At 38.9% G+C, this 72089-nt stretch overlaps 1 protein-coding gene across 4 annotated transcripts; it reads right to left on the reverse strand.

The window, feature by feature from the left end:
* Positions 1-1199: 1199 nt before the first annotated feature.
* Positions 1200-52480, reverse strand: LOC139120275 (somatostatin receptor type 2-like). Of its 4 annotated transcripts, XM_070684561.1 has the most exons (3): positions 52022-52480; positions 42551-43473; positions 1200-3332 (listed from the first exon to the last, which is right to left on the reverse strand). In XM_070684561.1, exon 3 carries the CDS (start codon positions 3066-3068, stop codon positions 1827-1829), a length of 1242 nt encoding a protein of 413 aa, XP_070540662.1. In that variant the 5' UTR covers positions 3069-3332; positions 42551-43473; positions 52022-52480; the 3' UTR covers positions 1200-1826. The 4 variants fall into 4 exon arrangements, with proteins under 4 accessions (XP_070540662.1, XP_070540659.1, XP_070540660.1 ...); XM_070684558.1 differs by lacking the exons at positions 42551-43473; positions 52022-52480 and adding an exon at positions 10429-10564; XM_070684559.1 differs by lacking the exons at positions 42551-43473; positions 52022-52480 and adding an exon at positions 10382-10530.
* Between the last annotated feature and the right edge of the window lie 19609 nt (positions 52481-72089).

Consider the following 72089-nt stretch of genomic DNA (forward strand, 5'->3'; position numbering starts at 1 on the left):
ACATGATACAAGGTCCGATCTACCAATGTGAATACATACATGTGTACATACATGCATTATGAGCACACAAACGTTCGTAAATATGCCTACATATGCAACGTCAAGTTAGCGTGTCTGTGGTTGGATTAGAAATTATATATATATATATATTATATATATATATATATATATATATATATATATATATATATATATATATATATATATCACATAGAGTCATAGTATATCTTACTTAAGTAGCATGCGACTTGTCAATCCTCAGACAGATCTAACTTTTCCTTATGTCCTTTCATATTTCCAACGCACGCATCTCAATACCTTGGGATGGGTGTGTGTGTGTACATACATACATACATACATACATACATACATACATACATACATACATACATACATACATACATACATACATACATACATACATACATACATACATACATACATACAGAGACTGATAGACAGACAGACAGACAGACAGACAGACGTTTGTGCATGTGTATGCGCGGCGTGCGTAGGTATTAATAGGAATTCAAAGTATACCCGTCTGTACAGTGTTGATGTTGTCCGAAACGTCTAACCTTACTTTACCTTCGAAACGACGTTAAAATTCAAAATTAGTGCAGTGGTGGTGCAGGACTGTGAAAGTCAAATTGTCATACCATGAACAAGTCTGATTGAAATATTCTGGCCAATATTATCACAGGTGTTATCGTCGTTTGGACCGCAAACTTTGAGCCCTGAAGTATTTTCTGAATCAATACTCACTAACGTCAGCCTGTTGTTTTCGTCTGAAACGATTCATGCTCTCTATTGCATTCATCGATACCGACAACGGATTTCTTTGGGTGTTGTCTGATCCCTGCGCCAGCGATCAATAGCCGGGTTTTCATCGCCATCAAAACGATCCGCGGGGTTGGAAAGCACAGAAAGTTTTGACGCACTACACACGGACCATCGGTATGCCATTGGAGATCGAATAAGACCTGGGCCTGTAGTGTCTAAAGCATGTTTACCAACGCTGCAATAATATCATATGCATCTGATAATCTGTGTATCGCCAACAGACAATTTTTCGCCTTGAAAAAGTACACGTCTGAGTTTTGGCACTTGCGTACGCAAGCGCAGCGCGTAACGAGGCTGCCGGCTGGCAAGTCGCTCAAAGCAGTCATGAACAGCGAAACAAAACAGTTACCAAATAATGAAGAACCAGCGTATTCTATTCAATATATACACAAACACAGTTGTACTTAAAATGTAATATCGACAGGGAAGTGTTCACTTTATGAGAAATAATCAAAGTTGACAATGATTCTTCGCACACTTCATGAGCTTTGAGAGTGTCTATTCAGCGAGTTTGCCAAAATGGTGGAGCTGTTTTCGCTTCATTGAGCAGCGTACCAATGTGTTAATACAGACAATAGCACAAACATTTTTCAATTGGCTTTCGACTGTACGTCAAAGACACTGTCATTGAAGGGATACTAAAATTTATATAAACTAGAACATTATTATCACATTCTTCTATAGAAAATACGAAAGTGATTTATACATTTTTTACAGAGCGATGTCAGACACAAGATAAATTAAATTTTTATATTTAAGTTTCATTTAGTAAATGTCATGATTGCTCCTAACATCTAGATTGGTCAGTTGACTGAGGCGCGGAGGCCCATGAACAGAGCGAGGCATCACAGCAGGTCTGTTGGGATCATGAACATGCACGCGTCCATGTCGGACGTCGGGACCAACGTGAATGTTGACTACAGTTTCACCGTACACATGGAAATTATCGTATTTATAGCATTTGGAGGATACGTTTAGCGTGTTCAGACCTGAACACTGTCATGTTTTGCAGTGGTAGCAGCGATTTTACTTTCTGTATGTCCATTTGCAATGCGCGAACGATCAGTTGCCCTTTTCTTGCTAGACTCGCAGGCCAACGGCGACCTGCTCCCGGCTCTGAAAGTCGATTTGCTCGGACTGCTGTCCCTGGTCATGTAGTTGGCAGTGTCCGCCTGCCTGGTACTCGGCGGGTTCGAACCGATGGATAGCTTCTTCCAAACTCTTTTTAGGTTTTGCCGGTGTGAGCCTGCCGAGAGTGTCAATATGTACGGGTTTATTGCGCTGTTGGCGTAGCTCAGACAGATGCTGGTCAGGTACAGCGCGAACATGGCCCGCGACGGCGGACGTGCTGGGTCCATATGGAACACATACACAAATTGAATGACGTAGAAGGGCAACCAGCAGACGACAAATATCACGACATATAACGCGACCATTTTGATGACTTTTTGCGAAGACTTTCGCTTCTTCTTCTTCGGTCCGGGGGCCCTACTCCGCATCAAGTTCAGCGTGATTAGAGAGTAGAACACCAGGATAATCGACACGGGCAAAGCGAAAGCAACCGTGAAGGTATACACGACAAAATGCTCTCTTCCAAAGTAACTTGGCAAATCCATCGTGCAACGACAGTCTCCGTTGGGTTTTTGCAGAACCTGGCTGTACAGCCACATCGGCAATATGAACAATCCCGACACAACCCAGACGAACAGCGACACGATCTTCGCCCGCCTAGGAGTGCGAAGCGTCCTCGTCTTCATCGGGTGGACGACGGCCAAATACCGATCGAAACTCATGACCGTTAGGAAGAGCACGCCGGTAACCTGGTTCAAGCCATCTATCGAGAGAACAATCTTGCACATCGCCGTACCTAGGTTCCAAGTCGGCGACGCCAGAGCGTAGGCCAGGAAGGGTATCCCGAACATGAAGAGCATGTCGGCTAACGCCAAGTTCAGGATGAAGATATTGGGCACCGACTTCAGCTTGGCGAATCGGCATATCAAGTAGATAGCGAGACAGTTTCCAATAACTCCTGGAACGAACACAACACCGTAAACTATCGGGACGTATATGTCGTAGCGGCCCAGGTGATACTCGGCGGCGGAAGCGTTCCCGTCTGGATAGTACGTTGAGTTAACTACCGGTACAATATCGTTGGTTGAGAGGTTGGACGGAGAAAAGGCGTAACGTGGACTGACCATTTCTCCGGACGCGAGGGATGGTTCCATGCTGGATTTCGGGAAATCGAACGCCGTCCGTCGTGATTGCTTGAGCAACGCCGCAGGGAACTACACGAGCAGCTACGGCAATGAAAGAGTGCAGTCAGTGGAGTATACGTCAAGGGGCTGTGATTGGCAATACCATGCCACTATCTACTGTTGCGTGTGCTCTAGCCACGCCTCTGATCGATGTGGTATCCGAGGGCAGATCGACATGCGCACAACGCTATAAAAGAGCCTGTCCAAAGTTGTCCAAAAGTGGCAATGTTGGATCTGGTGAAAAAAAGAGAACGTTACACTATTTAACATCATGAAGATGCGACTAGCTTGGACAGAACGTAAGAAGGTGAAGAAAGAGCTAGCTCGACAGACATCTCGAGGAGAACATGCACGTATGGATGATTTTACAGTTGGGAGGAAGCTGATCCAAATTAATGTTCGTAATTAGTTCTGTCTGCCATATTGATATTTAATTATTTACATCGAACATGAATTGACGTAATTAGTTCTCTAGCGTTCGATGACATATGATTAGCACTGTCCTGGCCTTTGCTCCACACGACCGTCTGTTTTCCCTTTTTGTCTGCGACTGTTCTACTGTATCTAAATTGCAAAATCGAAAATGATAAGCTTATGATATCAAAATCATCCGGGCATTAAACCTAGCTCAGTGGACTGGTTTTGGGACAATGAAAGTTTGGCCTAGAGACAAAACCAGTCATGCGATATGACAATAAACAAAACAAAACAAAACAAAACGCGTGTATAAACATGGACACAACGGGCGATTGTCTTGGGTCTGCAATCCGTCGTGTGTTTGTGCCTACCGGGGCATCACGATGCAGTGAACAACCCTGCAAGAGGTTTCCGCCTCAAGGTGGGAAAGGGAATACTAAATGGACATTTCAGTGAGTTCAAAAACGGACCCGGAGAATTAATGATATGCTATCACAAACGTGTGTCATAGAAAAGTAAAAACAATGACGAGTGGAGTGGATATGACGTAATGCAAAGGCCGCAACAGCAGAAAAAAAAACAACAACAACGAACCATACTATTTTTACTTAGGGGATTTAATGACAGGGAGTTATAGTCGCTGACGCAGAAGAACGTTGCACGCGTCCTCGCAATGATTACGTAAACAACAGTTGCCACCCTGTCATTTTATTTTGCGATCGAAATTTGCGGCTTTCAATGGTCGTCGCCGAAGTGAGGAAATGTCTCAATGGAGCCGACTCATGGGACAAAGCTGTTCGCCAATAATTGTCAACTAGCAATGCATTCAGCCTTTTCCCCGGGAAAATGTAATTAAACTGCGATATATCTATTTTATTTATTCCAAGACTATACTATCGTTTAACTGTTTAAGGGACAGTAAATGTAACTACTTATAATGCATTCATTACTTTTGTTCTGTAAAATTAGTTTATGTTTTTATTCGTCTTGCTACAGTACACTGAAATATCGGTCGTGTCAAAACAATACATTCTCTGTACATTTTGCGGTGCTTTGATTGACAAACGAATTGTCACGGTCCGGACTACATCTCACCTGCCAACAAGACATGTAACATTAGACGTCATGCATTCAGGCTGTATTCACGAATACAGACGTTTTGATATGATTTTTCGAGTACAACAAGAATAATTGTTCAACAAAGAATACAGACTGAATGAGATGCTACTTGTGGTTGAGCTTTAAAGCCCCAATAGCTGCGAATGCGTAATTAACCGATCTCAAAATATCCCCAGTTTTCCAAGAGTTTTCTTTGAATAGGACCCATTAAAAAAATGAAAAAGTGTATAACACTGTCATAAGTGTAGAAAGTGGCATGTGATTTCAAACGTAGATTTACCGCCATTTTCAAAAACTAATCATGTGACAACGAAAATAAAGATTACAACAACAAAATGTTGACCACCGTGTGTTGTGCATTCAAGTAAATGGCATCGTGCTTGTTTCCTTTATGATCAAAATGTGTATGTGCAGGAACTGCTGCATTTTTTGCATTTTTCGGTGGGGGGGGGGGGAGGGCGTCATTTTATGAGTGCGGCACCCGTTTATCATTTAACCTGTTCATGCGTAGGCGTGGTCCAAACCAGCGAGCAGTGATACTTCTATACATGCCCTTCAGTTAGCACATTTACATGAATCAACTTTGGTTTGAAAATAAAATCATGAAAATAATGCATAGAATTCGCAGCTATTGGGGCTTTAATGTTCTCTTTTGGAGAAAAATCCGAAAAATAAATACATAGTGACATATTATGCTGTTGTTGCGCCGCCAACACTTTGATCAAGTTCATAAGGTAAGTATGCAGAGATTTGAAATGCACCTAATTAACCGTGACTGGGCTAGACCATGGCACTGAACAACGAACTCGAGGTTAAGTATGAGCGTGCCAGTACAGGCCGACAGGAGGGAAACATTAAAATTTATCGTATAACCCATTGACGCAGAACTAGCCCCGGGGCAGATTTTCTGACCCTACAAGCCTAAACGTTCTCTTAGACTTTTCAGGACCCTCTCTGAAACTGGATCTACTAGAAAGCAAGGCTTACATCGACTTGTCTCCGTTAAAATTGAAAATTTTACCCCCACCCCCCCGGCCCCCAAACTTTAAGTTGAGTAATCGACGGCCTTTGATTTTCGATACTGGTATTTTCCCGGTAACCTGCTTTTCATGTTTTGTCCAAAAATCTGAACGATTGCCACAGAGTTTTGTTGAAAGACTTGATTTTGAAAGTTAAAAAACAATTTTTGGTTTACTTGAGCAGAACACGAGCAAAAGTGTACACATGTCATTTTACAGGCTAGAACAACCTTAACCTCGAGGCAACAATTTGATGACACGAAAGAAAGCGGTCCCGACAGAACATCAGATCAGCCCTCAACTAAATGTATTTTACAGCGACCGAATTTTGGCATGCCCGGAGGAAAAATTCACAAATAATTGCAGGAGCAGGTCAGTAAATTGCTTGCCTTGCCCCGCAAAGAGACCCCCTCCCTCTATCAAAGAATTTTGGCTAGCCCCTTAGGTGTAAGTTAAATTACATTAAAAAACAATATCATGACCGCCAACAAAATTAGACGCAGCAAGCCTGCATATGGTGCGAATACTGGAGACTTTGTGACGCTACTCCCGCCCGCAGCCAAGTTGGACACTGTTTCTTACAAACTAATGGGGGTTTAGAGTTTTATGTACAAGATTTAAGGCGTATTTTAAAAATCGCACTGTAACAAATGCAAAATTTATGCTTTAATTTCTTCGCGTTGCACTGACAGTAAATTGATATTCCAGATGTACCGTAACCGAGTCTGTTGACTGTGAGTTTGCACCCATTGTTATGGTAGTATGCGCCTCGAAAGTGAAAGACTTAAACTTTTGCTAAAAATTTCCTAAAAGAATATTTCAATCGTTCTCTTTCAAGATCAAGGATAAAAATCGAAGGTCACCATGCAACTTTTAGAACTAGAGAAACAAATTACGAAAGATTTACCGATATTTGAAATTCAAAATGGCCGCCATCCTGTGTTAACTCCATGGAGAAAAAATAAAATTTAAGCCTAGGCCGGTGAAAAGTTTTCTTACACCAAGAGCTTTAAAATGAATCCCCACAAGTGGTAGACCAGAAGAGAAATGAAAAAGTTTTAGAGTCCAAATATCTATCCCCCGGGCGCGTTTTACCTTAATTGCAACCCGTCAAAACAGAGCATCTCATGTGTTTTACTTGAAGGTATTTGTGCCAACGGCACGGTTAGGTGGCCAATGATGACACAATCTAAATTCCCGATATCCATTTACACCGCCAACAGTGGAAGATATTTCAGGAACTGGTTTCCATGCATGTCTTCTTCATTACACGAAAAAACGGAATATGACCAAACGCCCACTTTAACAAGCAGCTGGTTCCCACTGAATGGATCTTGTAAACTAAAGGGGTCGGTGAATTATCAACACGCGGGCATGTGTAACGAAACGCGCTTCCTTTGAACCTAAACCCTTTCCCCAAACGAGAGTTTGGAGTGCGAGAATGTGACGAAATTATCATTTGAGCTTCTTCTAAAAACGATAAATTGCTGAAACACTGATATTATTGTAAGTTCAAAACAACTGACAGAGGAAGGGGGGGGGGTGTCGTAGAACAGCGAGGATTTCCGAACCAAACCCGATTAGTGATGGATCATCACCAGTGGCATAGTATCACGCGCATACATCGTTTCCATGGTGTGACTCAGGCCTGGCACACAACCAGCGCGGATTTTGCGAACGACGAAGGAAGTATGAAGATAAACCGCTCCCGTAAAACACGATGACCTTCGTTTGTTACGCGTGTTATAAATCCAGTTTTAACGCAGCTGTGCTATTGTGTTGAAAACACATTGGTGATCTCTATGTACCATCTTGTACACTTGTTTGAGAGGATTAATACGAAAGGAAAAAAACCCAAAAAATATACCATGATACGTGATTTACAGAACTTTTTTCTGCTTTTATCCATGTAAAAGACGTTCACAGGGAGAAAACCGTATCACGCATGTAAAGATATTAGGGTATACCGTGTATTGTAGAAATGCACGAGGTTCTGTGTGGAAGTATGTTAGAATTGAAGTGGTTCCAATTAATGAATTGTGGCATGTACCATCGACCCTAGCGTTTTTCTCTACAATCTATGGATGTGAAGTACGCTCTTGAGTAATTGAAAAAAAAACCAAGGATTTCTCTATTTTGTAAATTCTAAAGTCGGGCGAAAATCACCTCTCCCTAACGTCGACTGTCAAACGCAGAAAGAAGTTAAGCTGCTTAAGGCGACGGAAGCTGATCTTATTGATTATACCCACGGTATTAGAACATTTCAAAAGGGGGCTTGCTACAGGAGACAAACGCAGGAGGGGGTCCCCGGGCAGGGAGGCGGAAACTTCACTATTCAGTGACTGCGAAGTTGCATTCCTGTGCAACTTTGAAAACCGTTGAAACACATGTAATTCTCAATTTAGAGGCAGAGGTCGGTAGGCGGAACATCGTTATCTTGTTACTTCAAATAAATTAGTTCTTACACATGCTTCTGCGGGGGTGATTTGTAAAACGTCGTGTTTATGAATGCGCCGGGTTTTGTTTTTCAGGGATTTAGAGTTGAATTTATTTAGTCACACTGTGCACAATACAAAGTATTTTTAGTTTGATTTCAACGGACTGTGTACCACTTGCATAATACGTGACTGACTGACTGAATGACCGACTCTTTCCTCTCCATACATTTTCAGGCAGTCCTGTCACCAATGCATTCCTCCAAAAGGTTGTATGCCTTTGGGAGAAACAAGAACCAAATGTCGAAATCGATCTAAAGCTGGACGCCACGAGGAGGGGAGTCATGTTGCAGGTGTTCACACTTTCTCTGGTTACAAATTTTGTCGTGCTTGTCCGATCAAAAAGTACGTATATTTAAATAATAACACATGACAATGGGGGCAATATCACGATTTATGGCCTGTCAAAGGGATGGTGATCCTGACCGAAATATTGACGATGCCCGAGCCGCAGGTGAGGTCAGTATTTCGGTCAGGGGGCACCAGCCCGAGGGCAGGCCACAAATCGTGATATTGCCCTCACTATCATGTGTTATTAATTTTATCACACCGAACATTTGAAATTATCACAAAATCCAGTATTTGTACGGTGCGCATCGAACGACAGGTTGAAATGACGAGCAAATTTTCGGATGACCGATTTTAAATATCTCATGCAAGAGTTCCTGGCGCCTGTACACTACAATGAGTGTGCGCGCTTCGAACTTGCGTTCGAACGGCTAGCGGGCGACAGAGCAATAACAAATCGAACCATTGGTATATCACTTTTTTGGAATGACACATGGCGGAGTTTTAGCCAATCACGAGAGCAGTACTATAGGTGAGGGTACTGAGAAATATCGTTGCGTACAAGCAAAGGGACACTGATTCCATTCGTATGATAAACAATTGTGACCGCGTTACCATTTCATAAGCCACATCGTGTGAAGAGTTTTAATGGCAAACATTGCTTAAAAAGTTTTTGATTATGTGAAAATTCGCTCCGCATTAAATCACCTTTTAGAAACCACTGTTCTCTTTTTCTTTTATCGATAGTTTTTTTTTATAACTCGTAAATTATGTAAATTTCATGAAAACGTCTGATTGGAAAATGTTCTCACCAGAAGAAAGAACGCATGAAAAACTAGATTTTTCTAAGAATCACACGGCAATACGTTTCTCTTACAACTTGGTGGCTTGTTCACATGTTGGCGTTAAAATATCGGTGGTTCTAAAACAAGTGAAAAAGGGTACCTCCTTTTGTTGGCGGCCCTGCCTCAATCCGGCTAAATCCCTCCCAATGTCATAAGTAAGGCTCCTGGTCCCCCGGGTCCAAATCCCGTTCGCAACGTCCAAACACGCTTACAATCATGCGTGCAGAACGACGCTAGAATTTGTATCACCTGAACGAAGATGTACTAGAACAGCCCTTGTTTTGGTTCGGTAAAATTGCGCGATGCTCAATATATGATGACAGGTGTCAGCGACTATGTTGAATAAAAGTCGGTATGAAAAAACATGCGTAAACATTGACTCGGGCCAGTGACGCATGAAATGCATTATTTAACTGTCAACCGATTATGCCGCGGAGCATGCAGTCTGGCTAAATCCACTTGTTACGCAAAAAAATGATTGACAAATGTTAACAGACGCTCTTATACAAGCTAATGACCGCCCGGTATTTAATCAGCATTTTCCCAGTTGAAACGACAAGAGTTTCCGAGGCTTGAACAAATTTATACTTGCCAAGGGGGAGTATATGCCATTCAGTTATGAGTGAAAAGTGTTAACGATAATCTTCACAGTTAGGACTGGGGAAAAAGCTATAAAAGTAATTAACAAGGCGATAACGTACTCTGTTGGATAAGGAGGAGAAATTCAGTCTCTTGAGGGATGAAGTTACCAATAAATCGTGGGAGGGGTTGGCCTAATCGTGGATATGCACATTTTTGCCGCGTTCCAAGATTTAGCAGTTTTTTTCTGATTTTGCATGGCATGCATAAGCTTACTTCTTTTCTGCGGAGTGCAGTGCGACCGAAAACCATTTCATTTTGCAAAACAGCGAGGCAGCAACATTTGGGTATTTTTTTTCTTCTGCGGGGTTTCCCCTGCCCAGACCCAGAGCGTAATGGTCGATTTTCTACTCGATCGAGTTGTTGAGGGTGATGACTAGTTATAGGCTTGCACACCAAGTAAATGAGTGACAAGCATGCATTTCAACGAAAACAACTGAGCGATTTGCACTGATACTCACTGTATCGTTACGCGAAATATTGGAAACCGCGTTGCAAGTTTACATACCTCGTGGTTTTCAACTCCAGTGCGGACTGGTCCGACTAGCCCTAGTCAGCCACTGTGGCGCGCACCTTCTCTTACACTACTTTCCAACTCATACGGTTGTGTAAAGTGAGTGACAGCTGCTATAATTTAAAAGTTGTCCGAGAAAACACGAGAGCGAGCGAGATTCGCGCAGACTTATACGTATCCTACAACAAACTGTCAAACAGTGTCAACTGACAGAAATAGCAAATTCACTTTGGCCTTGCTTGACGGATGAGCACCGTCAAAGGCAACGAAACCAACATCGATGAAGCTCATGTATGAACCATCAAACCACCGTACTTTGAAAAAGAGCAGCGTGCCCCCCCCCCCCCCCCCCAGCAACTTCGCCCAAATGCCGTTTGCGGCCCTTTGTATCTCAAACTCAAACGGGAAATAATATTATATCAGTGTTAGTAGACCAATGCGTCGTTCTGATTGGAGCTCACGGCTGCAGTAAAATATGTCAGTGCTAAACAAGTACGGAACATTAATGTCTGAACAAAGAGCTTTTAGATAACGAGGGATATGGTCGTTAGAACTAATTAAATGATTAAATATGTGGTGGACATAAAGTATATCATCATATGGTTCAGTGTATATTTCTGTTGTGAATATTGTAACGGTTGTTTTCATTCTATGTTTTAAAGGTCTCCTGTTGGCTTTTGGCGTCAGAAACTAGTATGGCCAGACGACTGAAGCCGGAACCTTTGAGACACAAAGATTGTTCTCCTTGTAAATCTGACGTCTGTTTCCAGCTTTTGGTACCGCATGAGAACTCAGATATCGTTTTTCGTTTTCGGTGCCACAACAATGGCCGTAATGATTCTCGTTGGCGTGATTGCATTGGACTTCTTTAAAACAGAGTTGTGATAATCAAAGGTAGCAACATCGTCAACAAAAAAGAACACGTGAGTTTTATGCAGAGGAACACGAAGTCGCTCGTCACTCCTCATATTACGCGAATTACTATGACGTCATCTTATTAATAGTCACATTGAGAACAGTACATGCAACCTCATTAGTGATTCATAGCGGCGCTAATGCTGCCAGATGGCGACGTCTTTGAATCTACCGATAACTCCACTACATTGTGGCCACTGAAAAAACAGTAGTAATCACTCTACTACATCGCATATACTAATATTAATTCACAGACTTGTACCAGGTCTAACACTCCCCCAGTAATCACCATTTTACAGTGCAGTGAGAGCTAAACGGCTGCATTAATTTTTATAGAACTATACTTTTATGGTTAAGGTTCTCTATTAACTGCAAGTACCAGACATATCAAATAACCCTAAACAATCTATGAGGTTGCAAGCAAGTTGAACGGTTTTGTCATATTTTAATGATGAGTAATTAGGGGTTATAGAATTACAATGGCAAAGTAATTAAAATGAAAATTGCATTTGCTTTGTATAGTTATTAAATGTTTTAATATTATGGTTTATGAAGCAAACAAGAGGCTCTCATCTTCCGATGGCCAATAACACTCATGTACCATCTATTCATTGACCACGTGATAATGGCTCGGCACTGCCATATTTCTCATTTTAATTTTCATCCTTGACAGGGTTTTAGTCCTCGCGACTACAGGAGATGGTGAACACGCTCTCTGTTGCCAACATATCCAGGGAAGTTGGTGACAGATGCCGAGGGACCAAAAAATCCTCCGCGCTGAGGGTGAACGCCCGCCTTATCTAAAGACCGTCTGAGCCTCGTCTCGCGAGATTGCACGTAGAAATGCACGAAAACCAATCAGCACCGTTGTCATTTTCATGGGACTTTGCATACAACCCGGTATAAAGACAAATTTAATAGCCTGATAGAATTGTATTGTCACAACAGTTAATTTTATGTAACCCACTAGAGATTTTGGACCACAGAAACTGTGAATGAAATAAAATTTTTGACAGTTTTCCATTTCCCCGCCACGCTCATCGTTAAACCAGCGCAGTGACCCCTCTTTTACCGCGAATGGATCAAATTTGACAAGAAAATTCTAACGACGCTCATGAGGTAAAATATGTCCCTCAACTTTAAAGATCTCATTTACCGTAGTTGACGCACAATAACAATTGTCCTCATTACAATCGTTCTCGTCGTCATAATCTGCATCATTACCATTATCACAATAATCATTATCATCATCATCATCATCATCATCATCATCATCATCATTATCATCATCACGTTATCAACCTTATCATTGTATTAATCATCCTTGACGTCACGGTCACAAATCTTATCGCGCAAGAAATGAGTAGCAGCACGCCCGTTTGCAAGCTCTGTGCGAAAAAATAATCTGCATGCACTTGCTACTATTTTCTTTGAGCGTTTTTTAAGAGAGTTCCTTTTCTAACATGACTGCTACCTCATGAACGCTGAGGGAGCTGTGCGACTCATTCCGTTACATTCAGCATACAGCCTCGGCCGATTAAATTATCAAAAGTTGTCACGTACTGGGTACCGTCGAATTCACCATACAGCTATCAGATTTCACAGGTATGGATGCCGAGCGAAGTCTCCTCCATGTGTACAATAATTAGCATGTGCCAAATTCCGTATTCGAGGCGGTCATAGGTGGCTATACCGATGTCATAGGTGGTTTTTCAAACATCTGTTACCCGGTGTTTTTATGCGTGATTATATCTCCCCTGTTAACATGTGTTGTTAAAATATTTAAATTCAACGAGAAACATAACAACACACCATTCTTCAATACAGTCACAGATGTCTAAAGCGGTGTTATTATTGAAAGACTGACGCAAATGACCGAATTGTTGATTTATGTTTCTAAAAAACGACAGACAATATCGATAATATGATGCTTTATTTGCACGTGTTCCCAAGGGCCGCTCATATTGTGTAAAGATTGGATCAAATGACGGAACTGTTAGTTTCTTAAAACATGAGACAATCCCTGTTACGTTAATATTTTCAAATTGATATATTATTGGCGTGTGTTCTCAAGGACTGCCCGTATTCACAAGTGTTTATCCAAAGCTTTCAGTTTGCTACAGTCGGATAAAATTGTGACGACCCACTTGAAATTGGATTTCGCTGTATTTAGCAAACTCACGGTCAAGTGGTCGTATTTGGAGAGTCGCCAACCACGGTACGACTGCTTTTATTGTTTATAACGGTACCGTTATTTTCTTTACCATGCGGTTCCAAGTCACCATCTGCTAACTCACAATTATTATTAGAGGCCCACGCCCATATGGGCCTGGGCCCCTATTGGTTTTAATTTACTCGAGTTTGTTTTCTTCTTCTTCTTCTTCTTCTTCTTCTTCTTCAGCATCTTTAGTCCTTCAGTGATAATCATCAGATGTTACCGTCTTTTTGTCTGATTTCATTTTTGCTTTTACATCTTTAAATATTGAATTGACTTGATATGTACTTTTCTGTACAGGAGTTTATTTCTAGTTTAATTGAAGAACTTGCAGAGATTTAAAAATAAACAAGTGGAACCAGCTTTGCCAGACTTCTGCAAGTTTGGTGTAGACAGCCAGTGTATTAGGCTTCGGACAATATTTCATCACTAATAGCCAAAGTCATTGCAGACAGCATTGGAAACTAGGATATGACTCAAAAACGAAACTTTTCGAACACAGATTTAACTGTTTTTCTTACAGAAAACTAGGATAAAACAACGCAAACTGCGACTCACAATTTATTTTTGTCATCTGTAATATAATCCAGATGCCGACCTCTCTATACCAACGGCCCAAACCTCGAAAGGTCGCGTTCACGTTGAAATTTCCAATTAAGATGTATTTTTAGTTCATATTTGTTTTTAACGTGAAAGTTAAGGTTGCTCTTTACCCTCTATGAGTGTAAAATATGAATGATCCCAATTACATGAGCCAGCTGCTCGATATTCTACAATGGTTCATTAGCAGGGCGTTTGTTTCTCTCCTTCCCAATGCAATGTCGGGCGATAAAACAAAACACGGCCTTGGAAAACACCTGATATGCGCAATTACAGCTGCCCATGGACCGGCGTCTTTCTAGAAATAACTAAACATGACAGTCCGTCTACTAATATTTTGTGAGGCCGCAGTCACCAGTCAATTCTTAAAATATTAAACGCGTTGGCGTAACATGAGCTCATTTGCAGATATCATAGACCCCTCGGCTTCAAGGTCCATTGTGGTGCAAGGTACAATTTAATTGACCGGCTCGGTTCTTTTAATTATCGTCAGGCTAATTTCCACGATACACTGTCTCTGCACAGTGGATGTGTAACTCCTTTGGTACATCTCTCGTAAGACAGATGAGGTGAGGAAGAAGGTTCATCGCACTTCTAAGATGTCTTTACTCTGGGAACATTTTCAAAATTTCATCGTTCAATCGACCGCCAAGCGATCGAAATTCATAAGAATTAGCAGCTGTCAAGTTAGAGCTTCGACATAAAAATAAGTTACATAACCTAATCGGCAGTGATGCTAATTTGGTGAGTTAATATTCTCATTGCCGACAAACAATTAAAGGTTTAGATGTCCCAGCAAAGACAATGCCGTTTCTTTATCAGGATAGGCAATACTTGTGATCTAACAAGGCTTTGTAAACCTGTCGTATTCACACTATAGTGCGGTTAACGTACATTTGTATTTAAGTATATGTATGTATGTATGTGAGTATTTATGTATGTATGTATGTATGTATGTATGTATGTATGTATGTATGTATGTATGTATGTATGTATGTATGTACGTACGTACGTACGTACGTACGTACGCACGCACGCACGCACGCACGCATGCATGCATGCATGTATGTATGTATGTATGTATGTATGTATGTATGTATGTATGTATATGTGTGTGTATGCATGCATGCATCGTAGGTATTTAATATATATATATATATATATATATATATATATATATATATATATATATATATGCATGCTTGGTGGTTACTCTGCAGTGTCTTAATGATTGTATTTGCCTAATCATAACGTCTGTAGTGTTGCAACCATTTATTGGATTTATCGCCATGAGGTTTTCACACGAAGCACACACACATCCTCGTTGATTGTGTTGCTGAAGCAGATCATGGCCGACTTTTGTTTAATATGTGTGCTGTAGTTATCCTCGATGAAGAAGAAGGGCATGGCGTACATGGTTTACATGTAAAAGAAGAAGTAAATTGTTCAACGGCCGTACACGAACCTTGTTTCAAAGCTGGGTGACAGGATCTGCGTATATGCTTGGCACTAATTACCCCTCGCGACTCGTCGTCATACGAATCTATAAATATTACAGATTAAAAAAAAAACTCATGAATTTTGCACGTGGTTTCAATGTTACGCAAGCGAAAACTCTTGATACAGATCCTACAAAGGCGAAAAATTAATATTAAGATTTCGTGCGTAATGCCGCTGACACCCACGACTGTTTCGCACCGTAGGGAATGGTTGCCAACCAAACGTTTATATCGCCACTATCTCGTCTTGCCTCATCGTATGCTCGCTCTGGTGGTTAGTTCGACTACAGTCTGTCACAAACGTGAGCATCAAGCAACCAGGAGAAGAGACCTTGGCAAGCGAAGAATCAAATATTATAATACCGTACAGTGCGCCCGGGCAATTTGAGACACTTTCGTAGATCATTTAGGGCAAGGTTGGATGCCACTTAAGTTCGATATGGGACGTTTTCTTCAAGCCCAAGAATGTGTGTGATGATAAAAAATGATATTCATTATTGCAAAGTACACCTGCAGCATAAACTGGGATTTATTCATCCTTTACATGGACTTTAAAGCTGAACCAAATTGCGTATTATATTACCATGCCCTGCCCGTCGCATTTTGATTGGTCTAGCTGAACCACGTGACTGACCACAAATACACAGTTAATGGTCAGCGCGTCGCCCGTTATTTCTATATTTTTATGTAAGTACCTCACTCAGTTACTTTTCAACCACACTAAGCGCACCTATGGGGCGATTCTGCACGGTACAAAGCGAATAGAATGCTCCCACCATCCTACGCTCCCTCTATATATTATACTGACTATGGAGCACGCTATTTTCTTTAATTTAATTTAAAAGATGAGTGGCGGACCTGACAATATCTACATTGTTTTATTGGCTACTTACTGTACAAATGAAGAGACTTCTTCTATCTCCAATGAATGCCACAACTTTAAGAAAACAAAGAAACAACATTTTTTTCTGCCCTACACCGTGATGTTTTAAAAAACAAAAATACAACTTGTAAATCTTGTTTCCTTATAGTATATTGACTATAAATCTATTCTATCAATTACTAGCGATCCGTATCTTATGTACTGCTCTCGTTAATGTACTTCTTCAAGTTGGCCAGAGGCCAGTAGTAGTGAAATAAAATCTAACACGATTGGAACTTATTTGGGATAATTGGATTTTCGTATTCTGCAAATTTCTCAAAAGTGTGAGGTGCCATATAGCTGAATGATGCAATATCGCAAATTACTCATGAAAAAAATTGTGTAATGTAAAAAGAAAAGCAGATGAGATTACATTTGTGGACTGAATCGACATTACTTCACCATCCAATTATCCCAAATTAGTTCCAACCGTGTTATCTATCTATCTGAGACTTATTGTACAATCGACGAGACAACCAAATCGACTGTAAGCTTACGCTGTTTATAAATCATCACACATTATAGGGGGAAATAATATTTCGCGTTTAAAAATACAGTAGTACAGATGCAATGATGATTTTTGGTTTGTTGGCATATCATTAGGAATCGAGGGCGCCGCGCTGACCATTAACATCTAATTAAGCTTATCTGCTCGGGAAGATGAAAGCCAAACGAAGCCTCATTAACGGGCTTTCCTCGTTAATAGAACGTCCCTCGGGGAACAATTTTTCGGACTCTCAAACTTTACAATATTGGTTTGTCCTTCCACTTGTAAAGGCTCATTTTGTAAAGTTCATGGAGTGAGAAATTTTTTCACCGTCTTACTTTTTTTTGAAAATCGGGAATTGTCTTCCCCCACAGAGATAACACGTGGACGACGGCCATTTTGAATTTCAAATATCGGCAAATATTGGGTAATGTGTTTCTCTGGTACCAAAATTTCCGCGATGACCTCCGATTTTTATCCTTGATTTTGAAGAGATTGGTTGAAAGTTTGCTGGAGGAAAGTTTTGAGGTTTTTAGTAGCTGTACAAACTTTTTGGGTTGTTTCTTTACGTAGGACACTTTTGTTCTTCTTCAACTCCCCAAAGCATGTTGTAACGCAAACTATTGCGCTTGGCAACACAGCGTCTATCGTGTAAGATGCACACTAATTGTTTAAATTGCATCAATTTCAATTCTACTCCGGACCAGATTGCAACGATAAAAATGTACTTTACACATGTACAGGCTAAATTATCAAGCTCAATAATGTGTAGATGAACATGATTTGCGGATTGGGAGAAGAAATTCTAGTTGTTATTGAAAGTAAAATTAGCGGGAAAAAATCATCAAAAATTACATTTACTGGCCCTCTAGAGTTGTCAAAGCTATACAAGCTATAATGTTTCCAGCGGTACATTTTACTAGCTTCATCTCTGAATATCGGGACACATTTGTATTGGGCGACCTTGATTGGTAAATACAGCGGAAAAACTTGACGTGATTCTATCTGACAACAGGCGCTCATTAATCGCAGAAAACCCCGGGAGAAAACCGCCCCATGGGTTCTGTGCTGTTCTGAAAAATTGTGTCCAGGAAGTGGACGATGAAGCGTGGGGCAGTCTCTGTAAAAAGTGTGACGTGCAATGTAGCTAAGATAAAAGTGTGACTGGACAACGACTTGAGGGGTTACCCGTGAATGCTTTGATAAGGGCACAGTCCCTCTGTGGATAGAGGGACTGTGGATAGAGGGACTGTGATAAGGGGAACTAAATGTATCGGGCGCAGCGCCATGGACGTGGTAGCGACAAGAGGGGCAGCGGTGTTCAGCAGTGTGAGATCTCCCGGGATTTGATGGCGTGTTCACATATACTCGTACTGCACTATTGCTGAACAGCGACAACCAAGAAGCATTATTTTGGTAAAATTTTCCCTAATATAACATTTTTCCAATTTTTTATAGTATTCTTATTCTGAAAAAAAAGTTTTTGTTCTACTAACAAAATCATGTTCAAAAGTGTAGTATTATTCAACTCGTCAACACAGACTGCAATGTTATCGTTGACAATGGAATTTAGTCTGAACTAGAATTCATTGGTCGACGATGTATCGCATTTTATTCTGTACGAAGTGTGAAGTCCATTACGTTTGTATTAAAACAGTTTCGGGAGAAAATAGAAAATTTATTCGTTGTTATAAAAACAAAGATACCGAACGTGTTATCAAATAGGCACAGCTACTCTCCTTTGTTTGTTTGTTTGAAAGCTAGTGGCTATATAAATTCAGCATTTATTTTAATCTCGGTAATAATAATATCCAGATTTAAAAAAACAAAAACGTTTATATACAGAATCAATTAAACCCATGCTTTCATTTATAAGACATGCATGTAGTGTCAACGCGATTACAAAATGTGCCCTCAGGGACAGGGCAGAAAAGCTGACGAGAGATTTCAACTCTTGCTTAGTTCCTGGGGGAGTTATACACTTAAAAGCAAAAAAGCTGGGGAAGACTGAATCTTGAGACTGGCGGGTGCGAGATTCTTTCATTCGCGCCAAGAGGTGTTGTCAAATTTGATTTTCTTAGGCTCAATTTAACCCTGCATGTTTAATTAACAATTTCAACCGACAACTCGAGAATGAATTAATGAGCACGGCGGCTCATGCTAATTAGACCATATGTGCACGGTGGTAAGCGCGACTTTCCTGTAACCATATACAAAGACCGCAACTAAATTAAATGGTTGTTTTGTGTGTGTATCTGTGATACGCCACACACTGTACTAATTACAAATGTTTGCTTTCCATCGAATTTTCATGGAGTACATTGAAACGATTACGTTATGTTTTATTCAATCGTGACAGGGCTTCTTTTCACAACTTAAAGGCCCAGTAGCTGTAAATTGTGCCCATGTTTTGATTATGTTTGCTTTGTATGTCGATTTCGAATTCTTGTTCTGCTCCCCAAAGCATATTAAAACAATTATCCCGTAGCTTGTCAACACAGCGTCTATACGCGTAAAATGCACTTATATTGTTTACATTTGAGTTCTTGTCCGGCCCTAAAATCACTTGTCAACAATTACTATATAGAATACATATGGAACAGCCTGAGTTCACAAGCTAAACACTGTGTATTTCAACATGCTTTGGGAAGTACAACAAAAACAACTAGTTGATGTTAAAAACAAAAAATGGTGAAAAAAAAAATCAAACATACAGCTATTAATATAACCAACTGATCACATTCAGTGACAGTCATGACACACATTGAAAGTGACATACAGAGACAGTGACACATTGTGACAGTGACACTCAGTGACAGTGACACAGAGACACAGTGACACACAGACACGGTGACAGGACACACGGTGACAGTGACAGTGACACAGTGAAAGTGACACTCAGCGATGGGACACACAATGACAGTGACACACAGTGACACAGTGACAGTTACACTCATGACAGGACACGTAGTGACAGTGACACACAGTGACATGACATCCACGTCTGCTACATCCACAAATGGCAGCAATTAGCCGGCTTAGTTTAATACGTTTCCCGGGGAGAATTTCGCGTCAGACGTTAATGCATCAGTGAATCTTGGATAAAAATATATCTAGCATGTTCAAATTATGCGTGGTATATGCAAATTTCTTCTTGAAGTTACACAGGTGAACGAGTAGTGTGATCATAGACCCTCGAGAGGGTCTATGGTGTGATCTACTTTTGGGAGAGCCCTACGGCATGGTAAATACAGACTCTCAATTTTAGAAAATCTCGAGGGTTCTTTTGAAATTGAAAAAGTATGTAGAACCTTTTCAAGTGAGCTTTTCATTCGTCTTTTGTGTTTCTCTGTTTGAATAACATATATGGCTACGGATTATTTGCCATGTATTACGACACACTATAGGCAGCCATGAGATCATGTTCCCGCCAGTCTCGTATACCTACTACTTTCCGACAAGTCATTATCCCGCCATGCGCAGACGACGTCGTCCTGCAGAAACATACGTTTATCCACTGCCCTAATGGTAGTCAATTAAACGGCACTATCAACATATTTCTATTTACGAAAAAAAATGAAGTGGCGAAAAGTTTCTGCTCGGCCGAGGGTTTAGATGTCTTTGGGTAACACAAGAGCAGAGTTGGACCGGCTGCTCAGTTCTCGAAGTATGATCTCGTGTCATCTTAGTAACTGCTGAATGAATGCTGTTACATTTTTACCGACAAAGGGCTCCCCAGAAAAGTTGTTAGGAAACGTCACAGGTGCCTGGGTTGCCGGTGTACATGCATAGAGAGAGATCTCTCTCTATGCATGTACACCGGCAACCCAGGCACCTGTAGGAAACGTCGACATAAGTACTTCGCTGTTGGGGGCGAATTGTTGGGATGCTGGAGACAAGACATTACGTTTTAAAATACTGAAGAAAGGATGCCTTCCTTTGATGCAACGGATAATGATAACACGGATCGCCGTGAATAATTTACAAACAATTACGTCATGAGAGTATTTGTAGCTGGACATGACGACCGGCCACGTCGAACACGCCATGACTGCGACAAACGGACAAATGACATTGGTCACCTGCTGGGCACCAATGTACTGATCGAGAAACTATTTTACATTCGTCACTTAAGAAACTGCCTGAAGACTTTAAGATGCACGAATGGCCTGATGCCACCCATTGCGATAGGCGGTTGGCGGGAAAAGGGCGAGCACACTGCAGCTTAGGAAATGTTAGCATTATTTTCGCTCTTTGTTTCTATTTCGACCAATTTAAAAGAATCAATTATAAACGGGAAACTGAAGTCTTTTCTCACAATTGTTAGGAATTACGTAGATAGGGCAGGCGTGAAAATAGACTAGAAGCTATTCGTACCGATTCACGATCCAACAATGATTTTAACCCTTTCACCACCATAGTTTGACCCAAATCCATTGTTTTCTATGGTAAAGTTGGACCTGTACACAGGGAACTGGGGGTGAAAGGGTAAGTTCGTGTTTCACTATGTCACTCAGCACTATTTAGCAAGTAAGCGCGATTCACTCAACGCTAGAATGTTTTAAGCTTGAGGAGAAGACTCGGAGTTTGTCCGGCTGGTATTACGAAGTATTGAAGCCTCCTCTGGGAAATTTCGAGCCAAAATGATTGATGCAGATGCGATGCCATACTGTATTTGACGTAAAGAATGTACAAGTTCCGTTCCTTTTAAGCGACAACGCTACAAACTGAAGCATCTCAAGCTTTATAAAGCTTCGATTTGAAAATTCGCAGACGAAAATGCCCAAGAAAGTCCTGACTGCCACTCCCTCTACCATTGAAACTTGACTAAAAACCCACGTCTTGTAGCTTCAAAACTCACCATTAGAAGAATTCCCAGGCAGTGGCTCGGCTAAACTGTCGCTACCAGCGAAGAAAGCCACGCACTTCGTGTTCGCGGCGATCTGCAACAAACCACCGATTCGACTGGCCAGAGTACACGCTGTGTGATAAACGTTTCTGATGTTGAGCGTTGGACTGTCCAGTTCCACTGTCAACGCTGTGGGAGAAATCGAAAATGACGAGATGACGCCAGACGACCATTACTTATTCAACCTTGATTCTATCATTATGAATAAGATGATACCCTATCATTTGGCATAATAGTATCAATGTCACAACCCAGGAGACAACCTTATGACGCATGGTTTATTTTAATATGAATATTTTCTATGCAGCAACATTTTGTGTTCAGCGATATGTTATGTAAGATTATGTTATATTAACAAACTGCACGAACATGGACTGAAACTAATTAATGAGTTTGTCACGAACGAAACTGCAATCAGCCCAACTACACAAAGAAGATGAAACAGTTTGAAGACTACACAAAGACACAGACATTATATATATATATATATATATATATATATATATATATATATATATATATATATATATATATATATATTGACATAACAACACATATTACTTCAAGTACAAAGTAATAATATCTACGGAGTCCGACATAACCTGTAACTTATGGCAAGTTTTTCAGTATTCTGCTTCTGTATATCAACTACCGTGTCTGACCCTAATCCATTTGTAATGCTGAAATTTCGAGTTGAAATTTTTGTCAACACAGCTTGTACTTGTGTAGTGATCACTGTTTATTGTTTACAAATGAATTCTAGGCCGGACTTGAATACAATTTTCAACAATAACAATGGAGATTATACTCATACAGGTCGTTTTGATATGCTAAATACTTGGCATTAAATTACAGTTTAGGGATTCAATGCAGAAAGTGTAGGGAAACCACAAAACAAATGTGTCTGGAAAAAATAGCCAAAAGATACAGCTTATGGAGCTTTAAGTATAAAGCTTCTGGCAAAATAATGTGACCACAATGTTTCACCATCTCCCACGGTTTGTGAAGTGACCGTGGTCTAACCCTCTGCTACTTACTAATAAGTTTCATGCTTCTGGCAATCATCAGTTGATCGATTGATGATATCATGCATTTCGCAATCTGATGATTGCTGGATGTATGAAACTTGAGTAACAGATATCATTACTTTGTACTTAAAGTAATTTGGGTTATTATTTATAACGCTCTGCTTTAGCATCGGGCACTGTAACTCACCACGAGGATATCTGTATACTTCGTATAATATATATATATATATATATATATATATATATATATATATATATATATATATATAATATATATATATATATATATATATATACCCCATTGTATACATTTTGTGTATATATATATATATATATATATATATATATATATATATATATATATATTTTATATATATATATATATATAAATAACACAAAATATATACAATGTTCCCTCCCGGTTATCACCATAATGGCTTTATGGCAATCTCTGAACTTGGGCACAGAGTGTACGTTTATATATATATATATATATATATATATATATAATATATATATATATATATATATATATATATATATATATATATATATATATATATTATATATATATATATATATATATGGCGAAAGAAGAGTACTCAAATGAGCATTTACTTCTTTGAACGCACATTCTTTACATTTTCTTTGAAGAGTCTTAATACAATAATATTCAACCCTGTGGCTCTGATCTAGTACTTGAGTGGTATTAATGTGTCGAGGCCGAAGAGTATCCGTGGCAGAGAACGCGCTGTGTCGAGAGCCTTGGGGCAAGGGTTATAGATAGGTGTGAGAGATTTTGTAAAGTCGTTCTGCCGATGAATGGTTTGAGGTCGTGCTTCTTTACCGTTTCTAAGAACTAAAGCTGTCGGCTACGTAAATCTTGTTATAGTGTATGCGTGATCGAGATTCTTAGACAGAACTACAATGAAGAATTTGTGAAGGCGAATAGAGAATTGGCTGTTTCGACAAAACGCCAAAAACAACAGTGTCTCCTAAGGTAATTCGACAATACATGTGCTTATTGTGCTTTTAAACAGAATGCATTGTGTTCAGTTGCTTGTATATAACCGTGGAATAAATTGTTTCAACAGGGACTCCCGTGTTTTGTCTGAACTTTATTGCAAACAATATGAGATCACCACCTCGAAGGAAAGTCCCCGTGGCGCATAGAAGTGTTGCTTTTGTCGTGCCCATGTGTAACTGGGTAATCATGATGTGGGAATAATTTATCTCAAAAAAGAAAAGTAAGTACGGTACATGCGTTAAACTGTGTGTTTCAGTTTTAGGCCTAAGGGCCAATGATGGGGCTTTCCACCAAATTTGCCAAACATCATGCATCTGTAGACCCATCCCATTGTTTACTGCCCACGGCGGAGCGTAACAGTTGTTGTAGTTTGGTGGAGAGATCATCCCATGAGCTGCATGTCCATCTCGATTGACGCTGACAGAGTGGATTTCCTGAACGGGCAGGCCCAGGACTCAAATGGTGCTTTTATGTGTAGAGTTCGTTGGTGGTCATTTGCGACACACTCGAAAAATGTGCGTACCTTGTCGTCTAGCATGATGCACGACGACTAGACAGGGTTTCTTTTGACATACTTCCAATCAACACTACAGCTTTGAAGGTCAACACCGAAGTACGCGTCATTGTCAGCAGAGCTCTGACGAACACATACGAGGCTATTGCCGGCAATTCATTGTCGACCGAGTGCAAAGTCACTGGTCATATTATAATCTATCCAATTCCACTGCCCACTCAATATGCGAATGGAGACGATCATTCCGATATTTTCTTTGTAGTACGGCTAACCACGGTTTGTGGAGTGACCGTGGGCTAACCGACGATACGTGACACTTGTTTGACAAGTTTTATAGCCTCTCAAAGCTTGATCTCGAAAAGTACTCAGACGAAATAAAATGAGAGAACGGACATGCCAAATACAACATCCGAGCAAACGGAGAAATGAGTCTCGAAAGACTATCTGGTGAAGGGCGATATCCTTTATACGTTTGCTACCTTTGTCGGTTGATTTTTTGCGAGTATTATACGATTGCGTCCGATTGTATTTTACTCATTTAATATTTACTGAGCTAGACGGAATTAATAAAAGATAGCTTAAACGAAAAATAAACCAAAACACAAAGGTTTTACTTTTACAAGTATATTTCTATTAGTACAGGTTTATGTACTCATAGAACATTGCTTTTGCTATAATTGTTTTATTTTCATCAAACTTTGACTTCGATTATAAAAGTGAATCGCCCGACCAAAATAGTTAAAAGGGTGTTTGAGCATTGATTTGCATGTCTTTATTATGAACTGCATGTTCAAAATAACCTTAGACCTGCGTTGTTCTTCCTGTGGGCTGTAAATTTAACTATTTTCTTCCGCCAAAAGTTGTTATGCCATTACAGTAAATGTCACTTTTTTGAATTAGAGAGAACATCACGGTTTCCGGGCAATTAAAATATATTAGCGCCTGACGCAGGAAAGATGTTTGTGCATAAATCTTTAAGGCTATTTGCGTATATTCAGGGGGAGTTAAAGAGAGATTTACTCATAATTACTGCTGTCGTGAGTCCGATGCGAGACGTTACGTAAGATTGTCAGTACCGATCGAATTCTTGTGGGCGCAGCCTACGGTTGCACGGGGAATCCTCAGGTAATGACGCTTCTGACTTTAACGCACAAAACGAATTTAATGAAAGTGATAACGATCTTCTTGTCGCCAGGTGAAATTGGTTACGCATGGTTGCTATGTTCAAGGGCACGCGAAACGTGTTCCTTTTCATTGTTTTTGACATGCAAGATGTGGTTGGAGCTAAGTGGGGGCGCAACTTGTTTATGACCTCCCCCCTAGCAATATCGCGATGCCTTCGGGCAGGATTCATCATAACCCCGGACAACCTGCGATCTCTAACAATAGCATTTTGTTTTAATTTGGGGTGGCGTATTTGATTTCGTGGCTGATGGAGAATTTTTGAAAAAAAAGCTGTTGCTATTTGTAGGGGGAAAACTGTCTTGCCAGTGGGCAACAAAAAAATGGCCAAACTCATTTCCTCCTACCCCTCCCAGAAATCAAATGGTCCATCCCTTAAATGAAAGCTGTATGTCGTGATCTGGTGGCATCTACATGTCATTAGCCGAGTTCCGTCTGTAATACGCGGCGACTGGTTTACATTCAGTGCAACTGTCGTCAAGGCATCAAAATGCATTATATCGGTACACTGAAATCCTGTTTTCCGATTCACAATCACTGTCATTCGCAACCGTAAAATTACAGAAATACGCACTAAGTTTTGACAAATATGTTCACTTGAAAACCAAAACAGACTTCCGTTTTGTAAGGCTGCCCGGTGCTCTTTCATCATTTTCACAGAGAATTTAAAAAACGGTTAACCTTTTTTGTCCTCGTTAGCTATTAAGATAAACTTATTTTGGGAATATGTATGCTTAACCTAACACACTGTTGGGTGCATTAACCCTTCCAACATATATCAAGGCTTTCGGAAAACGTGAACTTCACTGCTGTTGCCTTCAATATTTTACAGTAAACATTTTCATTCTACAAGAAGCGTTACCGAGGAGACATCGTGTAGGACATTCACCGATTATTTAATTGCTACGGCATTCAAGCGGGCCAAACAATCTGTCGGTACACACATGTCAAATTTCATTGCCGCGAAAATAAATCACACCTGACATTTAATTTGTCATTGACAACTCCTGTTCGTTGCCTACCTTGGAACACTCGAAGGTTGACATATATTATAAAAAGAAACGGTGTTGTCAGTTTCTAAATTCAAGTTTTTGGGGCCTGTCTTCTGTGAAGAAGGGGGGCGAAACCACAGGTGCTTGCAGCGTTGGTTGGATAGTCGATCGAGGACCCGGGATCGAAGTGCGACGGGAAGCCGAAGGCCAAACCTAGGCCTCACGCTTTGATTCCGGGCCTTCGATCAACTATCTAAGCAACGCTGCAAGCAAGTGACGGTATATATACCAACGGAAAGCCTAGAGAGGACAGCAAGCGAACTTGGGGTTTTTTGTCTGGGTGCATATATTTGGAATTGTCTGAATTGCTCATGACAATTTTTTTCTGACATTTGCTCTCCATTTGCCGGTGATCCTGCTGAGGGGCGCACCTCTGGTCATCCTCCAACGCCGCGTGTTCCGCATAACACGAGCCCTTCGACGTACAGCCCGTCAATCATGTAGGTAATCAAGCGTGAACTGCCACACATCAAATAAAGGAAAGAGCGCATGGTCCTGATGACGTAACTAATATTGAAATCGACGAGGGTCGTTGGAGAGACAATAGCTGCAATTCTAGAATAGAATTTTCATTACTTCTACTCTGTAAATATTTTCCTAATTTTCTCCCTCAAATACGATCCGAAAAGTACTCGCCAAGCTAAGAAAATAATCTGTGTACAGTCCAGTGTTGTTGGTGATTAATAAATTCTAATCAGCAGCTGTAATTTTTGATGATTTTTTTTCACTATTTTTGTTCTGTATATCAAGTACAGTTTCTTGTTTCTATTCACCAAAGCATGTTGAGATGCATAGTGTTCAGCTTGTCAACCCAGCCTTTAATTGTGTAAATTGCATTGTTGTGAAATGATAAATGGATTCTGGTTCGGACAAAAACTGCATTCAACATGCCGACACACGCTGTCTTGGCAGGCTAAATAGCAGCTTTTGGGGAGTAGAAGTTTAGAACGAGAACTTGCAATTGACATACAAGACAAAAATCACAAATATTCATCAAAACATTACAGTATCTGGCCCTTTAAATTTCGTTTTGGCAATAACATCACACTTGTAGACAAAGCATTTTAACATACTGTATATATATATATATATATATTATATATATATATATATATATATATATATATATATATATAATATATATATATATATATATATATTATACTGAGAATCTAGGAACTTGTAGTTGTCACTCTACAGGCTGTTTCATGCGCTAAGCAATCATCAGGAGATGATTGCTTAGCGCATGAAACAGCCTGTAGAGTGACAACTACAAGTTCCTAGATTCTCAGTATTACCGCCCTGCAGAAATGCATTGAGCACTATACTTTGCCTGCATTGACAAGCAAACCATTTTCGTATATATATATATATATATATATATATATATATATATATATATATATATATATATATATATATATATATATACATACATACATACATACATACATACATACATACATACATACATACATACATACATATTCAACAACATTGGGGATAGAGCGAGGAACTGTATAGTTACAAACACGCCAGAAATCCTGGCAAAAATCCATCAAAAGTTACAGATGACCAAGATTTCAATTAATAATGCATCTGTAACCACTTTCAAGGTATAACTGGATACCCACGTCACACGCCGTGGATAAGAATTACTTGCAAGCTGTCAGTAGTGTATATCGTCAAGAGCATACACTCAACTTGAAGATATTAAACAGCGTGAACTCCACGACCGAAAACTGTAGTCTGGTTTCAAATTGCAATAAAGAACGACTAATAAACCTACCCTTGGTATTCCACGAACGACAAAAGTATTAACACATGCAGAATACTGAAGGGAAATATGTAAAACGTGTGACAAAATTTATTATCAGCTGTGCCGAGGTCATTGTCCCGCGAGGCAATTGAAGGCCGCACATTTTAGAAGTAACATAAACTCGCCTTGTTTTGATTATTCCTAACACTCTATCAGTGATGACAAAATAATATTAGGATGACTGAGTGACCCCTAGTTATACTTGAATATTTAGAAAATGACCTCTGCTTCAAAATAGCACTTTCATGGCAATCCCTTTCCAGCGAGTCACTACAATTGACAAACGGAAGTTGCCAAAAATGGAGGCATAATTATGACACAGAACGTCACAAATCAAATGTATATTTGCAGACGTCGTTTACGCCTGTTTAAACCTTCCGAGACACGACAGACAATACTTGCGACTCACCGTATATTTACAGATGTTCGGATTCCATTCTGAGCACGGACTTGCGTTACTTGGCCGTGTTCAACGTAATGAAATTAACCATAGGTATTTTCACGGCATGCACGGCCTGAATGCAAATTCCGATTCAGTATTCCGTGCCACCGTTCACTCACTCGAATGTGGTGTCGCAGAAGGAGATAAATAAAGCATATTAAAACTTGAAGCATCTTGGAAACTGCTAACACGATTTGCAAGTGGGCGAAAAAACGAAATTAAACATTGTTTGTCGTGTTGTCGAATTTCATCTGCGGTTTTATTTGTATTTATTTTTCAACACATTCATTCGCACGTGAGGCAGGTCAGTACACCAGCAGAACAATCACCTATAGCCATGGACGAATGAAGTATGCCTGGTATATTTAGTTTAATCTCGTCTCTGCTAACTTTCTCATCAATCCGAAATTTCCACCATGTGACGTCGCGGCATCTCTGCTACCTCCATGGCCGCGGTGTCAAATGGTTTTCGAGACAGACACGCAGTCAAAAACAAACAAACTAACAAAAGATGCCATGTTGAGGCTATTGTGACGATAATAAAAAACTCTACACAATGACGGGCAACAAGTTGATTTCATTCGACTTTCCAGATACCTCTAGCTGAAAATTTTATTTGATGATAATTTGTTGACCTACAGCACAGACCGGAGAAAGTATACCGGTTGTGCTGATCTGTTCTGTCAGTTTGAAACCCCCTCCCTAGACTTGGTTCAAGTCTGGGATTTGTGAATGTTTGAGTGGGGTGAACGCGATGATTTGTGTTCTTTTTTCACGTGAAACGCGTGAGTGGGGTGACCGCGATGCTGAACGCTATGATACACGGGAGTTTCTCCCGGAGTCACAGAAACTTACTCACTACTGCGCAGACTCAAGGTAAAGCGTTTAATCGCAAGGAAAAACTTGCCTAGGCTGCCAAATTCCGAATAGGTTTGTATGAAAGAGGAGAGAATCAAGAGAAACTATTACAAATGATTTTATTTTTTTAAAATTCACCGACTTGAACCAAGTCTACCCCTCCTCCGAATTCGGCCAGTCCCCCTGACTGCAGATAATAAAAGCAAAATCGACCGAGCTTTGAAAAATGTTTGTGTTATCGACGCATAGTTCTTTCACCTTAGTACTAGTATAGCAAGAGTTTACGTCAATAACGGACGAGGCAATTCAATGTTGTCACTTGGCAATAATAGTTTGTGTCGCACTGACTGGCACCCGTCAGATCGTGAAGTTAAAATTAGCAACAATTGGCCAGATTAGGGATTTTGTGCGAATGCCTTTGACAAAGCTAAGCCACTAAAATAACACAGGCGCGACTTTCTAATAACGTGTTTCTATTCACTGTCCTGTTCACGTACCTTTGAGGGCTGAAAAAGCTCGGAGTGACACTAGCAAAACCAATAGAGCAGTCACACCAGCGGATTGATACTTTTGACTGAGTGACGATCATTGTAAGACGATTTATTCGTCAGGTAAGCCGATGCCAAGTTGTGTAACTGTTCGCGATTAGAACGCGTTTGTTGTCATCAATATCAAGCAACGGAAACTTTGATTCAAACCATTAGGTGATACTTTCTCTCTGTATGAAGTTAATGGTCGACCGAAATCACAAGAACAAAAACGCCATGTTTACACACATATTATTCCGACCAGTACAAAAAGACTGTATACTTTTCACTTTGCATTGTTGGAATTAGGAAACGAACCGTCTATGAACAAATGGTTGCTCTTCTATGCGCTAGTCACAAATCAACCTCCGCTTCCCCGTAAAAACACCGAACAAGCACCTGAGATCGTGTCAGGGCCTGGTGTTCCCCATATCGCTACCGTCGCACACCTGGGTAGTGAAGGGAAACAGTGTGTCAAAATACTATTGTTGATCGGTATGCCCTTTATACTTCTAACTCTAGTACGAAAGTCTACGAGTACATTCATAACATTCAATAGACAATCTAATAAGCTTATGTAGTTTTAATTACATTAATTCATGGTGCAAGAGACTTACCCAACCGTGCTGATCAGAGTTTTTTTCTAGCCTTCAAGTCGTCAAATGTAGTGTCCAACTGTTTCATAACATGGTAACCTTGGAAGAAACTGTCGATAACCTAATAAATCTGAGCAACTTCGGCGAACAAGACGACAAAAGGAACGGCATTCAGCCAAAATGTGCGTCAAATCGATATTAGCCAAAATCAAGTAACTGGGCATGCGTCGTGAGTGGAAATTTCGATTTTTTAACCTAATTTGTTATAATCATTTGTTATAATCTTTGTTGTTGACTTCCCTTGAATTTTAAGGTGGTATGCGCCTCCAAAGTGAAAGACTTAAACTTTTGCTCAAACTTTCGAACATTCTCTTACCAAAGCAAGAATAAAAATCAGGGGTCACTGTGCAAAGTTTGGTAGTAGAGAGACGAATTGTCTAAGATTTACCGATATTTGAAATTCAAAATGGCCGCCATCCCTGTGTTAATTCTATGGGGAAAAATAAAATTTGCGGTTTTCGAAACACTAAAACGCTAAAAACTTTTCTGTCATCAAGAGCTTTAAAGTGGGCCCCGGCAAGTGGTAGATTAGAAGAGACTGATAAAATTTGAAAGCCCAAATTTCTGTCCCCGAGTTGCGCTCTACCTTTAACATGGGTCACTCACGGCCGGTCGTGGTTACCGCGAAATTAAGCCACAGCAGAAAATATTTATAGACAAGCCTATTTATGCCATATTTACGTGTCCCCTCCCACACAAACCCCTATAAAAGACAAAAAAGCGATTTGCTCTCTCCCTTTGCTTGTCTGTGTTGGGACTTTTTCATTTTTCATGTGGTGGTAAACAACTTCAGTTTTAAGTCTTATTCTGCCAGTGTTCCTACGGTTTTTGGTGAGATGGATAGCTGTGAAATCAACCGGAATGTGAAAGATGTGTCGGAGCTTTCCTGTTTGGAAGTGTAATAGAACGGAAATTGTAAGGACAATCACCACACAAGAAAGGCAAAAACAAAGAGTCCACGCAACAACTGTCCATAGGGGTTTGAGGGGTACACACAAAATACGATCATTTTCTCGGTGCTGGCCAATCTGAAACTGGGATAAAAACAAGTTGAGACCATCGCCTCTGAAAATGAAGGCTGCCCCATTCTGATTCTTTTGTGCTGACGGAACGGTCCATGAACAATCCCCATTCAGAACGACCACCACACGGGTATAGCTTGCGCGAATTCCCCAAAGCGTCCGACGCTTCCGCGAGAGAGCTTTCAGTCGTGAAGATTGATTGAATTAATTTATTTCTATTCCTCTTGTCACGCTTGGCTAGCTCTGAATTTCCAACGTGGCGGTCAATAGCCGGTCTGGGCATGTAAAGTGTTTTTGAGGAATGGAGCGGGTTTTACATATGATGATTTTCTGAGCACTATACCTCACTATCATTTCCATGACCTTTAAAGGGACAAAGTCGGCCATTTTTCATGAATTTTGTTTAATATATACGAGATACTACTTATATTGTTTGACATGTTGAAAGATACTTAATGAATGGGTGACCATGCATATATTCGACCCCGGTTTTAGACAAATTAAGTGAAACCAACGCGAGAAAGAATTAATGGTCATGACCATTTACTCATTCTCGCGTTGGTTTCATGTATCTTGTCTAAACCCGGGGTCGAATATAAGTATGGTTACCCATTCATTCGGTATCGTTCAACATGTCAAACAATATGAGTAGTATCTCGTATCAACAAAATTCATGAAAAATGGCCGACTTTGTCCCTTTAAGCACTGTGATTTAATGCACCTTCGCCTTCTCGTGTCTCCACCGTGACATTTTTTGTCATTTGGACATGATTAGCAGCAGTTGTTTGCACCTTATCATGACTATCCATGTTGCATTTTTTCGGTCTGATGTTTTGAACTATTTCGGTTTGCTTTTGTGTTTTACTGATGAATCTTTTGCGCTCGTTATCGCCGCATACATGCAGATCAATGTGCTATTCCATCTATCGTCAGATGATCGACAGAACAGAAATCATGCCATAAGGCCGGTATTTTCAGCACAGGGTCGGACCCGTCCGGTCGAGACTGTCTACCAAATGTAGCGCGCTGGTTGTCGACGTCGGACGCGCAATGATACGAAAAGCAAAACTTGAGAAAAGACGGTGACGCAGTCGGCATCAGGAAACTATCTATCTGTACAGAACAATCACATACGGGGCAGTCTTCCTTTGACAACGGGATGCACGTTAATCAATTTTGACTGTGTGGTCATAAATCACTCGCAGAAACCTACTTTATTTGTTCACTGTTCTTTCAAACAATACATGTTTTTGTTTACTTATCAGGTCCAACTTTCCATAAACATACCTGATTTACCCGTACACATACAGTTCCCTGTCTGAGATGATTAAATCAAGCGATAGAGGGACTATTTTAATGTAGTTTTTTATCCAAAGCTCGATCTGAGTGAGAGTGTAATATCTGTCACACAGTAGGTTGTATTCGCGCGCAGCATCGCCGACACAGATGAGTCTCAGTTTTAAGTGCTTTTCAAGTGTCCCTCCCATTATCGAGGATTTCTCAACGAAAAACTTCAGCTACAGCAAGCGGAGTACAGTAATAATGCTCAGCCTGCCTTTTCATGCGGTCAGTTACAGAACGAACACATAAAGGACGGACAATTTCGTCCGTTGTAGAGGGACTGTGTTCGGTTATCCGTGATCGTGCTGATCGTATCGCGGCGTGCATTGGAAATTCAGTGTCTTCAACGAGACGGTTAGGATCACTTGACAGATTTAGTCGCTAATTGGAAGACAGACACATTCCGCAATGCAAACAGCTTTCAGTTTACAAACTTGCAACTGTCCATGAAGAGCTTTTACCTTAATTACCACAAAGGACCCAATTAAATCAAATTGGCTTTAATCTTCTCTAATGACAGTAACTGCAAACCATGTGAACCGTTTATTAAATGGGAGAATTCTAACGCTTTGTGTCTGCTCAAATATTCAATAAGGGAGATTAAGACGAGTGATCTTGATATGTGATCGAGAGCCGTGGTGACAGTCAAGAAATGCCTTGTCGTGTTCGACAAGCAGACCTGAGAGTGATTTTGCTCTCTGACAGGCTCAGCAACTTAACGTTTAATAGTCGGCAGGCCAGGTGGTGCGCAACATAGATCATATAGTACCGCTCAAGGGTCTATGACCGCAAACTCTAGGTTAGACTTGCTGTCACCGTATAGCGAATAAAATAATATCTATGGCAACAGCAGGTGATCCTTGGGTATCGCTCTTTTTAAAGTTATACGAAAAACCTGTGCCTCTGATTGGACAAGATGAAAAACAAAATGTTTCCGGTAACCCGACCGACCCTAGAAAACCACGCCGATCCTAGACATTTTCTTTGCATTTCCAAAAAATATAGATTATGTTACCGTATTTAAGGGTCTTAGCCAACAAAAGGAAAAAAATCCTCCCACCTACCTACCCTTTTTTGAGGCATGTTATCTGAAATAGAAATATTATTTTTAGTTGGCCTTCTTCACACATTGTTATGTGCTGCGTCGTCAGACTTATCGCAAAAACAGTGAACCAAACCAAACCAAAACGCCTAAAGAAAACGTCTGCGAGCTGCAGCCGGAAAGCTGAGTCTTGACTACTAAATTTGGCAGACATCCAGGGCTCGAAATTAGCGGTAGTTCCGCGTCCACAGACTACCACCTTTTCTCTGGGGCTACCGAAGTCCATGAAATGGTAGCCCAGACGGACTACCAAAGCCCGGGACATGAAATTCAGTCATTACTAGGCATGCCGCGTCTGGACCATCTCTTTGGGATGAGCTAAATGCTGTCACATGAAAACTATGCCTCCTCCCAACTACAGAAAGCCCATGGTCTGTTTTTAGCCCTGCTTCAGTCGTGCTGAGAGGATCGTGGTCGTTATGACGGCTATCAAAATTTGCAAACAACTCTGAGAATGAAACGGAATTGTCATACAATGATAGGTCACCAAACTTTTGAGTGTCACTGTTGTCAATTATACCAGTTTCCTTTGTATTAAAGGTGTGGAAGTATTCACATCAAATGACTAACACATTCGCTTCATGGGCAGAATCTTGAAAAATAGCTTTTTCTTGTCTGGTTAAACTAAAATATGCATGGCTACCAGCCATTGTCACTGGGCTACCAACTTCAGAAAATGGTAGTCCAAGTGGACTACCAGGAAAAAAGTTAATTTCGAGCCCTGCGATGTGCTGGCGTTGAAAATTGAACTTGATAAATCTTGGTGATTGGACGGAGTGTTTTACCGCGTGTATCTGTATGAAGACAAGGGAATGCGATGCAACACGCTCATGACGATGTGATCGTCTGAATGTTACTCTTCAACTTCAAGTACAAAGTTGGCTCGTATTAACTCGAAGCGCACAGCGTTGCTTCGACATATCGACTAAATTCACGGCCATTACAACTGTTCTTTTCTACACACGATGATTTTTTGGTTCTTACATACCTTTCTGTTTTTTTCCAGTCAGACGTCGTTGTGACAGGGCCCTGCCACCTTGAAACCGGAAACTCAAAAGACAGTTTTTAGGCGACCGATTAATTTCTTCCACCGAAGCATGCAACAAGCACCGAACAACCGAAGCACCGAACCATCACATAGGGATAGATATCACACCGAAGCGATTTCTTTAAGTCTGCCGCACGCATTTCATCCTTCCTCTAGGCTGTTCTTACAATTTCACGTCTCCGGTGTGGATGCTGGGACCTCAGTGCAGCCCCCTGGGTGTGCCAAACTTTCAACTCGTGATTACGTAATAAGGATGGTAGCCTATTCGAGCTGTCGATAGGACAACCTGCCCGCGAGCGCAGCTTTGCGAATAAGCGAATGAAAATTCAATGCCTGGATCACCTCTTTTTAGGTTAACTATTGATCAATTTCATGCTCATTGATCATTCCCACATCTAATTGACAGTAGTATTTGTACCCTACGACATTCTTGACAACCCTATGCAGTATTTATCCGTCGTGCCGCTTTGCAGTTTCAACGAGACCTTAGACATACAGTGTCGCTTTTTGTAACTTTTAATGTTTAAAAAAAGTATTTATTGTTTTTTATGTCAATAGCAAGTTCTTGTCCTACTCCCTAAAATAAGTCAACACACCTACTCTTTAGCATGTAAACACAGTGGATACATGTAATAGGCACTGTTATTGTTAACCTTTCGATTCTAGTCCGGACCAGAATTCAGTCGTCGACAATAACAATGTAATAATTTTACAAGGCTGTACACCGAGTTGACAAGTTGAATACTGTGTATTTCAACGTGCCTTGGGGAGTAGAATATGAAACTGTAGTTGACATTGAACACAAAAATAACCAAATATCGCCATAAGTTACTGCTACTGGCCCTTTAATTAGTTTGAACGGTCAATAGTTCACTCCGATGCTTTATCTAAGCCATATGACGGTCATTGAATCTCTCTGAACCTTGCCGTTGTAGCCCTGCTTATGCTCGGGGAGGAGGGGGGGGCACTGTCAGCTCAAATCGCTCACGCTTCTAGCGGATGAACGTTTTCACGCAAATAACAAAACAAAATAAACGTAAATACAGAGTATTATTATTGCCAGTGAAAAAAACATAGGTCCAATAGTCATCGAAAACAGCACTTGCTCTTCCTTTTCGAACCGACACCTCTTCACAATTTGACAAGAGATCGGCCTCCCGTCTAAATGTTTCATCAAAAGTCAGATATCGTTTATTTATGAATTATCGAAGTTGTATTCAAACTTCCTAATGGACGATGAGCATTACTAATACCGTCTTCGAGGGTCATTCGTCAGAGTATTCATGGAATATTGTGCACACGTCGTTGTTCCCGTTTTGTCAGTATTTAATTCATGAATGCTCACCACGACTTAGGGAGCGTTCATAATTACACGAGGGTGAGTGGACCTGGGGAACTCAGCTCAAACCTATTCTGTAAAGTGTGACCCTCCCCTATCCTACTCTTTAAAATGTCATCCCTTTCTCGTTCTCTGTCCCATCTTCTGAAACTTGACCCTTCGCCTCCATTCTGTGGCGAGGCATTTTGCACCACGATATACATAAATATGTACATGTAAATGTTGTTTACCAGTGGGACTAAGTGATTGACAGAAAGCAAACGATTAAATAGAGCTATTACATTATTTTATGTATAAGATCAATTACTGCTCAATACTGAAAACGTGATTTCCATATTGTGCAAACCCTCTAAAGGACCTGACAGGTATGTATATGTACAGTAGAAAAAGTAATAAGAAAGACATCTTTGAATGGTGGAATTCAAAGAGAATTGTGGGTAATTTATTGTACTGTAATTCTGTAATGATAAACACGATTTCGTTTCTATGAACTTGTCATCCATACTGCTTTCTATTTCCCTTCAACCGAAACTCCGAGCAAGGGTAGAGTGTAAATTCATCCTCATATTCAGGACAACGAAATTTCAAAATTCATTCTAGGTCGACAATTTAGATTGGACTCATTTTTCATGAATCCGGTGAAAATGATCGAATAGTATTTTTTTTGTTAAAAATTGAGTTTTCAATTCTTTCCTTAGACTTAACACAAGAAAATGGCGGCCATTTTTGCCGTATTGACATACTGGCCGATTTGAGTCATAAGGTAACTTGCTTCTTTTTACTATCAAGTGATTGTCTTGCATTTTCTCTTCCATACGAAAGAGAACAAAGTGCGTAGATAAAAGCTTCCTCTTGCAAAGTATACACAGAAGTTACCGGCAACTTTCTTTTTTATTGTTGTGTTACGTCATAAGTGATCTGGCCACTCAGATTGCCACCATGATTTTTTTATGCTTTTCTGATTTTAAGGTCTACCCTTCAAGTGCTGTAAAGTTTCCCACCAAAATTTCGTGCAAGATTTTGAACCAAGTGGATTTCACTTTTCATTGCCAAAATATTTTGAGCAAAATTTTGGGAAACTCTGAAAACAATATTTTTAGGGTTACATTTTATAAAGGTGACAAAAATTGTCAGACCTTTTTGTATTTGTTTTATTGGTAACATTTTCTTTAGTAACAGTAAATTAAATTAAAATGAAGTACAGTACTTAGTTATCTACAATTTAGTGTAAAATTCAAATCCATTTGCTACAACGTCTCTCTAATTTGTCTTTTTCAGAGCTATTTCGTACTCTAGATGGTAGTTGAATTTCATTTGCAACACAAAAGCTGCTTGCAGAGAGTGGTTTACTCTGTTTCATTTTCATGGCATAGACGTGTCTTTTGGCTAACAGTAGCAAGTGGTTATGAATTTCAGAGTGACCGTCAACACCAAGAGCACTTCATTTAGGTTATGTCTCGTGAACAAACAGAGATTCCTCGAAAAATGTGTGAAACTCGTTCCAGAAGGTCTCAGTGAATTTACAGGTGTAGAAAAGATGATCTAGTGTCTCGTTGCTGTTTTGGCAGAAAAAAAGTCAGACTTTCAAAGGATTAACATCTGACATTAAAATTTCTCAAGAAGACATATGACCAAATAAAATCTCGAGCTAGAAGCATTAGACTTGATTTTTCTCCAGACAGAACATGTATCATAAGAAACACTGCCCAGCAGATTTTGATCTGTCTAACATGTTGGAGGTAAAAAACTAAACATCTCAATGGCAGGTATCTATTGTGTAGGGATAATCTTAGGGGACAATACAGCTAGGTGGAGAAGACCCTAGTCAAGGTGATAAAGGGCCAGCAGTTTTAGGTTTTGATGATTTTGTCTATACTTTTGTTCCTTATTCAGCTTGTCGACGCAGCGCCTATAGAATGCACGGTGATTGTTTATATTTGAATTCTAGTCTGCACCAGAATTCACTCGTCAACAATAAAAAATGCAGTTTACACGAGTACAGGCTGATTCATCAGACTTAATACTGTCTATCTCGAACATGCTTTGGAGAATAAATCAAGACTGACCTTCATAATAGTGGGTATTTCAACACGTTTTTTGTTGTAGAATTAGTCTAGCACTTGCAACTGACAGAGAACACAAAAAATAGGCCAGCGGAAAAAAAGTCATCGAAAGTTACACCTACTTGACGATGTCTGTAGTATTTGCATAAAAGCAAAATGAACCTTTCGCTACAAACAGTGGTGCGAAGAAGGACCAAATCTACGAGCCAAGCTTAGCGGGGTGTTGATCCTGGTAACAAGTACAATTTTAGTAAATTCTGGAAGCATTTTACACGTGCGTTGGTTTAGTTACAACACTCAGTGTAAGTTCATTTTCATCGGGAATTTTCCATAAATCAATTTGAAATCTCTTGTTCTCTCCGCTACGCTGGTAAAAATGGAAATGTATGTTAACATTTTATCAATACTCCCCCTCCCCCCCAAAAAGTATTAAAATTCATCTGATTTTGGATCTCTCACTTTTCTATTGACCTATAGGCCTATTAATATTCGGTCACAGACCTAGTTAAGTTGTGATTTATTCATAAGTTCCTCTCAATTTTCATAGAGAAGATCGCAATAACGCTAAAAAATGTGTCTAGTTATTGGAATATACCAATGCCATTACCCTAAAATAACAAAACTGTTGTTAAATCTTCAATCGTACCATCACCCATTTTTCTGATAAATAAGTTTTACGAACGCTTGTTGTTATCATAGTTTCTTTGCTTTTGTTTTACAGTGAGCACATTCAGTTGACACGTGTTGTGGGCGACATTTTTATCGTCTGCTGTCAATCGATCACTTTTATAATCGGTGGGCGGAATAACATTTAGTTTTAGGCGACGTTCAACAATAGTTTCAGTCAATGCCTCCAACACACACGTACACGGTATTTTATCCTTTTCTTCCCTTTCTTAATGAATCTTAAATGCCTTTATGAGCCAAAACAACGGGCTGTCGGTAGGAGCTTCGGCAATTATACGTACAAGAATAACAAAAGTGGTAGCCTTAGTGCATGAAGATTTTTTTCACTATATTTGTTTTGTTCAAGTTCTTGTTAGCATGCTGAGACACCTATTTAGCTTGTCAACAACGTGTGAATGCGTATATAATCACATTGTTGTCGTTTACATTTGAATTCTGATCCGAACCAGAATTCACTTGTCAGCAATAACAATGCGCTTTACTCATATGTACGGGCTGAGATGACAGGCTGAATACTGAGTATCTCAACATGCATCACGGGAGTAGAACAAGAAGTTGTGGTCGACATTAAAAATGAAGAGTACTTAAAAAAATCACCAAAAGTTAGGCTACAGCTACTGGCCCTGAAACAGTGGACGCCATGTTGAAAACTGCAAGACATCACATTTCAAGAGCTCCGACCATAAGCAACAGCAACGCATGAAAATAAATACATTTGACTGGATTTTTGTGGACGGCAGTTATATTTTTGTTGTGCACACGATTCTGTGATTAGAAAGAAACCTAACGCTGCGATATGTGTTATTCTTTACAATAGCGTTGATCGCGATTTTACTAAATAGGCCTATACCTGCACGCGCGCGACTTCGGATAACGTTGCCTAAAATTCGGACTAATTTTGTTGTTGTTTGCGCGACTGTTATTGCAGCTTCAGCAGCTTGTAGTTTGAGCCATAAATTCATACGAATTAGTGTGACTTTTAGTAGCCATTGTAACACTCGCAGGTTTTATTTCGTCGTTTATGCGGAAAATGCGGACAAATACCGGACTAAAAATTATCATTCGACAACATAGCGCCTGTACACAACAATCATCAGTCTTCGGCAACCACAATTTCACGTCATGGTCCTTATAAAAGCCCAGAGACACAAAAAACATCGCTTGCCAAGTAAAGTAAAGCCTACCGCTCACAGCAAATATTGCTGTGCTTTGTGTGTGTCAGTAGGCCTACAGCTAGTGTGGCCTTTACTTTTTTGTAGAAGAACTCAACGTCATCGACTATCTTTAGGCGATACCTGAAGAATTCAAAATGTCAATACGGTTGCAATGTAAGGGAGACTTCGTAATATCCACCAATAAATTGTTTTTGTGGTTTTATTTGTGAACGATTTCCCGATAATAGAACCCTTGGCCACAGTCCGTGTGGTGTCAAAGAAATGCATATCATGAGTTGAACAAGTTTTAGAACTGTTTGGACCTCAAATGGTCAAACACACTGGATAATTTATGAGTGTGTAAACAAGGTATTCCTTCATGTCCCCAAGCATGGATTTGGACGTCTGTCAGAAAGAAACGCCACATTTGATAAATAAGGGCCTAAATGTACACTTTGTAATGTCGTTCGGACAAGTTCTAACAGACTTGTGGACCTCAGAGACAACGGCGTTTCCAAAATACAAGCTTTCCTGATTTTTTAAGTTATGTCTAAAATTCTGTAAAAATATTTCTAAAATGATTCAATAAAAATTATCCAAATTTGCATATTAGGCCTAGATAGAAATATCGCCGAGGGTTCAGAGAAAGTCGCGCAGACTATACAAATTTTTCAGCTGCACGAGTGCGCGGTTTGAATGTTGACAGCGCGCGTTGAATCCGTATCGCGTCCATGGCGAAGTGACGTCAATTTGTCGCGCGACGTTCGCTGAGCGGTTGTTTCGCGCGCGACATTAGTTTATCGGTTGAAGACTCCATTCACAGATTCAAGTGCAGCCACCCGGACTGTATTATCGGACTCACCACCCTTCCCACCTGGATCCCATTCAAATGGTGACTGTTTTCGTTGATATTGTATGTTAAGCCCATTTAAGGTGGTACTCTCCCTGCGGCAGGGTCAACTTCAGAAATTTCGGACAATGGTCGCCGATTCGCCAAAATTAACGGAGTCGCGAATACCAGCTCACGACGAATCTTCCAGAACAACAGTTAAAGTTCCATTAGCTGTATCTTCTGGCGATTTTTCCGTCAGTTTTGATTGCAATGATCACTGGCTCATGTTGAATAGCCTGTCAAATAACAGAGAATCGCATATTATTCGGAAACATAACGTGCCCTACAACTAAATAACATGTGATTTTACAACGAAAATTTCAATTTTTGTCCGGACAGAAATACAAACTCTGTTGACACGCGATTGCAACGTAGTCATTCTTCTGCACCTGCGCGAGCCATTTACAGCAATTTCAAAATAAATATTCATTACTTATGCCCAGCACTTACGTCGTAGTCCATTGTCCGAGCACGTTGCGTAGCCAGATGTCTGGCAATCATCGACGCAATGTTGTTTTGATCCCGCAATAGACGTGAACTTGTACATCTGGCGTGATCGCGGCGTCATCATATCTGCGTTCTGCCCAGCACGCTGAGCATGCCAGACGTCAACAAATGAGCTCGGAACGGCAACACGTTGAACAAAAATTAGCAGTTTTATGTGGCTATAACATCACTAATCATGTTTGTTTCTTCGTAAAACAACATTTGCAACAAATATGAGCCTCTAACATGGAATTTTCCGAGGTAAAAATGGTCAAAAGTTACAAATAATGGCCCTTTAAGTGTGTCATCAGCACCGTAATATTTACTTACCTGAAGGTAGCGTTCTTTCCGCTCTGGATACCATACGTTCTGGTTACTGGAATTCAGAGGCGATTTAAATCGACCCTCTCAGACGAACCTTCCGGGGTAGAAGACCACAGGCGCACGGATAATGTAGGGTTCATCGATTTATCGACTCGTGTAGTTAGTGCTGTCATAGATTTAATGCGGTATCTGCCAATCATCGGTCACGTGTTCAGCTTGGTAGAGCGGCTTCTTCTGTTTGTACTATGGATGATGTCTCTCTTCTCGCCTTCCAGCGTAGTGAACGTCGCTCGAAATCTGGTTGCTTGTATGGATGTAATCATCACATATGGATTATTTTTCGTGATTCTCTGTTTCGTCGTGGTGAGCAACTCCCTAAAAGGCATCATGCGAAAATTCAAAGCCGTAATATTCGATGATAATGCTGTGACAGGTTCACTTTTGGCTATTTTTGCATCATCAGCAGGAAGATGTACAGAGATTGTTTTCCGGGGCTATTCATACTTGGTAACTACGATTGTCTCGCCATTTCGGGTGAGCACTTTTAAATTAGCCGCCAACATAGTCGCCCTCTACCGATCATGTTGCAGAAGCATTGTCACCATCTTTAGAGGGGCCCTCCGTATGGTCAACCTAAACCCTGTATCATCGTACAGTCATGACGAACCGAAGAACACCCTCGCCAATGTCGACTCCAACGTCAACGCCGACCCCACCGTCACGGATCATCAAACTCTTGGAGCTTTGCTCCGGCGTGTCCGAGCACTTGAAGTCCAGCGCGAGGAAGACAGCGAGTTGATCCTGACAACGTTAGCGAAGATCGATATCTTCGCCAGCAGGATGAGTGGCGTAGCAGCGGCCGGCGATGGCAACGGCGAACCCCAGGGCTCTTCTCCCAACCTCGACAATGTTGGTCCCAGCATGCTTGCCTACAACGAAAGTTTTGATTGAGAAGTAAAAAAAAACAACAGCCAAACCTGATCGACATCATTTGATTTTATCATTTCTGCAACTTTGCAATGCAAATAGTTAATAAAGAAACTGTTTGAAATAATTATGAGCATTGTACGCAATATTTCTGTAAGAACAACAGGCAAAGTTAGTACTCCGCCCTTCATGCACTTGACGTTAATAATTGTTGTTGATTGTGACACTTCTATAGCTGTAACGTTTAATGATGGTTTCATCATATCTGTTCTTTCAATAATGCGGTGTTTACAATTTGCAAATTTTAGTCCGTACCAAATCTCGGCTGTAAATAATACAACACAGTATATACAAGCGCAGAATGTTTTGTCAAGTTGGACACTAGGCCCACCTCTACGTGATTTTGGAAGCATTGCGAGAAACAATATCGTACACATGTAAAAAATGCCAAAAAAGTACATCAAAGGTAACCGGTTGACAGAAATAAACCAGATTGCGTGAGTCTTGTTGGACTTAAGTACGAAATCGTGTCACTACTGTGTGTGAATAATGCATGCCCGGTACTCGACATTGTTTTCGGCACAGCGTCATCAGTTTTGCCTTTATTTCATCAAAGTTATCTAGGCTCGTGTCAAGTTGTCTTTTACACTGGGTATTTCAAAAGGAAAAAATAAATCATTTTCCCCGCAGTCAATTAAAAAAGACCTCTTCCATTCCAGTGAGACAAAGCCCCATGCAAAAACTCTGGAAGCGAATAGAAGTGTACAAAAGCCTGAAAACGAATAGGTTATCTTTTAAGGGTTAACTCTCTTGTCCACAACGACGACAAAGAGCACAATAGGAAATTTTCGCCAGCGAGTGCCTCCAGGTCACTTCGCACAGTAGACTGGATACTGAAAAATAATGTTTTGAAATTGTAAGAATTTGGATTGCTGACTTTAGCTATTCAATTGAAGAGCCAGACTAGAGAGTTTCATTCGACCAACCACAGCGCCACCTATGGTGGCGAGACTGCGGAGTGCTGGCAAAAGGTAAGTTTCAATAAAATAAAATAATAAAACCAATAAAATAGTCAGAAGTTGTTCTCTGAAATTCATGCTCCAGTTATAGGAAATTAGCTATTGAAGTCAGATTTATGGTCGATAAAAAAGTATTTGGCAAATGCTTTGTAAACATGCTGCTGCTTTTAATCGACGTTTCCGTTTTACCTTCAGATTACTGTAGAGGTGTTGTTGACGAATGATCAGTACTCGTTATGTCTGTGTCACGTGATGAATAGGCGTCGTGTAATCATAATGATGTATGATATTTGTCGAATAATCTTGATATTTCCTGTTGAGGTAGAACGCGCCTCGGGGACAGATATCCGGACTCTCAAATTTTTACAGTACAATACCGTGACGTTTCTGGTCTAGCGCTAATGGGGGCTCATTTTAAAGCTCTTAGGGTAAGAGAAGTTTTTATCGTCTCAGTTTTTTTTGAAAATTGAAAATTTTATTTTTCAACATATAGTTCACATGACGGCCATTTTGAATTTTAAATGTCGGGAAGTAAATCTTAGGTAATTTCTCCCTCTGGTACCAAATTTTGCACGTTGGCTCTGATTTTCATTCTTTATTTGGCGAGAGAAGAGTTGGAAGTTTCATTTTGGAAAGTTAATCAAACGTTTAAAGTCAGTCAATCTACGAGATTTTGGCACCTAACCCACCACAAATTGCAACAGAATTTTTTTCTTCAGAATGCATTTTAGAGAGGTACCCAGAACAACATATTAAAAGTTTACTCGAATCCACCTTGGGGAAATATGCCTAATTTGCATAAATCAAATATGGCGGCCAACTATCCGACAAAATAACATAATTGGCCATATATCACATGTTAAACAAGCTATTTCAGTGATTTCAAAGTCTGACACTAGTTATTTGGCTCAGGGAGTCATTTTGGAGGTATAATGTTCATATAGGCACTTCATTAATTTGCATAATTTCAATATGGTGGCCAGCATTCCTACAAAAGATATTTTCGGTCATATACCACGTATTAAACCAGCTATTTCAGTGATTTCAAAGTTAAAAGTATATTTGATTGGCATGGACAAACGATTTTTGAGATGCAGTGATTTGCATAGGTACTTCGTTAATTTGCATAAATCCAATATGGTGGTCAACATAACTACAAAGGACATTTTCTGTCATATACCACGTATTAACGCTTTGAGCGCCTGTCTATTTTTTTTAACTTTATAAAATGTACCACAGTCATTTTATCAGCTATTTTGCCAACATTTTGATAAAAAACTGTAGCTGATGAAAAATGACATCCATTTGGTCCAAAATTATGAAAAAAAACGTACAGAAAAGTTAACAGAAATTGGTAAATATTGCATAAAATTTTGGTCAAAAAAGTACAGCAGTCAAAGGGTTAAACAAGCCATTTCAGTGATTTCAAAGTCTGACACTAGTTATTTGGCTCAGGGAATCATTTTGGAGGTATAATGTTTCATATAGGCACTTCATTAATTTGCATAATTTCAATATGGCGGCCAGCATTCCTACAAAAGATATTTTCGGTCATATACCATGTATTAAACCAGCTATTTCAGTGATTTCAAAGTTAAAAGTATATTTGTTTGGCATAGACAAAAGATTTTCAAGATTCAATTATTTGCATAGGTACTCCCTAATTTGCATAAATCAAATAGGGTGGCTACCGTACTTACAAAGGACATTTTCTGTCACATACCACGTATTAACCCTTTGAGCGCCTGTCTATTTTTGTTAACTTTATAAATGTACTACAGTCATTTTTCTGCTATTTGCCAAAATTTTGATAAAACAACTTTAGCTGATGAAAAATGATATCCGTATGGTCCAAATTATGAAAAAAACGTACAGAAAAATTCACAGAAATTGGTAAAAATATTGCATTAAAATTTTGATGTAAAAATTACAGCAGTCAAAGGGTTAAACAAGCTTTTTCTATGATTTCAAAGTTAATAGTGTATTGCGTTTGCATGTAAAAACGATTTTTTGGCTTGCAATGATTTACGTTTGCACTTTGTTAATTTGCATGAATCAAATAGGGCGGCCAATATACCTACAAAAGACATTTTCTGTCATATATCACATATTAAACAATCTATTTCAGCCGTTTTTAAGTTTAAATATATTTCTTGAGCATAAAGGTACACATTTAGCGGTTCAATGTTTTTAAGAGACACTTTGATAAATTTCACAAATTAAATATGGCTACCAAATTAATACCCAAATAGCTTCTAATATAAATAGGGTTCTGGTAGAGTTTTTAGCAATAGGAGTATCATGAAAAAACTGTTAGAAGGTACTGCACCCAAAAAGCGTATTGTGCTTCAAACGAAAATTGCAAATATTCATCCAATTTTGATTAATTTGTTAACCTAAGATTAAAAATTGGTCAGGTCTACCTTTTAGCTTGGCAAGCAGTCGTAAGTTGCATGATATAGAAGTGTTAATGTATACAAATGTATTCACCCGATTTCCTGCTTCCCTTTTATCCCAATTTCAAGATTTCCAAAGCATTTAACTCCAGTCTGGCTTGGTCAAACTTTCTGAAATTTTCACATCATGTTCTTTAAGTGCTATATAACAAAACCACTATTTTGTTTGCCATAAAATTCTTACATTTTGAATAAAAGGCATTTTTATTTTGCTAATCATGATTTTAAGCACTTTTTTGAATGTCAGTCTTTCAACCCATGCATACTAGAATGAGGATAGATAATGAAAATAAAATTGCCGTTTTTTTCTACATATACTCTTGTTTCAAGTGAAGTATTACATTTTACAAAGTAGTTTCTATGGGTTTCCTTGTCATCTTAGACAAGAAATTCCTTTGAAAAAAGTGTGTTGGCAATGTGCAGCTCCATCTTATGTCCTTGAACAATTATTTTTAAAATGTGGAAAATATACTGTAAATTTACTCACAATAACGATCAATTTAAGAATAAAACTTTATTTTACTAGGTGTCTATACCTGAATTTGTTAACATGCTCCATCAATATATTGAACTTTGAAAAGAGTGTTAAAGTGACTTTGGTAAAACTACAAAATTATCTGACATCCGAACGCATTAAAATACGTATATGTTGATGAGCTTTTACTATTGAGACGTAAGAGAGTCATGCAATTTTAATTATCTTGTGATTTTTCTATACATGACAACCGTTAATGATTGTTAGTCATCTAATAATAATCTCTATCTCTCTCTCTGAATATAACATTAAATTCATCTGTGTACGGCATTATTTGTGATTTTTATAGATGTTTTATAGTCTACAGTGTCAAAACATGTAATCTTTAATGTTTACTGTTTTAAAAAAGTCGTGTGCAAAATCTTTAGTTTTTAATTTAGACTGAGCCCCCTTCTTATGGCGAGTGCATCTTTATACATCCCCAAAGATGATAGGCAAGAATTCATCACATATAACAGCAAAAATACAATAAAAATAAACACAACAAAGATAATAAAAATGCAGAAACAAAAAATAGTGTGATCAAAAAAAAGCAAATGACACAATACAGACAAATTAAAACTTAGCGCTGTTGCCAAACAATGTCAGACTCTTAAAAAACTTGATCAGCACACGAACTCACAGAAACTGAAAATTGCATGCTTAGTAAAGGCTTAAAATTAATTCAAACAGCTCATCAGCCCAACAGAATCCAACTTTTACACGATACAAACATAAACATCTGGAAAAATGACACTTGGAAAAACGACTCCTGGTGTACTTGTTTGTATTGTGTAATAGTTGGATTCTGTGTTTGGATTAATTATAAGCCTTTGCTAAAGCATGCAGTATTCAGTTTTTGTGAGTTTGCGTGTCCTTAAAGTTTTTATGAATTTGACATTGGTTGCAATAGTGCTAAGTTTTAATTTGTGCGTATTATGGCATTTTTTTCATGGTCATGTCATTTTTCTGTTTTTTTAGCTTTGTTGTTATTATTGTATTTTTACTGTTAAATGTAATGACTTCTTGCCTATCATCAAGGGGGTCTTATAAAGATGCGCCAATCCATAAGAAGGGGTTCAATCTAAATTAAAAACTTAAGATGTTGAACACGTCTTTTTTAACAGTAAACATTACAGATTACATTTTTGACACTGTACAGTGATAAATACCCATACAAATTACAAAAATGTCGTACACAGATGAACCCAATGTTATATTCAGGAAGAGAATATATTATTTAGAAGACTAACAATCATTAACAGTCGTCATATATAGAAAATCAAAATTTTAAAAATAAATGTCCAAGGACAACAGTTTCTTCTCGATAGATTCCTAGTGCTAAAACCTATATCAAACCCTTATTTATATTAGAAGCTATTAATAAATGGGCATTAATATGGCAGCCATATTTAATCTATGCAAATTATCAAAGGGCCTTTGTGAAAATTGAACCACTGAAAGTGTTTCTTCATGTACAAGAAAAATATTAAAACTTTAAAATCACTGAAATAGCTTGTTTAATATGTGGTATATGACCGACAATGACCTTTGTAGGAATGTGTGCCACCATATTGGATTTATGCAAATTAACAAAGTGCCAATGCAAATCATTGCATCTCGAAAATCGTTTGTTCATGCCATAGAAATATACTTTTAACTTTGGAATCACTGAAATTGCTTGTTTAATACATGGTATATGACCAAAAATGTGTTTTGTAGGAATGTTGGCCGCAATATTGGAATTATGCAAATTAGTGAAGTGCCTATATGAAACATTATACCTCCAAAATGACTCGCCGAGCCACATTACTAGTGTCAGACGTTGAAATCACTGAAATAGCTTGTTTAACATGTAATATATGGCCAATTATGTTATTTTGTCCGATGGTTGGCCGCCATATTTGATTTATGCAAATTAGGCATATTTCCCCAAGGTTGATTCGAGTAAACTTTTAATATGTTGTTCTGGGTACCTCTCTAAAATGCATTCTGAAGAAAAAAATTCTGTTGCAATTTGTGGTGGGTCTAACCCTATTTTGACTGGACTATTAAAGTCTTTCACTTTTCGAGGCTACCTTCATCTAGGCGACAGAGCGCTAAAAGTGTCTCTGATATTTCGCCAACATATCTAATATCTGCATGTTCTGCATTGCGCCAAGTGCTTCTACTGCGAACGACTTGCGATCTGATTAAAATCAGATGTAGAGATAACGACGTGTCCTCCTTTACATGTTCTTTGCTGTTCTCAATAGCTGACAGTCGTACTGAGAAATGTAGCCCCACTGTACTTTATGGGACGCCTCGACGAAGATTTCTTAAAAACTTCATAGTAACTATATCAAAGAAATTCAGCGAATTTAATGCAAAGGTTGTACAAATTTAAAGTTGTTGTCAGGCAAAGATATTAAAGCCCCTGTAGCTGTAACTCTTGAAATTTGTCGACCTGAAAACGGCTTTCTTTTTTCTCTGGGTTTCTTTAAATTCTACAGATTTAAAGGATATAGTCTTTTCCCACTGAAAATTGGACAAGTAAATTTAAATTTTGACCGTTATTTTGATTTCCCGCCATTTTTAAAAATTGGTAATATTACAAAGAAAACAAGCATATTATGTCCCAGTGGAAAAAATTCAGCACTATGCATTATATTGGACTATTCTGTTGCTTCTGTGAAGATTCCAATGCATATATGCACTGCATACTGTGTTTTTGCTTTATTTGCATGAGGGCGCCATTTTATGTTTGGGCAAACATTTATTATTTATCTTGCTCAAAATTGCACATGTAGTCCCAGTGGACAGTTTATTCTACCTGTATAAACACCTCTCAATGAGTACATTCTCATGAACTTGTTTTAGTTTGGAAGTAAAATCACAAAAAATAATGCTAAAAGATACAGCTATCGGGCCTTTAATTTTACATGAAAATCAAGTCGAGTTTCACATCTTTCCTAAAATTTGTAGAAAAGTCATCGGGAACTCACAACTAAACCGCCAAGTTCACTCACGAGTACATTGACGCACACGAAATTTCGTGTGATTAAAACCTCTCTATCTTCATAGACTCAATACATTTTTCGAGGAGACAAATTTCTTCAAAGTTCATAATATCATTGCTGAAGAAAATCAGTCGAGAAAGGTGTGGTCGGCATACAAAGAAATTGATTTACTTGAGAATTTTGCACTTTTCTTAAAATTGTACTGTCGCAAAATCATCTGAAACGCACAACTGAACCCTCAAGTTCACACCTCAGTACAAGTATGGGTACGCAACCATCGTCAAGTGGAAACGAGTGCGAAAGGATTTCTGTCAGCTACGTATTCCAACAAATATTCCTGGGGTCTCATGAAGTGCGCCACCAAGGGCAAATGCAGGAAGATGGTCACGAACCTCACACAAGCTTCACATGCATACTTATTGAGCATCCGGAAGCACAGAACAAACACTTCTTTGAACTTGTGAATTTTAGGAATTAAATTCAGCCTAGGAAGTTCAATTATTATCTTGATTTACCCAATTTTACATACGACATACCTGTAATTAGTGTACCCTGAGCGAAGTGAATGACGGTTTCTGAAACTTTTCGACCGATTTCAAGGTTTGTTAAAGGCTGACAATTCTAAGACAATATTTGCTTGGTAGAATGTGTAATATCCATGAAAATATAGACTTTTGTGATTTCACTTGTACCCGATTAGTGAACATAAGCGGTTGCCAATCACAGGCTGATGACGTCATGGGTCATATCCCATTAACAAATACTAATATCCAGTGATAGGGAATTGATTTGTAAGTAGGAGAATTTCACGCATCTATTCTGCTTTTGTCTTCACATGACCGTGAACTGGGATCAAGCATGTAGGAATTTTCAATATGAAACTGATTCATGTTGCGATAAACGTTCCCTCTCGGATCGCATAGACTTTCTGTCAACAAAGACTGAAACTTTACGATTGATTTATTCGAATTTGAACCAAAATGTCGACTTGGACATTCGTTGGACAAATGTTCCTCTTAGGTCACAACAACCGGACCTAAACATTTTTTTTGCCCAAATTTGAACCAAAATTATCCAACTGGACAGACGATTCAAGTATTAACTCATGGTTTGGAATAGAAAATGTTCGCAAACTTCGTTCAGATTTGAACTTTTTTCTGTACAATTTCGAAAATCTTATTTTTCATGGAGGGGTCTTATCTGAAATTCTACAATATCATGGGTAATGAAAGCGCAGGTGACCGATTTTATGGGTTTGGCTGAAGTGAAGAGTCAGCTAATGACATTGACATACACGTTGTGGATGACGGAAATGGAATCATATTATTTTGGAATTTTTTATACTTTAGCGGAAGACTTCGCAACGGAAGCTCACTTTTGAAAAAAAATAATATCAATTGTGTCAACCTTGCACATGTTAAGATACAGTGCTTGGTCGCTTCTTTCCCCTAGGAAAACGTGCCAAGTAATGCCAAAGTGGATTTTTACAGGAGCTTTGTCATGTGACAAAACTGTACATCAATAAAGATAAGAAATGAGAAGTCAATAGACATAGTACTTACCAATTGTTGTAGAATCATAGAGTGGAGCATCCCCTTCGATCTTCACGCACTCAAAAATGCTTCCATTCTTTGTGTACATGAAAGTGAACCACTGCTCCTTCTTGGTCGATTTTAAGGACGAGATCTTGCCTCTTCAGAGAGTTTAATCGGGTATGCCTGCACTCGACATCCATTATTCAAAGAAAAATCGTCAAGCAGTCTTCACTTTCGCCGCTATCATCGTCCGCTCGCACGGGTCCGTTACTTTCCAGTACCGGGAAGCATCCAGCTGCCCGGACAAGAGACCTTGGCAAGCGCAGATGTGATCGAAGTCCTCTCTCCTCAAGTCCGATCGTATCGTTATTTCCAAGACAAAACTCAGCGACACGTGGCTAGGTGGACCTCTCCTGCAGTAAGTACCAGTGAGAGCGAAGTCTTTTCCCTTCTGGCGAGACAAACACATGTTGTACCTGCCACCTCTTGAAACTAATCAAGTTATGCAGGGCCTGAAAATGGATGTGTTATTTTAAGGATCAATTCTTTGATGAAACGTCTACAACAACGGCAGAAACAAGACGCTCCGTCGTACCTTTAGGTCATATCGCACGGTCGGTTTGAGAAAAATTTCAATTGAAAGAATTTCGACGGCCGACTTGAGATATTGAATTGAAATTCGTCGATCGAAGACCCGATCTCGAAAATTGCATTCGATTGGCCAAAAGTGCTGGTGGGCATGCAAAATGTAAATTTCTTGAATAAAGACGCCAATCAGTGGGTTCTAAGTTGTTGACGTCAACTCGAACGACAGTATAGAGGGAAAAACAGGTCAGATTTATGCCTCGTAAGCAAGTATACAGTGACTGTGAATCGATTTGTGAGTATGCAGATCTCTGGCATCTTTCCCGCTTTGCCTCGACGTGACTGTGAAGAGGAAACAAGCGAGCCAGAATTCTCGACCTTTACATATCAGCAAGAATACACCTCTTGGACAGAGATTCTCACACACTATAATATCTCTCTCTCTCTCTCTCTCTCTCTCTCTCTCTCTCTCTCTCTCTCTCTCTCTCTCCTCCATTTATAATCTCAATGTGCACACATATTTACAATACCTTTTGTGTCTACCCCTCCCCTTCCCACCTATTTTTTGGTCATGTTTCGACAAACGCTTCTCCCAGATCACATCAACTTTTCATGTACAAAAACTGTAACAGAACGAATTTTCATCCAATTTTGAACAAAAAATGCCAAATTTGACAGTAAATACTTGTGTTTCGAAAACGAAAATGTTCTCAAGTTGTAATTAATGTCGTTCTCATTTTGAAGAGATTTTCTTTTTTTTCTGTACTATCTTGAAAACCAAGGGGATTATTTCGAAAAGCCGTTATTATTAGTAATTTTTAAGGCATTGTGTAAAATTCTTCAAAATTATTTGCGATAAAAGCGAAAGTGACCGATATGTTTTCGGCTCAAGGTACCTGAACCCAATGGGTCGCGTGTTTTTTTTCAAATTCCATCAATATACAGAGAGAGAGAGAGAGAGAGAGAGAGAGAGAGAGAGAGAGAGAGAGAGAGAGAGAGAGAGAGAGAGAGAGAGAGAGAGTACTAGTGGTATTGACATTTTGTGATAAAATTACCAAAAACTCTCTGACGGAAGCCATTACTTCAAAAGAAATGTGTTAACATGTAAAATTTTTAAGATCAAGTTCATATGATAATTTCTCTAAAAACGGCAAACATGCGAAGAAATACCAAAACGGCAATTTTTCTTGCCATGTGGTAGTCAGACAAAACATTTATAAAAAAAATAGATGAGAAAGTGAACGTCCATATTACTTACTATTTGTATTGGGATTACTTCTCCTTCACAGACTTGAAGGCTGTCTTATTCTTTCTCGTTAAACCACTTGAATGATCCTGGTATATTATACGTACGGAATCTTGTCATTTCGGAGTCTGAATTATGTATGTGTGCACTCGGCACTGTTCACAACCATCAAGAAGTCATCAACTTTTTCTGCATTTCATCAAAGTCTAGTCGTCTCTCCTCAAGTAAGGTGGTCTAAATATTTTCCAAACACACTGCACACGGCGATGTGTTGCCGGTGGGCCTTACCTGCAGTTAATGAGACGAGAGTACCTCCTCTCATAACAAGACAAAGAGCCTGTTGTACAACCTCTTGAAACCAATGGAGGTATACACAGCCTGAAAATGGATGTGTTATTTTAAGGATCAACTCTTAGATTAAACGCCAACAACGGCAGAGGACTCCAATAGGTAAGTTACGCCCCTCCGGTGTTTAGGCAACATCCCATTGGAGATTGGATACCGGGGAAAGTGTTTTGCAATTGAAATAATTTTGATGGCCGACTTGAGAAATTTTGAAAGTTTGACGATTGAAGAGGCAAACTAGAAGATATAATTTGATTTATCGAAAGTGGTAGAGGGCTTGTAAAATGTAGATGACGTCAGTAAAGACGCCAATCAGAGGGTTCGAAGTTGTTTACAACGACTTGAGTTGCGGCTTAGAAACAGCAAATCAGATTTATGTCCCTGGGGCAAGAATTCAGCTATTGTGAAGTTCACCCATCTTTTCCGTTTTGTCTTTACGTGACTGTGAAGCAAAACCAACCGAGCAAGATTCTTTACATTTAACTGCTTCATGTTACGACAAACGTTCCTCGCGGATGAGGTAAAGTTTTTGTCCACGAACGAACGATTTGTTACTTGAATTGGAAGCAAAATGACCCCTTGGACGCTCTTATAAATGCGTAATCGTTCTAAGATAGAAAATGTGTGGAAGTTTTAATTTCCTTCACATTTGAACAGACGCATAGATTGTAGAAAAGCCGCCATTATTTGTATATTTCAAGATTTCAAATGAAGCATTTGGAAGACTTCTTATTCCTTCTCGTTTAGGAAACAAACCACTTGCTTGCTTGCTTGCTCCCGTATGTTTTAAGAACGAAATCTTTTCACTTCAGAGTTTAAATTAAACATGCCTGCACTGAACATGGTTCAAAGCAAAAGCGTTAAACAATCACATACTTTGTCTGTATTACATGTATTAAATCAAAATTTAGGTCTTCCCACCTCAAGTCATTTCAAGTAGTCCCTGTATTACAAAAATACAAAATGCGATACTGGCGGTCTTTACCTGTCTAAGAGTTCTATCCCTTCGTAACGAGACAAAAAGCTTGTTGTACAACCTCTTGAAACAAATGGAGAAGTTATTTTAAGGATTAATTCTTGGATTAAACGTTCACAACGACGATACGGGACAACGATAGCCAAGTTACGCCCCCCTTCGTACCTCTAGGTCATATCGCATTGTGGAATTTGATATCGGGGGTAAAAAGTTTTTGCTATTGAAAGAATTTCGATGGCTGACACAAGATCTAAGACCAGACGTCGGAAATTGCATTAGATTAGCAAAAAAATGCCGGGAGCCTATTAGGGAAAAATGTATTGAATTAGGACACCAATTAGCGACTACAGCAGCAGTGTCTAGAAATAATAGGAAGGATTTATTCAGGGATTGTAAGTAATTATACGTGCGACTTTCAAGCATTTTCCCCGTTTTGTCTTTATGCGAAGTGAACTATGTGAAGTGGAATCATGCGTGTAAGAATTTTCGTCATTTAACTGCTTCATGTTCGACAAACGTTCCTCTATCTCTGGTGACATCAACACTTTTTTGTCGACAAAAAAACTGACAATAAACGAATATTTTCAGGAATTTGAACCAAAAATGTCCAATTAGACAGTATCTTCAAGAGTAATCCCTGTTTGTAGTAATAAAAAATGTTGGTGTGTTGCATCTCCGTTCAAATTTGATAAGATTTACTGTAAAATATTGAATGCCGCAGAAATTTTTCCGAAAGTATTTTTTATTCGTATATTTCAAGATGTCTGAAATTCTACAAAACTGGCGGCTATGAAAGCGTGAGTGACCTATTTTCAGGTTTTAGCTTAAAGGTATACTGTCACCTGTTCCAATTTTGCCACAGTTACCATGGAAAGAGAAGATCTAACCAATCACAGATTTTAAGCGGGTGGCCGCTTTTTAAAAACAGCGCCCTCACATGGGCATTTTGAATACCAAGGAACGCCCCTTTGACCATATATGGGCATATTTAGATTACAGGTGACTGTTGAATGTCCGCCAATTCCATCAACACGCAAGTCTTAAAAGAAGAAAATGGAATAGTAAAAGTACTGTCACTTTCCTGATTCTTACACAAAAGATTCTATAAACAGAGGCTATAATTTGTAAAATGTATTAAAATATGTGTAAATCTGTGATATTTCAAGATAAAGTGCTTGATTATTTCTATCTACACGTTAAAGGTGCGAAGAAACGCCCAAAGGGCATTTTGTTCCCTTTTTTTCAGACTAAACATTAATAAAGAAATGTAGATGAGAAAGTAATAAATGAGTATATTACATACATTTTGGTTTAGCTTCATAGATTTGAGTTAATCCTCATCCTTCTCCCACTCATAGAATTTTTTTTAGTTCTACTTGAGGAATTGAACCACTTCCGTGCTCCCGGTAGATTTTGAGAACGAAAATCTCGTCACTTCTAGGTTCGAATCACGTATGCCTGCACTCGACATTGTTAAAAGCAATGCGTCAAGAAGTCATCGACTCTGCCTGTAGTTTATCTAAGTCCTCTCTCTCTTCTCGTTAAGTCGTCTCAGTATTTTCAAACAAACACAACGCTGGGATACGTTACCATGCAGTTTTTTCTGCTGTTGATGGGACCAGAGTCCCTTCTCTTTTGACTGAAGAGACAAGGAACGTGTTGTACAACCTGCTGGAAACCAAACGGAGGTATGCAGGGCCTGAAAATGTATATGTTATTTTAAGGACCGATTCCTAAATGAAACGTCCAAAACAACGACAGAGGACAACAATAGCCAAGTGACGCCCCTCCGTGCCTTTAGGTCATATCCCACAGTAGATTTGCGAGAGAGTATTTGCAATCGAAAGAATCATAATGGCCGACTTGAGATATTCAATTGGGATTTTAACTATCTAAGACCCGACCTAGAAATATCATTTGATTGGTCAAAGTGGTAATAGTGGGCGTGCAAAATGAAAATTTATTGAATAAAGACATCCATCACAGGGCTCGAAGTTGTTGACGTCGACTCTACCTGTCTACAGGTTGCTAAGACAACAGCCATAATTGTGATAGTTGTTCATGGCAGCAGTAACGAAACAGCAGGTCAATCTTTGTCCCGTTGGCAAGTGTTCGGCCAGTGTTCAGAATTGTTTGCCTGTACGTGACTGTGAGGGGAGTCAGACGTGCTAGAATTTTAGACATTGAACAGCTTCATGTTCTTGGCAAACATTCCTCGCGGATCAAATTAATATTTTGTCAACAAAAGCATAATCTTAACAACCTTTTTACTTGACTTTGAACCGGCATGTTTACTTGGACAGTCGTTTTAAAAGGTACTTAAAGGCGCCCTTCTCAATCCCAGGTTCTCGCATCAGCGAATGTGTTAAAAGCCCATCCACAGTTTGTAATTCTTTTTTTTTTTCCATTGAATATATCATCAAGTAACTAATATTTATATTAGATAAATCTGATAATTGAGTGGGGGCTCCTGTTTTGAAATGGAAAATGTTCGCAATTTGTAATTTAGTTCAATGTTTTTTAAACAGGAACTTCCAGGACCGTGGGCGCACAATAGGGGTTTACTGGTGACGCAGCTATTTGCATACACTTGGCGGGAGTTTCTGAATTCTCATAGCATCGCTTTGACCGTATGATAAATATCGTGATCGGCACTTTCGTGACATATGCAGAGAGGGGTCAAATGGTCGTACAGGGAACACATTTTGAAACATATGCGTTCTCCGACAAAAACGGAACATTTTCAGTTTATTTTCGACTCAAGTTTAGTCGCTATATATTCACAGACATCATATGCAAGATTCAATGACAATGAACGCCTGAAACATGGCAAAATTATGGGATTCTGGGATCAAACACGGCACGTCCGATCAGTAGCGTGGCTTTTTTACATTTGCATAGATTTACGACAAGCCGGCTTTTATAGGAGAGGTTCCTGTTGTGGATGATCATCAATATGCACCTGGAGACTTTTAAGAAGGAAATCTTGTCACTTCGGACTATGCATGCCTACTTTCTATATTGTTGTTCAAAGTGAAGCGTCGAGTAGTCATCAACTTTGCCTGAATTTCATCAAAGTCCTCAATGTGTCCTTAGGACAAATCATCTCGGTATTTCAAAAAACAAAACAAAACAAACAAAACAAAACAACAACAACACACAACACAGTGACACGTAGCCGGCGGGATTTTCCCAGTAGTTAATGAGACAAGTCTCTTCCCTTTTAACGAGACAACTAACAGGTTGTTCTATCACTGAAAACGAATGGAAGTATGCACAGTCTGAAATTGCGTGTTATTTTTACAGATCAATTCTTTGATTAAACGTTTAAACAACGACAGAGAACAACAAAGGCCAAGTTGCGCCCCCTTTCGTACCTTTAGGTCATATCCCACACTGCCATGGATTTAATACCTGTGGAAAAGTGTTTTGCAATTTAAAGAAGTTCGATGGTTGACGTGAGATTTTCAATAGATATTTTGACAATCTTAGACCAGACCTACGAAATTGCATGTGATCGGCCAAAAATGCTGGCAGCCCACCGCTAATACTTAAAGGAAATATATTCAATAATGGCACCATTTAGAGCGTTCTTATTTGACGGCAGTGTAAAGAAAGAGCAGGTCCGAAAGAACAGATTTAAGTCCATTAAAGTTATTAACAGTTGTCAATTAATTTGCAGGTACGCGACTGTCGCTCAGCTTGTCTGCTTTGTCTATACGTGACTGCGTGAAGTGGAATCATACGCGCAGGAATTTTTCATAATTTAAGGAAGAACGCACCTCGAGGACAGATATTCGGACTCTCAAACTTTTACATTTCTCTTCTGATATACCACTTGTAGGGGTTCATTTTAAAGCTCTTGGTAAAAGAAAACTTTTCACCGGCTTGGTTTTCGAAATTCGAAATTTTTATTTTTCTCTATAGAGTTAACACAGGGATAGCGGCCATTTGAATTTCTAATAATGGTACATCTTGGGTAATTTGTTTCTTAGTTACCAAAATTTGCATGGTGACCCCCCTGTTTTATTCTTGATTTTGAAAGAGGATGATAGAAAGATTCCTTGAGGAAAGTTAGAGCAAAAGTTTAAGTCTTTCGCTTTCGAGGTGCATACTACCTTAACACTAACATATTTCGACAAACGTCACAAGTTCCTCTCGCATCCCGTTCACTGTTTTGTTAGACAACTAAACCCTTACGATTTTGAAACTTCTAATTAGAACCAAATATACCTTATTTGATACCCCTTGATGGGTGAACCCCTGCTTTAAATAGAAACTGTTTACGAGGTGCAATTCCATTCAAATTTAATGTTAATTCAATTTCTCATTCGTAGTTTCAAGGCGTCGCCTGACATTTAATAAGATTAACGGTAATAGGAGGGAAAGTTGATGATTTAAGAGTTCGGCTCAAGACAAAATGAATGGTCGTGCAGCGTCCTTAAATTCTTTTAACTTTCATACAGAAAAAGAAATTACAATAGTATTTTCATTTGTCTGGTACGGGAAGCAGTATATTTTAAAACATGAAGAGTTTTTTGAACTTTTGCGCTTTCAAGGTATTCTGTGCTTGATTATTTCTTTCTCCATGAAAACATGGGAAAATGCCAAAATGGCAGTTTGTCTGGATATTTTTCAGTACACGAATGCAGAAATTAGGATGAGAAAGTAAATGGGACTGGTCATAAAATTAGAATATCATAAATTGGTGTCTCTCCTTCTAACTTCACGGACTCAAACCAGTTCGTTTTCTTCCTACATGTGGAAATAAACGTCGTGCATATGATCCTTAGATAAAACGAAATCTTGTCACTTCGGAATTTGAGTGCTGTATGCCAGCCTGCACATTGTTAAAAGCAATGATTAACATTTACATGTACTTCATTAGAGTCCTCGATCCTCACGTAAAGTGATATCTGAGTCAACAACGCGGCAACCTGTTGCTAGGCTGGTTTTTCTACCCGCGTCAATGAGACCAGATGCCGGTTTCCCTTCTAACGAAGACAAAAAAAAAACGTGCTGCGCAACCTCTTGAAAGCAATGGAGGTACGTATTCACGACGTGGAAATAAATGGATGTGTTATTTTGAGGATCAATTCTTGCTGAAACGTCCATAACTGCGACAGAAACAAGGCAAATGAGTCCCACTTTTCCACGTAATAACATGTATGTAGAAAAGAAAAAAACCGAAAAGCAGTGACTTTTTGTGATAATTTCCAAAAATACCCTGAAACAGAGGCTATTATTTGAAACACAATTTGAAAATTGCCAGAAATTATGTGTGGAATATGACCAGGTCTGACAAGCAGTCGTTACTGTATGAGGTCATGTATATCTGTCTTGGCCCACGTGTACTCAAGTCAGTCTCCAGCTTAGCATCACTCTATGTACGTAGCCTAGTGTATAGTGAAATAAAGTAGCATCTTAGATTATAGTACTTGCTGCCTCAAGTCGTCCTTACATCCCTTCAACATTGGAATACCAGCCTTGCCGGCCCCGACACGCTACCACGTAACCGACAATACCATCATAACCTCGGTTATACAACATTAGATTGCAAGAAACAAGGTTTAATGTTCACTTTGTCCAAGGAAAGCGTTTGAAGAAAGAGTTCTTTTTCATTCCCCCTTATAAAGTAAACCACATATGTGCTTCTAAGTTTAAAGTACAAATCTTGTCACTTCTGAGTTTTACATTGTTCAAAGCAACAAGTAAGTAGTCATCAACAGTTACTTTACTTTGCCTGTATTTCATCAAAGTCCTTCCTCGTCAAATCGTCTCAGTGTTTTCTAAAACAACCCGTCGAGATGTTGTATGCTGGGCGGGCTTTCCCTTGAGTCAATGAGAGGGGGTCCTTTGGAGAGGAGTCCTTTGTTCACTAACGAGATAAAGAACCAGTCTGAGAGTGCTTCAAGATGGATGATTGTGTAATTTAAGACGACAGAGAACAACAATACCCAAGTTGCGTCCCTTCGTCGCGTACCTTCAGGTCATATGACTCGGTAGATACCGGGGAATATGTTTGCAATTGAATGAATATTACGTTGACTTGGTCGATTGAGATTTTGACAATCGAAGACCTAATCAGGAACGTTTCATTTGATCGTCCGAAAACACTAGTGAGTACAAAATATCAATTTCAGAGGTTTTGAAAATTGTTTCACGTCGACTCAAAGCGGTAGTAATCAACATCCCAGACTTATGTCCCGTGAGCAAGTATGAAGCGATTCTGATTGTATATTTTGTTACTGGAGAAACAAATTTTAAATTACCTGGCATTTACCGATACTTGAAATTCAAAATGGCCGCCATCCCTATGTTAACTCTATAGAGAAGAATAAAATTTCGATTTCCGAAAAACTAAGACGGTGATTTTTTTTTTACACCAAGAGCTTTACATTGGGCCCAACAAGTGGTAGATCAGGAAAGAATGGTAAAAGTTTGAGAGTCTAAATATCTGTCCCTGAGGCGCATTCTTGGCTCTCAGAAGGTTCTTTAAGTTTAAGCTTGTGTGAAATTCGCAACAAAAGAAGAAGCCATGGGCCGGACACGGTAAACACTCAAACTCAAATGCTAACTGTGCATTAAATTAAGCAATTACTCCTGCTGTAGGCTCGTATACACGAAATTTTCGTACAATGCGCAATACGTGCCAAGTGTTTTATGGAACGAATAACAAAGTTCGAGTGCATACCAGCTTGCGAAGTCGCTACTATTATCAACATCTGTGTTTATGGTGTTAAGGCCGCATTCAAAAGGTGGGGGATTCAAAATTTTTAAAGGTAGTCGAGGGGGGGGGACTTGTAGGTTTTGCTCTGCCTATAGGGGGGACCTGAAAATATTTTGGTTCCCAACATTTTGATGTCGTCCAATGGTTCTAATGTTAGTAATAATTAAACAAAATCTAGAACCGTTTTGTCGCATTTTATGACTTTAATCTCGAAAAAATCTAAAAATGTATGAATGCCAGTAAATTTTCGTAAAAACAACAAGTTGGCCTTGTAATGGGGCAGGAGCTGCAACTGTTGATAATTTTTTCAATATTTCTATGCAATGTATCAAACACAGTTTCTTGGTGTCTCTCTACAGTATGCTGAAAAACACAATATCCAGTTTGTCAACAAAGCCTGTTTGTCTAAATATTGGTGATAATTGAATTAGAGTTCAGACTGAAAGTTATTTGTCAATGATACAAATGCACAGTACACGTAGGCTATGTAGCTGAATACTGGACAGCTCAACATGCTACATAGGGAGTAGAACAAGAGCACAATTGTATAAACTGAACAAAAATATTGTCAAAATACAAAGTTAATACAGCTCTTGCCCTGCTATTGCGGGCAGTGACAGTGAAACATACATGTACACAATATCCAGCCTGAGAGCGACACATGGAAGACTACGGGACTAACAGTTACCATGGATATTTGAATTCTGGCATATGAGAACAATCAAATATTAGAGAAAAAAGATGGGGTCACCATGCTTGATCTTATACAAATGTACGATGAAAAGTCACAGTTTTTCTAAAATCACTTAAAATCAATATATAAAACCATTCATTTCAAGTTCATGCAGTGAATGAAATTTTCACATCTCATCGCGTACAGTAACACAAAAGTAAAACTTTGAACAGTAAAACCAAAATTTAAATGAAAAATGTGTGACTAAATGGAATCATTTATTTTTTATCAAATTTGTCATTATTACATCCAAAATTTCTGAGATTAAAACATTAATTTGATGGATATTTTAACCTTCAAGTATTGTCAATTTTGTAAAACATTTATAAGTAGCATCTAAGTTGTATATGTCTTGTACTTTTGAAAAAAAATTCGGTAAGTCACTGTGCTCAGTTTTTCACGATTTGGTAAAATGCAGCCAGCAATACACAATTTTCATACTCTCTCATTATTGTCATTTGGTGTGCCTTTCAGCTAGTGCCATTGACCTGGCCAGAGTTGGATAAACTCAAGTCAGCTTAGACTGATAAATCTAAAAAGTCCACTGATGCATTTAAAAATAAATCACTTTAAGAACTTGCCCTAGGTATATGGCTCTACAACCTGCTGATAAGAGGCAGTGTTGAACATCTGCCTGCAGAACTACGCAATACATGTTTATTTTTTCTTCCGCGTGCATTCCTAATAAATATACGGCTATATGGTAAGTGGGGGGGGATTTGAAATTTTTGATCATATAGACGGGGGGCCTTGAAATTTTGAGGGTATTGAGGGGGATCTGAAAAAAAAAGATTTCAATTGCGATTCCTTGAGCACCCCCCCTCATTTTTTTTAACGCAGCCTAAAAGTTGCTTCCTCGGTAGTTTTGGTACCCCCAAAAACGGAGAAAGCAGAATTATCAAATATTGAGGGACACAACATTATTGGAATGTTACAGAGTTCATTGACTTTGACGTCAATTCTGCATAAAGGTTGATTATCAGGTTCAGACTTGTTAATTATGTGCGAAATTATGTGAGAAATCTAGCAAGTACATACTGTTCTCGTGTTTATGGTGTTGGCCATTGATACATGTAGGTACCTTGGCACCAAATACGTTACTATCAGGGAGAGACACTCGTTCTGACGGGTTTGCTTTTCATTTGTATGTAAATAAGGATTGTACAGATAGAATTGTATATAGAAGGTGTCTTTACGAATACCAGCTCAGACGAAGGGACAACATCTTGAGAGAAGGAACTATCTGGCAATATGTAGCATCCATTTATAAGAAATAAACGGTGTTATCTTTGAAGACTTGGAGTCTCTACGCTGTTTCTGTATCCCGACATCCTCTCGCATGGCGATTCCCCGAGGAAAATAGTTGTCAATGGTAATTGACGCGAAGGATACACAGCATGCGTACTCGGCTATGGCGGCCTTGGAAGCGACGCAGACGACAAAAAGTGCCAAAAGTGATCAACGCAGATTTGGCGAAGCGCAGCCAAACGTCCCAAGGGCAACATTTTTAACGTTTACACTACTCTCGCAACTATATCATTGCCTTTTATATTACTTCTTACGCCCATTTTATCCTGCTATCTAAATGTTCCCTGTCTCTGCACTGGAAAACAGTTGTTTTTTCCACAGCTGGCGTGATCACTGGTCCGATACGATCGTCGCATAGGCGTGACTTACACGCTGATAATGGAATTTGAGTCTTGAATTCTATGAATGTTGTTCAAGCATTTCTTTACTAGTAATAACGTTTATTCACTCATTTCTACACGTAACATATTTATAAAAGGAAATAGTGATACAACTAATATTTCTTTTACAGGTCCCATGATGCAGTGCACGCTCGGGTATATAAAACGTACTTTACTCATGGAACATTTTAGTTCTAGGGTATACGTGCAGGCATAGTCTTCTATGAGTAATATACGTGCAGGGTATAGTACTCATAGAAGACTATGGCAGGTTACACCCTGACTTAATATTTTCGTCCCCGATGAACACAAAGTACACGTGGTATTTTTAGCATTAGGGACAGGTATTTGAACTCTCAAACTTTTCCAATTCTTTTCTGATTTACCACTTGTGGGGACTCATTTTAAAGCTCTTGGTTTTTTGAAAATCTAAAAACTCATTTTTCACCAAAGAGTTAACACAAGGATGGCGGCCATTTTGAATTTGAAATTCGGTAAATCTAGTGTAATTTGTTTCTCCAGTACCAAAATTTGCACGATGACCCCCGGTTTGAGTATTAATCTTGAAAGTGAACGGTTGAAAGATTCCTCGAGGAAAATTTAAGCAAAAGTTAAGTCTTTCACTATCGAGGCGCATACTACCTCAATTAGGAAGAGCACAGTGTCAGATTGCAGGGTAAGGGACTGGACACAAATTACAGGGGGGGGGGTGGGCGGTGTTTTTTGGGGTGGGTCGCCATTTTTCGCGCAAGCATTTTTGAAGGGTCATAAAATTTTGTGCAAGCCTATGGGGGAGGGTCACCTTTTTTATGCATCAAAGCTGAAATTGCATGTGCACGTATTGAAGAATATGGAATACTGAAAAAAGAAAAATACCTCCTGGCACTTTCATTTTCTGTCATTTCCATTTTCGGCGCGCCCTTCGGGCGCAAGTTTAAGGGTATAATAAACAATGTATTGATGATCCAAGCATCCACATTGATTGAAGTTGTCATGATTTCTACTTATCCAACTCCTCTATTGTACATATAAACTGTCCCCTATAATGACGCTTTCAATGACAATTTGGGAGATCACTTATTTGATATCATTTTCCCATTGACAATACATTGGGTATAGGTCGGTGTCAAATGTTCATGAAGCTGTATGTACATTTTTCATTTTTTGAGAACATTGACAGAATACAAACTATTCAGAATAGTGCAAAATGTCATCAATAACAACTGGAAGCTTCAGGTCGAACAACTTTTGAATAACAATTTAGGATCAGATAACCTATGAGTTATTTGTAGTTTCCTCTTAGCCTACAATGTATAGTGAATCAACATTTCGGTGAAATTCCAAAATCAAATTTCTTGCACAACCATGGACTTGAAACCACTCTAGTCTAATCATGAACATTAATACTAATAATTAGGTGTACATAAATGCACAGATTTACCTAGTTTTGTATTGGAAAAAAATATTCATAGTTTCATCATAGGTTGCCATGCATAGTGAATGGACATTTCAGTGAAATTCCAAAATCAAATTTCTTGCACAACCATTGACTTGAAACCACTGTAGTCTAGTCATGAACATTAATACTAATAATTAGGTGTACATAAATGCACAGATTTACCTAGTTTTGTATTGGAAAAAAAATATTCATAGTTTCATCATAGGCTGCCATGCATAGTGAATGGACATTTCAGTGAAATTCCAAAACAAATTTCTTGCACAACCATAGACTTGAAACCACTGTAGTCTAGTCATGAACATTAATACTAATAATTAGGTGTACATAAATGCACAGATTTACCTAGTTTTGTATTGGGAAAAAATATTCATAGTTTCATCATAGGCTGCCATGCATAGTGAATCGACATTATCGATGAAATCTAAAAATTACATTTTTTGTACATGCATGCACTTTTTATGCCACTTCAAGCAAAGTACATTTACATGAATTATCACACACATATGATTTGATATTTTTTGGACAAAGCGTTATATCAGCCGCATTTTGCCTTCCTTTTGGGAGGGGACTTCAAAAGTATAGCAAGTCAGAAGGAGGTCTTGAACGCATTGCGGGTTTGTTTGGGGGGTATTGAGTAACAGGGGAGGGTCACTTATTTTCATGCACGGATAAGGGGGAGGGTCACTAATTTTTGTGCATGAACTTTTGAAGGGTCATTATTTTTGACGCAGCGGTGTTTCGAAAAACACCGGCCCACACCCTACTGTAATTAATGTCCAGTCCCTACAATGGCAGAATATTCCCTTCTTCACTGGAAACCTGCGAATAAATACCGGCACGGCCATATACCGTACTGTCTTTTTATAAATATATCATTGTACATCTTCAGTACTCGGTTTGCAATCGACCTGCCTGTAGCTGTTCCTACACAACACGATTGGAACTAATTTGGGATAATTTGATGGTGGAAGTAATGCCGATTTAATCTACAAATGTTATCTCATCTGCTTTTCTTTTTACATTAAACACTTGTTTGATAAGTAATTTTTAATATTGCAACATTAGCTAAATGGCACCTAACACTTTTGAGAAATCTGAAAAATATGAAAAACCAATTATCCCAAATTAGTTCCAATGGTGTTACCACTTTAAAACCATTCCTTGTCGTGAGCGGCGCTTTGATTCATCCTCGTAAATCGTAGCACAGCACCCCTGGCAATATAGAACTTCTTCAAAAAGTGTCAAGCCCTCCCCTGTAGAGATGTTATCTTTCATCCATGGTGTGATCTTGTTTGATCATAAGAAACAAGACTGGCGGGAAAATTACCACGTGATGACCATTATTTTATTAAGATAATTTCATAGTTATGTAAGTTTAGAAGAGGTATGTAACTTGGTAGCGAATGTACAAGACAGATCAGATCTTCAGACGTGGCGTGTCACGAACCATCTTGAATAAAGATCTAAGGTTGTGCTACAATCTGCATCTTGGTGTGTCAGCTTCAGTTACTGAAAGCATTACGATCCAGACTGGTACATCAACTCGTAATTCCCCTAACTACTAGCGTGACAAAAGTATGGTCACGTGGTGTGTGATATGTCTTCTTACAGATTAGCTTGCCTGAAAAATCGTCAATTGAATTTTCCCGCATTTCTCAAAATACTGAGAACGTGGAAAGTTGCATCACAAAGTTTTGCTCAGCATCTTCAGCATTATATCAAGACTTCTGACTTCTCAAGTAAGTTAATGCATGGGTGTTTGTAACCATCAGCCCAAAAGTGAGAAAATGATCAATTATCTTTAAAAACCACCAGATTTGATTGATATTTAGCCTAATTATTGGAATTATTAAATTCTTTAAAAAAAATGTCTGCCTAAATCTTGACGAGTTGAGTCACGTGACCAAATCTGATATTTTCCCGCCAAAATTTACGTCTTTATTAATTTTAATATTCCAACCGTAAGCCGTTAAATTTTCTAATTTTCTTTGCACTTTTGGAAACAACATCTATCATATTCTTTCAAAAATACATGGCACTCATGAAACTCTATCTGTACTTCTTTCTGATATTCAAAATATTCATGTAAAACGTCGAAAATATTGTATTTGTTGTTTTTTGTGAAGAAATGTTATTCAAATTCAATAATTTTGCATCTGCCACTAGTTCTAACACAAGTTCCCATCCCATTTTACATTAATTTGTCATAATATTTTAAATATTTGATGTTTAGCGGTTGGAATATTCAGTTATTTGCAATATACAATTTTGGCGGGAAAATAACAGATTATGGTCACGTGACCTGACTTAGGTAATATATTATGATAAATTTCAACTTAATCAAATGCGAAACATATTTTTGGCAATTTTCACAATTTTCTGACCAGGTCTGATTAAAAAGTATGTTCAAACTGATTTTACATGTATGTAAGCCTATGCCCATGCATTAACATACCTGAGTTTTAAATTTTGCGACACCATTATTTCCCGCTGACTGCTTCATACAACATGTACAATAATAAAAGAGAAAGAGAAACGGGACATCATAGTTCATATTGGATAATATTACGGAGCATTTGAAGCGATCACGAGTTTGTCGGTTGAGGGCGCTCTTTATGATCCTCAACCGACTGATACATCGCAGAATGCATTCATATGATGATCTTTGTAATTAGCAGCTAATTATTTGTTTGTTTGTTTTTTTCAAACAAGACGCATTGTAATTTTAATGCATTCACAGTTATGTAGATTTGTGTTATTTGTGCCTATGTTGAAATAAATTTTCTTTTTTCCAAAAAAAAAAGATACATCGCAGGGCAATAGTAGCTAATATGCTGGCTGCATCAAAATTATGGTACCTGGCATCATTTGATCACGTACCTAAGGAAATTATTAATGAAGCAAATAGTAAATTATGGAATTTTATTTGGAGAGGCAAACGAGAAGTTATAAAAAGGGGCATTTTCATTCGAAAGATGTGATGACTGTGGCAAAAAAGTTGTCGACATTGAAGAAAAAATTAATGCACTCCAATTAAAGTGGCTTATGAAATTATTTGAGAAAAATCCAGATAAAGGGACTCCTAAATGGGCCAGCTTATCAAAGTATTTCATAGCGAATTTTGACAATAAACTGAATAGTGATTATCACTATCTCCATCTCAATTTCAAAGTCAACAACAAACGAACCCCAATGGTGTATGGGGATATGTTAAATACCTGGAAGTCACTTAGACTTACAAGAGTGAATTTACCAACATCAAAACAGAATCTTCTTAGAGAAGTTCTGTGGTATAATGACAATATTGAGAATGAAGGAAGTGTTCTCTTTTACGAAAAATGGTCAAAGAGTGGAATTTTAAGGCTTAAGGACATCTGGAATGATAATAGAGGAATGACTGGCTTCAACAATGGGAAATAATTGCAAAAATTAGAGGAGGTACAAATAGACATGCGCAAGAGGAAATTAAGACAGAGTATGAAACACTCCTCAATGCTATTCCAGATTCCTGGAAACAAAACATCACTTCACAAATCCAAAATGAAGAAAACTATGACATTTTACACTTAGAGAATTATGGTTTAACAAAAAACTATGTCAAAACCAAGTCACTTTATCGGAAATTAGCTGATAAGAAATGGCATGCAGTCAAAGGTCAAATTGGTCAAAAATAGGCTGAGAATTTTACTCTACACTGACAATCGTAAAGCTACTTTATTCAGTCGTCTTAATTCAACAGGAATTGTTAGCAATTCAATAAATTAAGGTATTTCAAAGAGGCCTATAGTCACAGGAGGGTTGGCCAAAACTTTCAATTTAAGTGATGGGAAATCAGAAGAAACACTGGAACACATCTTATTTGAGTGTAAATATGCAAAAGAAATCTGACAGAAATGTATGTCTTTCTTTGTCAGAAACACAACTTTGATAACAACATCATATCACAAGATTAGCAATTGCAGGAATTGAAAATGAGTATAATGCAATATCTGACATTATACACTGTATTACTTCCTTTGTAAAATGGAAAAACAAAAAAAATTTTCAATCGACAGCAATGCTTTCATAAAATCCCCTTTGACTTGCCAAACTAGGTTGTTCGGTGTTAGGCAAAATATAAAATAAAAATAAAAAAAAAAAAAAAAAAAAAAATAAAAAATAAAAATAAAAATGTGATGTTCCGATAACATAGTTTTCAAAAATAGAGTAGGTAGGTCGGTAGGAATTTTTTTTCCAAAATATTTTTATTTTTTAAATGTGCTTTTTTCAGGGGTTCAGGGCGGTCAAACACTGGCCATAACATTTCCAGAACAATGTATCATACGTATAAAAGGAAAAAAAACATAAAAGACATCCTCGTTCAAGCAAAAATAAAATGCCAAGTAATGAACGCGTGATTTTACGGTTTTTTTCTTCTCTTTTTTTTACTTCCGTGTTCACGTAGCTCTAAAAAGTTTAGGGTCGGCAGGTAAAAAATAGGGTAGGTCGGGTTATCGGAACAGCACATTTTTTGGTTCAGCCTTAATAAAGTTGAGACATGTCTCTATTGTAATCATAGGATCGTCGTGAATAGTGAGCCGACCCCCTGCGATACTGAGGTTAAGTGTTTATCAAAACAAATCGAAGAACTTGATATAACTTCAAAAGGAGTAGACTACTAGCATGAAAAATATTCAATGTCGACAAGAGCTGTGCGATAGCAGTAATTCATGACTGTGGCTTTAACAGCTTAGTTGACACTCATGCTTTGCCGGTTTTTTGACATTTATTTCCCTATTTTTTTATCTGTACTACATAACTATCTAGAAGAATGTCAGAGTTGCCAGCATGTGTTTTCCTTTTCAGGGTTGCGATTATTGCTTGTAAACTTTAGGATCCCCGGGACTGAGGGGAAGGGGATGGGGGTTTTCCGAGTCCTTGCCGTCTGTCATCTTGGTACAAGCAAATGCTGCTGGTTTGATGGCCTGTTAGAATTAATGTCGAAGTTTTTTTTGCCTAGGCAAAAAAAAACCACCAAAAACAAAACTGTGCTGTTCCGATAACATGGTTTTCAAAAATAGGGCAGGTAGTTCGCCAGGAATTTTTTTCCCCAAAATATTTTTATTTTTGAATATGCATTTTTCAGGGGTTCAGGGCGGTCAAATACTGGCCACAACATTTCCAGAAAAATGTATCATACATATAAAAGGAAAAATATAAAAGACAGCCTCGTCCAAGCACGAATCAAATGCCAAGTAACGAACGCATGATTTTACTTTTTCTTTCTTTTTCTACTTCCGTGTTTACGTAGCTCTAAAACGTTTAGGGTCGGCAGGTAAAAATAGGGTAGGTCGGGTTATCGAAACGGCACAATTGTTTTTGTTCGGCCCTATCAAAAATGATACCCGTATCAAGCAAGCGCCCGATGGAGCACACACTTCATGCAAATTTTATGACTTTGTAGAAAGTTTTACGTCTGCATTAATGAGATGTTCGCTTCAGAGTGGCTCTTGTGTTTTGGTGGAGTATAGACTGCATCAGTCGGTATAATGAGATGCCTTCCCTTCAGAGTGGCCATTGTGTTTTGGTGCAGTGTAGGCTGCATCAGTCGGCAGATAATCGTCAATCGAACCACGGTCCCTCTCGAACGTTGTCTTCATTTCCATTAGAAAGCTACAGTTCAAGACGTTCGGAAAGGCTCCGAAAATTCTTAAAACATACTTATAAGCACTGCATAAAAACCCTTTAATACTTACTGTATTACATGGATTATTGCCTGTATTTTAGCTGAAGAGTGCATATACAGATGAATACAGTCAAGAATCCATATTTGTATTCAGCAAGCCTGTATTCATGTGGATTCATGTGAATTCACGTGTATTATACTATAATACAGGCAACTCATTAATGTGAATTTATCTGAATTATTGGGTTTTCATGCACTTATAAGTACTGCTATTTTTTAACTATGCGCGTTTAGGGAAGCGAAAAAAACCGAAACGGGATACCAAAATGAACTTGCAAATGTAATTGTTATTATGTCGTTTTGTCCTCTCGGCACATTCCTTTGGTTTTGCCCTTTTTTGACAACAGAAGCGTCCTTTCAGCACACTTTTCCAATTTGAATTTTCCCCCTAAAATCTCAAAGTCCTGAGAATATCAAATCACTCCCCCGCTGCTATTGAGAGGCGGGACTAGGGTTGTGCATTGTCATGTTCCAAAGGCTATGGGTTGATGTATGCTCCTGGCAAGCATTGTGGGCAAAACACACGCATAACAACGCATATTTCTCTACAATACGCAATGCTATTTTTTTGATTAACGAACCTGAGTCCGGACAAACATTTAGTCGCC

The sequence above is a fragment of the Ptychodera flava genome, chromosome 20 (assembly GCF_041260155.1).
Source record: "Ptychodera flava strain L36383 chromosome 20, AS_Pfla_20210202, whole genome shotgun sequence".
NCBI lineage: Eukaryota > Metazoa > Hemichordata > Enteropneusta > Ptychoderidae > Ptychodera > Ptychodera flava.

Excerpts from the sequence above, each read along its gene's own strand:
- LOC139120275 (XM_070684561.1), bottom strand. The coding sequence starts at position 3,068 with ATGGAACCATCCCTCGCGTCCGGAGAAATGGTCAGTCCACGTTACGCC.